This window comes from Haliotis asinina, chromosome 12 (assembly GCF_037392515.1).
Source record: "Haliotis asinina isolate JCU_RB_2024 chromosome 12, JCU_Hal_asi_v2, whole genome shotgun sequence".
NCBI classification, from domain to species: domain Eukaryota; kingdom Metazoa; phylum Mollusca; class Gastropoda; order Lepetellida; family Haliotidae; genus Haliotis; species Haliotis asinina.
The window spans coordinates 30,322,795-30,394,883 of NC_090291.1; the positions used below are offsets into that span (position 1 = coordinate 30,322,795).

General features: G+C 39.6%; 3 protein-coding genes across 3 annotated transcripts; 1 reads left to right on the top strand and 2 right to left on the bottom strand.

Moving 5' to 3' along the window:
* Positions 1-6,896: 6,896 nt before the first annotated feature.
* Positions 6,897-13,795, bottom strand: LOC137258781 (protein wech-like). Its single transcript, XM_067796468.1, has 4 exons — positions 13,638-13,795; positions 12,826-12,980; positions 11,315-11,606; positions 6,897-9,607 (listed from the first exon to the last, which is right to left on the bottom strand). The coding sequence occupies exons 3-4, from the start codon at positions 11,604-11,606 to the stop codon at positions 7,971-7,973; spliced, it is 1,929 nt and encodes a 642-aa protein (XP_067652569.1). The 5' UTR covers positions 12,826-12,980; positions 13,638-13,795; the 3' UTR covers positions 6,897-7,970.
* Positions 13,796-37,846: 24,051 nt separating this feature from the next.
* Positions 37,847-44,100, top strand: LOC137258562 (carboxypeptidase B-like). Its single transcript, XM_067796275.1, has 10 exons — positions 37,847-37,914; positions 38,285-38,369; positions 39,009-39,224; positions 39,592-39,693; positions 40,231-40,335; positions 41,446-41,556; positions 42,127-42,217; positions 42,829-43,034; positions 43,506-43,590; positions 43,916-44,100. The coding sequence occupies exons 1-10, from the start codon at positions 37,847-37,849 to the stop codon at positions 44,098-44,100; spliced, it is 1,254 nt and encodes a 417-aa protein (XP_067652376.1).
* A 1,308-nt stretch (positions 44,101-45,408) lies between these two features.
* Positions 45,409-57,646, bottom strand: LOC137258410 (carboxypeptidase B-like). Its single transcript, XM_067796083.1, has 10 exons — positions 57,576-57,646; positions 55,565-55,649; positions 54,537-54,758; positions 52,101-52,202; positions 51,554-51,655; positions 50,102-50,212; positions 48,978-49,062; positions 48,034-48,239; positions 47,021-47,105; positions 45,409-45,593 (listed from the first exon to the last, which is right to left on the bottom strand). Exons 1-10 carry the CDS (start codon positions 57,644-57,646, stop codon positions 45,409-45,411), a joined length of 1,254 nt encoding a protein of 417 aa, XP_067652184.1.
* Between the last annotated feature and the right edge of the window lie 14,443 nt (positions 57,647-72,089).

The window sequence follows — 72,089 nt, forward strand, 5'->3', positions numbered from 1 at the left end:
CTTGCAGCCATCTTGGACTAAAAAAGCCGAACATAGTTCACTGTGAATAAAGATATCTTCGTTCACTTACTCATGCACTGTAAAAAGTCATTTTCAGTTGGAAAGTTGGACATTCGCAATTCTTTCTGTGGGGATATTTCCAAATTGCATGCATCAGCAACCAAATTTTGTACAGTGCCGTTTCCTTTTCGTAAAATATGTTCCCGTGTTGTCAGGAAATAACGGAACTGATTTTGCATGTGCTTGTCTCTTCGAGTTGTAAATTCAAAGCAGTATAAAGTAAATACTTCTTCTTCATCTTTCTGTCTTCAGAGCAAGAAGGGGGATACGTTACACTGCCGACAGCACAATCATCATTTACCCCGAGTACAACCATGAATGTTTCCACTGTTTCTACGTCCGTGTCTTCCATAATGCCATCACTTCCTTTCTCAACGACACCAGCTACAACGGCAACAGCGTCTGCTACGTCGCCAGGTAAGTCTCAGGCTGAAGGGGGCTACCGCTGAAAACCTTGGGGGTATTGCTGTTAAACTTGGCTTATTTACTTTGTGTGTAAAAGTTCCTAAATGGTGTACTCGTGTATTTACAGTCAATTTCATGACTTATATTCTCATATTTTTTTATTCCGAAATTTGAAAAAGACTTTTGTGTAAAAATTAAATTATCCCAAATATTTGAATTTAGAGGAATCTGTGGACCACGTTATGACCATGTACATATATTTGTGCAACGGGTTGTTACGTTTTCATGTATTCAATCTCTTACATCTGAATTTAATCAATTTTTATTTGAATTTTTTTTTTTTAAAAAACAGAAACGAATGTTTCCCCAATGTTCGCTTTCATCGTATAGGTTGCATGCGGAAGTGTATTTCGTGCACATCTTACAACACCCGGTGTCCGGCGAATGGTGCAATAATCGAGGGTGACCCAGGAGAAGTGATACCCTGCCCATGCGATACTGCCTGCTTCTCTGACGTCAGACACAATGACGGTTAGCGTTTGTCTCTCTGTCTTTGGGACCCTTTTTATTTACGTGTTTTACCCATGTTTCCACGTGACAAAAAGAATAGTCAACATGTACAGCTTCCGACTTTGTGTACACCCATTTGTCATACACATTCACTATATTCAGTGTGCTGAAACAAAGATAGAAATCTGTATGAAAGTTCCGGAACAACACTGTTTTCCTTTTCATCTGCCGTTCTACGATAAAAGAAACGAAAATGAAGCAAATTCTAGACTTCTTCAAGTTCTGAATGTCCTTATTCACAGGGAGTACACTTAGTGCATTAAGAGTACAGTTGGGGCAGCATGTTTGGCATATGTTAAGAGACTTCGCCAATTCAAATAAAAAAATAGTATGGAGGTATATTTACCAAAGTATATAGTATACTTATGGCAAAAAGCAGTTTCAGTTAAGCTGATGCAAGAATTGAACTATTGTTCATGTAAACATATTTCAGGTAATAGGCCACTGACCTTGACCTTCAATGCAACATGTGCACCTGGAAGTTCAAGACTAGTATCATCTTTCATCAGTTTAGCTTGTCTTTCTGATTTTCATCTTGTAAGTAAAATTCAGGTATAAACATGCAATGATTCCTATGACGTGCATCATCTTTCTTCAGGCTATACTGTTCACAGAGGATGCACCAAGGACTTCCCCGATTGGGATGCAGCGTCCTCTGACGACCTGACGTGTAGAGAGATTGGTAAACATTTTCTGTGTTTCTGCTTGGGAGACCGGTGTAACACGGACGACATGACATCACACATCCCCTGAAATAATTAAACAGTTCGTGCACAAGGATCCATGGATGTGTCCAGCTCTTCTTATTGCATACTGTGCATGTGTGTTCCGTGAAAGTAAGATTTTCTCGATTTTAGTTTGTTGTTTATTCATTCTCTCCAAAGATTTCCATCTATATCACGGAGTCCGGACCAGACAATTCGCTGTTTAGTATCACGAGTATCGATCTATGAGAATGGGATGCAATAACATACGTCCTCCATGTCACTCGCCTGACCACTCCATCCCGTTAGTCACCTCTTAGTTTATGACCATTACCACTGTTGATAGAGATCTGATGTCTCCAATTTTACCGGCCATTTTATTATTTTATAACTGCTGTTAGTCATAAACTACGAAACGACGAATTCACGCGATATAATTTATGGATTGTGTTGAGTGTTTAAAAAACCCTGTCTTCTATTCACATTTATATTCACAACCTTCTCATTCACAAAAACATCCACATGAAAATATCAACTGATACCGACCATCCCATATAATTTCTTTTCTATAAACCGCTTTAACGGCAAATGAAATTGCTGGGTTCCTCTGCTGACAAATATAGTCGTTGGAGCAAAGAATGTCACTTGATATAAAGAACTTAAAACCTGTGTGTTTTGTAACCGTCATCATATAGATGTAGCTGTAATATATTTGCAAAGACGTAAGATCTATTCTGGCCATTCTTCCCATTCAGGCATTCTTTGATAGACGTTGTGTCTATATTTAGGCTACCCATTGGTCAAAATCGGTCATGTGCAGTATGTATATTTTTCCATGTCCCAAGCAACAACATACCTCCAAGAGTTATCTCCCTTGTTTACATTTATTGCTAACAAACGCGAGTTTTGGAAGGCGTGTGTGGGAAAAACCGACTAGAATATACTTAGCACAAACTCACCATCTCTTCCCCATCTTCTACTCACCCTGCCTCGATGCTATTTGACTTGACACATATTACCTCGACCGTGACAACAACCATATCGATCACTTCAAGAAACACAACTACGGAAGTTTTTACGTAAGATTATACCTGGTTATGTATTTGTACACTGATTTACAGAGAGATAATGTTTATTAAAGTCGCACTCTCTGAACGTATTCATTAAATACAAAGAATTTGGTAAAGGTTAAAAGTACAAACACCACCAGTTAGATTATAAGAAATTAATAAACAAAAGGAATTACAACCCGTGAAAATCCGGGTTAGAATTGATCTTCAGGAACCTATGCCTACCTAGCGGCAACTAACACGGGATTGGGTGGTCAGCCTTGCTAAGCTGGTGGACAGATGACATCGTCTGAACTGATGAGAACACACGCATGCACACACACGCACGCACACACACACACACACACACACACACATTTTTAGGGAATACCAAACATTCTTCCATACCACAGACATGTTCACATTATTATCAATGCCGTCTGAGTCTGAAATGTATAACAAAAATCTGAAAAAAACTGAGATTGGCAGGAACCGCGGACAATAGTTGGTGTTTAGAATATGCGACAAAAAATGTGTACATCCCTGTTGGGGTGTAACAAGGAATTCAGCAGACGAACAGCCCTGAATATTTTGAAAAAATTAGTTTAGAACAGTTGCCTGAAGTGAGTGACTATTACGTACACAAGTGACTCTAAACGTATGATAAGAAGTATATTATTATAGCATGTGACCTTACCGTTGTTCACAGTAACCGTCCACTTTCAATGAATAGATTTATCTAACATTCAGTGTGGGTACTAATATTTTATCAACTTTGTTTTTTTTTAAAGAAATGTATGTTTTAAGTAGTACATGTTAAAAGTATCTTGAGTTTTCACTCATAATCATTGTTTGCTGTTAATTTGAACTTTAAGGCTTTCGCGTTAACTAGTTCATAGTCCGGTCGTGGACGAATATGGACGAATCCTTGCGCTATGGCACCGATATGTAGATATCACTTTCTTTGTGTTGTTTGTAACTGACGAACCCTCTTCTATAAAAACATAGAAACGTTATGCAATGTACAGCATGTCCCCTAGATATCCAAATGTACGTCTTGGTGCTCATTTCATTCAATTAATAAAGTAGTCTGTTCTTATAGACACGTTCCCACCAATTTGTGGAGTTACGAATGGCAGTGCAGCCATGTATGCATTTATGTCGTCACAGGCTTCTCCTCAATAACGCAGAAGAGTATTGCGATATTTAAAAAACTGTTGTCACAGTGGAACGCCCTGTCCCAATCCTCTTTGGTCTTAGGTAACTAAAAACCTTTTTCCTCAATACCAAGACGGTATGCTTCTTGATGTTTCAGTATAAGATTGAGTTTGGTTTTGCGCTGCTTTAGCGATATTCCGGTAGTGTGGATTTCACACATTATCCTCATGAAGTACACTGACGGCTGGACTGCCACATCGTTCTGTACAAAAATAAATGCGAGCATGAATGCTCGGCAACATATGTCATTTTTGGGATTTCACTTTCTTAGTAAAATACAAATTTTGGGTTGAGTTCCATCTGGGATTCGAACCCGCGCCCTCAGAATCAGGCACCTAATCGCCAGCAAACAAAGTCAGCCGAAAAAATCCCCAAAATGACATATGTTGCATTTGACCACTTTCCAAAAAATGGCAATGTGTAATCATATATGCTCTGTCACTTATTAACTTATTAAGTTCTCAATGATTTCTAATGCTGTTCTCCGTTGATCTCGACTGATCAAACAACCAACAAAGCTGATTTGTAACGATCTGTTTTATTGGTGCTTTAGAAGTTGGGGGATGATCACATAGGTTGTTTATGGGTGATTTCTACATTATTTTATGATATAATACTCTTGCTTGACAACGGTGTAAGAATCGATACCCAAACGTTACCCAGCTGGATTAACATGGGCGAATACTGCTTTTTGAGAGTGTGTGAGTGTGTGAGTGTGTGAGTGTGTGAGTGTGTGTGTCCTAGGTTATGTGTGTTCTAGTTTATGTGTGTGCGTGCATACTCTCTTCAGAAAGGGATGTGTGGAACGTTTTCACGAGGGCTTCCGTGGTCATTCAAAGATTTTCATACCAGCTCCGGATCCGCCTATGATTAATACCATGCGTTCAGCTACTAACGGTTTTACACATGGTTCGCTATTTCAGTAAAACCTATATACATACTGCGATTTGCAAACTGTGGTAGACTTAAATATTCTTTGAATGGTGTGGGCTTACACGGGTGTTTATCAGTAACCAAAATGGACAATTATGTATAATTATGTAATTATGCATCTATGATCATGCAACATGGGTTTTCTAAAAAAAAACCTGTACTAATTTCCTCACTGTACCATTAAACGAAATGAATTTGAGAAACGTGAAATCAACGTCTTAAAATGTGATTATTCGAATTCAGAAATACGGCAGGGAACTGATACTGTGCTAAATTCGAACAGAAATCATTTCCGTGAATTTCAATTCCAGGTAAATTTGATACCCCAAAGGACAATGCTCAGTTGGGTTTTTTCGTTGGTGTCACAAATCTCACAGGTTCCAGTCGTGGGTAAGCTTGCACAAATTACATGAAACAGGTAGAGTAGTAAGTCAGGGTGAGTCAATCATATTTGATTGTGAAATCATTTGCATTTATAACCAGCAGTAGCAGACCTATATGAGTGTCCAGTCCTGGTTAAAACGCACACCGTCATGTGTGTTATAGTGTCTACTTCAGAGCATCCCTATCCAAATATTTCTGCAGACCAAAAACTATGTAGCCAGGCTATATGATACTTAGTTTTATTCAATCTGCAATCCCGATCTTTATTACTACCGCAGAACACATTGTTTTGTCAGCTACCTTGTTCCTCTTTGTCACTTCCATTAATTACTGTATATGACATTTCTGGTCTTTATTGGTCATCCCCTTGGCTGTGTCTGTCATCACATCAACTGTAGAAGGAAGTGCTATTAGTTTCTCTATCTTTCCATTGTTGAATCTTTGCCTGTCTATTGTTGTTAAAAACTATATATATGCATGCTCACATCTATACTGGACGTGAGATGTGAGTGTGAAGACCGGCACTCCGACTGTCCTTGTAGGGACGACCGCGAGCAGGATTATGCCGCTCGCAGGAAAGACCCCGGAGTTGAGCTGGAAGTCCGCTCACCCCATTCATGTATACTTGTTTGTTAAGTCTTGTGAAACCAACTAAAGAAGTTTGAACAACTAAACTATGCCTTCATTTCGTCAAAGTGTTGTATGTATGTAATCACACCGATGACTACAGGCCCCCGCGTTGACATGTGATTCAGTTACGTTCACATACAAAGCGTTGGTTTTGTTGTTTACCGCCAAACCTCCTACCAGGAGAGTATGTATATAGGTTTTACTGACATTCTTTCAAGGTATAGAATTACGTTTGGAGAGGTCAAGCGTAACCATCGCAATGTCATCGGTGTGCTTGTCAGGTTTCACCCATTACGTAACTTGTTGTGTTCTTCTGTGACATTATGTTATTGTGATTCTCTGTAGTCAACATGGGAAGATTTGTGGAGAACACCATCGTTCATTTTCAATGTGATGGCAGTTGTTAACGTTGTCTTGCAAACTGACGTGCCCTATAAGAAATTCTGGTGCTATGAATTACCCGCTGCCAAATAAAACAAGTGTTTTATATTAAAACTGAACAGATGTTAGGACTGACTGACAGAAATATGTTTACTGAGTCATCCGTACATGGCAAAAGGAGAATAAGAGGGGTAAGTGCAAACGGTACCCAGAAGAATGTTTGTCTGCGGGATATCTCAAACTTTGATAGGCAGGTGCAGGTAGAAAACGAAGATTTTGTCAGTCTGTCTGTTTGTCTGTCTGTGTGTCTGTCTGTCTGTCTGTCTGTCTATACACACACATACTCTCTAGTCAAGTGGACCAGCTTCAGTAAGGTTTGACAGGCCCGAGCAAAGGTCAGCTAGCATTTCGAACACTGTGTGGAAGTGTAATCAAATGTTCACTATCTATCTTATCCCCATAAACCTTTTTCTGTTTTACCCAGTTTGGTGATGTGAATGCAGGGCAATTCCCCAAGCCTCACCAGGAGAACCAAGAATCGATCTGGTAAAGACAAATCACATTTGCAAGTTTTAACTTTATTGTGGCGTGTTAGAATGAGCATAATGTAGAGTAAAACATTCACCTACATCGCTACAAAACTGGTTTCAGGAAAAGCCTTGTGAAGGCAAATATGGCTTACACAAGGCTGTTTATTATCTCCTTTGTTATTTAGCATGTGCCATAAATATTTTGTTACATGCATTACAAAATCTTTCAGATTAATGATCTGTCGGATTAATGATTAATAGATTATATGTTAGCTTAAGCTAAAATTATGATACTTGACAATGTTGGTGCAATTTTCGTTATGTGTATAGTGACAAATCCAAAGTTATTCTAAAGTTTAAAAAAACCCATAGGCAATTAAACATTATGTAAACAGACAGCTTCACAAGCTTTGATGATTTCAAACAGGAAACATGACAGAGTGACATATCCTGATACCTGCCTCGTTGCCCACTTCTTGCACATGTTTTTTGGACATAATTCTGTAAAAAGGTTACTTTCCAGTGAATACCATAAAGATTTTTTCAGAACTGATCTGAGTAAGTAAATATACCCGGTATGAAATGGAGCACTGCTGGCATCAGCTATACAACGGCAACCTGTAGACGACCATGTCTGGGCTAGAGAAACAATGTCTGTCGGCAATTTGAATCTCTCGCAATGAAATAGCAATATGAATATCTCCGTAAAACCGCAGTCTGAATCTCTCACAGTGAAAATGTGATGACAAGGTAAACCGTGTCTGTCGGCGTCTGAACCTCACTTAGTGAAATCACAGTCGGAATCACTCAGTGAAACCCAATGACAAGGTAAATCATGTCAAGCGACATCTGAACCGCTCGCAGTGAAATCCAGTGACAAGGTAAACCATTACTGTTGCTATCTGATTTTATCACAGTGAAATCCAGTGTCATTTTGTGCCTTCAATTTGTGATATTCTGTGGCTGCTTAGCACAACCTTAGCAAAGAAATACCCGTTCTTTTATTACATTTTTATACAGTTTTGTAGAATCCAGTGTTGACCTCTTCAGAATATAGCATTCTTCAACTGTAATACTACTGTTTTCTCCATTGTTATCCACAGATATTACGTCACAAAGGTGTAGAGATTAATACCCTCAGACAAAACATACATATGATCATGCCCATCAACACAAATCCCCCGGGGAAACTTTATGTCAGTCAGAATGTTCCCCAGAAACTGTCCCGACTCAGTCAGACGGATGACTCTGTGTTGAGAGATTTCTGTGACCAGGATGTCACCTCTGCAGGTACTTGTGATACCCTGAGGACACTTCAGAGCTGCTTCTCCTGTAGGCCTGAAAGTGAACACCTCGTCTCCCTCAGGAGTCAGACACATGAGACATTTAGATCCCCTGTCAGACACCAGGATGTTTCCTGTCCTTAACGTACAAAGATAGTTGGGAAACTGTAAGACAGTGTTACCATTCAGCTGAGGACTGATTGACCTCAGCATGTTTCCTGTCACATCTAGGATATCAACACAGGGAGGAGACTGAGAACTTGCTGCAAGTGTTGATGGTGTCAGAGATGTAATGCCTACATACATTTTGTTGGTTGTGATGGTTGACAGCAGCACAATGTCTGGGTTGACTCCGACTGTTACTATCTCTTTTATTTGTGGCACTGCAACAACCACCTGATTATGACTCAACTTCGTCAGACCCCAGGGTTGACTGTTCAGACTTAGTCGACAATAACAGGGTTGACTGTTCCTTGTATAAAAAGACTTAATGCAGTTGTTGTACTGATCTGTGATAACAACAGTATCTGTGTCGTTCACAACCAGCATTGCCATGTCAAAAGGATCAGTTGCATTCCCATCGCCTTCTACTCTCGGATTGATAGTGTCAATTAACACAGGGCTGGCCTCCAGGTCCATTACACCTTCATATAATATGTCAAATTCACCCAGTTGTAGAGTGTCTATTGCTCTGCTCAGCTCACTGCTGTCCTGTCGAAATGAGATCTTCGCAATTCTTCTCCTTTCCTTCAGGTCTGCATCTTCAACAGCCTTAGCATCTCCTGTCTCACATCTTTGATACATCTCATACACATCCATGTCACACTCGGACTGTAGAGCCTGGTCTATCAACTCAGCTTCCTGTTGGTACATCTGAACAGTCAACTCTCCTGATTTAACATCTGCATTCAGTTGCCCAATATGCTGGTCTGACAACTCTTTAAGTTCAACCAGGAGCTTCTTTTCCTTCAGGTTAATTTTGTCTATGGCTTTTCTGGATGCTGACTGAATGAGTGATCTCATTTGTTCATGTCGAGCTGTTTCTGAATGTACTTTGGATTGCTGTTTTTCAACATACTCTTTCACCTGTTCTTGTTTTGTAGATAACTTCGCCCTTGTCATTGTAATGGCATTTTTCATTGTCTGTAGCTCTGCTTCAATGGTGACAACCTGGTCACATTTTCTGTGGAGGATAGTGCAGCATGTATGGCAAACGGCTTTCTTGCAATCTTTACATAAGAATTTTATATGTTCATCGCTGTGCTCTCTACACATGATCTTTCTCTTTCTTCTGACCTTCACCTCTCCAGACAGATACGTGATATCATGATGACGCGTTGCTGGGATACGATTGTGCACTCTTGCACAGTTCTGGCAGAAGGCGTCATCACAGATAGAACACCAAACGTCAGCTGGAGTTGTCTCTCCATCATCTTTACAGTAACTGCAGGACATGGTATCTGAAAATCATATTTTTTCAATTATAAACTTTGCACAAACGTTCATTATGGATAGTGAAACATTCCCGTTGCAGAATGGACAGACAAGTAAATAAACTACAAATAAATTTACACAAGAAATGCAAACAATTGATATTATACTCTCCCCCAAAAGAGAAAGTGTTTAATCCCTCAGAAAACAGAGCTCCCTTCACTGTAGACGTCACCAGAAAGGAACAATGGCCTCAGTAACTAGTGTGCCCTTCCCTAGCGTCTATCACTGCCTGACATCGACGTCCCACAGAAGCAATCAATTGGGGAATGTTCCTCCATTCCTCTTGGAGAACCTGAAGGAGTTCCTGATGACTCTGTGGTTGAGGGCGACGTTGAGGTACCTCTCGGTCAAGAATATCCTAAAGATGTTCAGTGGGAGATAGGTCCGATGATCTGGCAGGCCATGGCAAGATGATAACATTTTGAGCATGCAGGAAGTCCATAGAAAGACGTGCAACATGTCTGGCATTGTCTTGCTGGAATACGCCGCCATGACGTTTTAGAAAATGCACAACGTGTGGCTGCAAGACTTTACCTGTGTATTGCAAAGCATTCAGATCCCCAGGAATGTGCACCAACTTTGTCCGGAAGTTGTGGTTTATCCCTTCCCAAACCTTGACACTACCACCTCCAAAGCGATCATTCTCCAGACACAGTTGCGTTGATAACGTTCATTACGTCGACAATAGACACGTGCTCTGCCATCAGAGCTCCTAAAATGAAATCGGGACTCATCTGTGAACAAGACCTTTCTCCACCATTGCAATGGTCTCACCCGATATCTTGTGCACAACAGAAGACATTCTCTGCAGTGGCGTTGTGTCCCCAGGACGTTACGTCTTGCAGGACGTTTGGAGCTGATTCCGTGTTCAGAAGACGATTACGGACAGTTTGACTGGGCACGTTCCTCAAACCATGGATGCTTGCTGTTGTTGTGGTGGCTGTTGTGGTAACTGTTGGTCTCCTTGACCTTGGTCTATCGCAGATACTTCCAGTGGCTTTGAATCGCATCTATAACCTGTTTATGGTTGCCCTAAACACGTTGAACTGCCTTGCAACCTCCGCTTGACTGGTCCCAGACTTGCAGGAGACTGCTTTCGTTGAGTCGAGAACCACTGTGTTTCAAACCCAATGTTCACATTGCACAACACAGACGTCACGTGCTTCATGACTTTTGCCGCGTTTGTGCGACATGTTTTGAGTCTTTAGCGTTGTCACCGTTGTCCTTGTGTGACGTCGGTTCATTTTGGGTTTCCTCCAATCTGATTTTACCGATATTTAATTAGGAAAATGGTTTATATACAGATTATTAAATAAAATTTTAGCATGTGTAACGTGTCTTTTTTGAGAATATATCATGATTTGAAGAACAGATTACCTTTATCTACATCTTTGCAATCAGAAAGAAGAAAATGGAAATATGGGCATCACTGGCTCAAACAGTACTAAGACAAAATGTGAGTCCTATTTTTACATGGCAAACCTCTTGTGCTCACAACACTGAAGAAAAAATATGTAGGTACTGAAATCCTAGGTTAAAATCATTGTCATGTGTCATTTTTTACAGTTACTGAAACATAGCCCTGGCTCATGAATAAAGTATTATTTTCATCTGTCGACATTTGATGTGACAAAACAATGGGCGTGGTCTATTAAATTATGCAAAATGTTTACCTTTACATCCAGGACCAAATGCGTCCAAGAGACCCTGGATGAGAAAACAAGGTTTGATATCATCTGCCCAATCCTCTACTGGTCTCTCAGGATCAGACACCTTTGTCATCTGTTTGCAGAATGGACACAGGAGAGACTTGGCGCTGATGACTTCTGGTTTGGTTTTGGTGTACTTGATAACACATTTCCGACAGAAGGTGTGATTGCAGTCAAGCGTACAAGGGTTGTCAAAAACCTCGGTACAAATGACACAGGACAGGAAATGCTCTGTCAGTTTCTGTGAGGTTGCCATCTGAAAATCCAAAATGAAATATGTTGACTAATACATTTGGCCTCACAGGGAGTTTAACCCGATAGGGACACTGAATCACGGTAGTTACCCCTTGCGTGAGTGAATATGGTTTCACTTTTAGCAATATTCCACCAATATATTGTGGCAGGGGACACCAGGTGGGGAATCGAACAAGTCTTTCGACGTGACGAGCGAACACTTTAACCACTGGGCTGTTCCACTGCCCAACTGCCCTTTGAGATGCAAAACAATTCTTCATGAGGCCTCAAAGTGGCCAGACCAGAAAGTACCATGACCATAATACCTTCCTCTGCAGTCACTAAGAGAAATTGTTTTTTGATCATCAGTTATTCATCACGGTATAGTGCAGTCCCCTCTGTCATATTTCTTAGTGAAGGAAGATGCCTATATTCAAGGCAAGAATGATGAGGGGAATATCTTAACCCATCAGTTGGTATCACATTGTCATTTTCTAGTGTTGCAAAACTAGATGACACGTTATAAAAGAAATATAAATAATACATTTGTATGTGAAAAACATTTGAAGGGGCAAAGTTGTCAGAGTTTTATGTTGAAAAATCGTGTTTGTCAATTATGTTTGTGTTGAGTGCTTTATAAATTGTTTTATTTGATGTTTATATTCACATGCTGTTAATAATATTGTCTGAACTAGATAGTAGGATACTAGTGTTTGACAGATTGCAGAAATAGGATGTCGGTAAGCTAACAATTGCATTTAAATGGGTTGCTGCACTTTACGTGCAGAGAAACCTGATTACAACAGTGCTTATACAAAGTCAGTGGATCGTTGCAGGTGTGCATTTAGATATAGTACATGTTGCCTTTCTACTTTTTCATCTTAGAGCTAAACAGTAATATGTCACGGTGACAGTGAAACAAATGTATCCAATACAGAATGTGCATGTCTCTACTACAAAATAGACAAAAACATATTACAATATCTTATCAAGGAAATTTAAGAACTGTTTTCATTTGAGAAATTAGATGTTAGTCTTGAGAATCATGAAACTTTTAGAATATTGTTGACCTGTCTTCGTATCTTCAATTTGTATGACGATATGCAATTGCAATAAGACAACTTTTACAGGTAGAAGCGTAACCTACTTTTAAAGGGTAGCATAGTATCTCACCTTTGGTTGATATAGTCAATTCATTCTTGTACTATGATCTACTTTTAAAGGGTAGAAGTATAACTTACTTTTGATTGTTACATTGAAATACAATGTAAAATTTGGTAGATGGTAGACATCCTGGGTCTTTCCTTGCAGTGTTCAGAAGTTCTTGCCAATCACCTTGTCATTCCAGGCCAATGCCGTGTCAAAGCTGTCTGGCATTTGACATGCTTTTCCATTCCTACAATAATGACTGCACATTGATGTTTTGTTGCAATAAATGTAACGTCCTTGTTTCATCGTCAGATGGGTATTGATTGTTTTCCTACACCCCTTTTATGTCTCAAATTTCACAACAACAGACTAGAGTTTTCAAGAAAAATGGCGGGCTACAAATCTTCTCTTACATAAAAGAACAAAATCACCGCCGTGCATGAAGACATTGTGAAGACACACAGTCTGCTAACAAGATGTGCTAGATAAATAAATTGTCGGTTTCTTCAAACATGTCGAATGCCTTTGGTGTCTTGTGAAACTGCACACATCTTCAACTTGCCGATAATTGAAAATTAGCGTAGCACTGACCTAGGCTACTCCATGGTTCAGCATCAATTACTGAAGGGCTGGCTGTAAGTTTACTAAACTGGTTATAAGATGTAGGTTAAAGTATATTTCACAAGTACAAATACATTTCCAATGTCACATTATTGTCCCACAGAATTGAATGTAACCAGCAATCGAGCGATTCACTAGACATGGGTAGGTGAAACCTGTTCTCCAGGTTACAAATTTCAAACGTGAGTCCATGCGAGAGTTCTGTCATGCATTGCAGCGTGTATAATATTCACTTCAATTAAAACTGCCAATTGTCTTATTATAGAGATCAGACAACACCTACCAGTATAATGCGGCTCCAGGACGGAAAATGGACGTATCCAACTGCATTTTCTATTATTCCCACCTGTTTTAACGTGAAACTCTAACATCCAATGAGAGATTCGCTCTACTATTTGGGGAGGGTCTGCAGCTTGAGATTTGTTGTTTTTTTCCGGACATGTGTCCTGACTTCGTCCTAGAAAGCTTTAAATGGAAATAAACTCATCAGGTTAGTGATAGCCAAGGTACTCTACAGAGGTCAACAGAGTATAAATCGTGCAGTTTTTCGAACGATCAAAGCGACAGAAGCATTTGTCAGGCCGAAAACGAGCCGAGGCGAGTCGGGCCGCCATTTTACAGTCACACCGTCCTATATCTTACATATTTAGATCATACTTCCAAGTACATTGTGTGTGTTGTTACGTAACAAGTCGGAATGTATTTACAAAATGTCCCCATGACAATTCACTAGCCATTCAGGCCTGAAAGTGTGGAGATTTACCTGCTCGTGGCCATTTCACACACTCGTTCAGGCTGTGGATGGATGACAGACCTCATAAAATATGGCTGACCTGGTAAGCTGCGCGTTTCACGTGTGACATGGAAGCTGAGGGAGGTTCTACGCCTAAATCTCTGTATGCTCGAAGTATCATCGATTTCTTCCAGGATATACTTGTTTCAAATACTTCTGCTGTGACATTTCATGTGAACGGGATGAAGAGTCGTCGTAAATTCTAAAGTCTCCTGCTCTTTCTTTGTAGATAGATTCTTACCAGAAGCAGTGATACGTCTTTCTCATCTTCAATGTCATGTACTGAAGATAATGGTGTGATGTGAATCTGTCTGTCTGGAGATGCACTGATGCATTGGGATCTTTATCAAATCTGATGAGAGAGGTGTCTATACAATGGATCCCTGACATTCTGAGTGAGTTTGGAGCCTTCACCAAAGTGATGACAGAGCGGATTGGTGCTAAGAACGAACCCAGTCCTTGAGGTTCTGAGGTTGTATATTTGCTGGAATCCCCTTACTTCTGGAAAATTGGTCAAACCTCTGCCACTTACCTCAAAACAGACTTCTGGTAGATCTGCATAGAGACCTGGAGACAGCTGGTCTTCTGGAATAGCTGGTCACGTTCTTCTTGATATGCTCCATGCATGCAGATCAAAGACACTTGATTTTGCTGCTTCTGAGGATAAGTGTGAAGGTTTGACCAATCTCAAAGTTTTAGAACCAGACTGTCTGCTAACAGGGTGGGTTGACTGTCGTAGTCATCAATGACAGATTGGACGGTCGAGAGGCCCAGTGGTTAGTGCCTTCGAGAACTGCCTAACCTCAGTGAATGATGTGAAGACGCTTGTTCTCTTCTGGAGACGACAACCCTGAGGTTACATCTATGTCGAGATGTACTCCTCAACCCTGTAGAGATGCATTAACATACAGATGAAGGTTGAAACTTGGCTCGCTGAGAAGGTCCCTGCACAGACCTTCATTGATATTTACCATTAAAACAGTGAAACCAATTTCGTATTACTGCTTCTTGCGAAAGACAAGCTGAAGCATTGCTTGCCATTGAGCCGCACATAAAGTTGGGGAATAATCACACAGATTTTGGTAGTCAAACATATCCAAGATATTTTTAGTGTTGCCTTTGTTTTGCCTCTGATCACGTTCATTTTGATAAGATAAATTCCAAGCATACACACATTTTATAAAAGGGTTCAGTACTGAAAAGGAGTCTTCATTGTTTCAAAATAGTGTGTACTATTCTACAGTTATGCATCTCTTGTCTTTTCATGAACCTGTGAATCACTATTTAAGAAAATTATTGTCGAATAATGAATGGCAGTACTAAAGCTTGAAAGGGAAAAGCCGCAAATAGTAACAATTCTTCATGAGGCCTCAAAGTGGCCAGACCTCGCGAAGGAAGTAAAAAGACCATAATACCTTCCTCTGCAGTCACTAAGAGAAATTGTTTTTTGATCATCAGTTATTCATCACGGTATAGTGCAATCCCCTCTGTCATATTCCTTAGTGAAGGAAGATGCCTATATTCAAGGCAAGAATGATGAGGGGAATATCTTAACCCATCAGTTGGTATCACATTGTTATTTTCTAGTGTTGCAAAACTAGATGACACGTTATAAAAGAAATATAAATAATACCTTTGTATGTGAAAAACATTTGAAGGGGCAAAGTTGTCAGAGTTTTATGTTGAAAAATCGTGTTTGTCAATTATGTTTGTGTTGAGTGCTTTATAAATTGTTTTATTTGATGTTTATATTCACATGCTGTTAATAACATTGTCTGAACTAGATAGTAGGATACTAGTGTTTGACAGATTGCAGAAATAGGATGTCGGTTCAACAGCTAGACATCATGTGTCCGGCAAAACAGGCGACAGATAACATCAGTCTGTTAGTTCATCACAACACAGAGTTAAACTAAAGCCGTCGGAACATGTCCTGGCTACATCTCCACAAACAATTTCAGCAACTGTGCTCCTCTCTCACTCCAGTGTCTATCATGTTGTTGACCACGTTTCAAGGCGATGAGCTTGATCAACCGAGTGGCACAACGGGTGCCTACAGTGGACAGCTCCCATCACGCTGTCACAAGCCGCCCAGTTTTAACCAAGACATGGGCCTACGCTAGTGGTCGTCACCATGGCAATCAGGCATAATGCAAGGCTTTTGTTTCAGAAAGAGGTCGACCCCAGCACAAAGGAGACTCAAGGGGTGGCCACACAATCAAGTGCTCGCATAGAGGTGAGCTCTGAAAGATTTTTTGACGATGTTTTAGTGCCGGTAGACCTTGTCCGTCACTGGCAAAGCCTGTCTTCTGATCAAATTCATATTCCAATCCGTAACGGGTTGTAACATCGACCTCGCTTCGTTGTCCATGCAGTAACACATCCCTAAGGCAATAACTTTCTCGAAACAGGAATATTCAATCATTAATGTTGAAACAGTGAACTCCTAGCCAAAGGTATAATTATACCTTCTCAGTATGAACAGGGTGAATATATATCGACTATCTCTATAAAACTCTACACTATATATGTGACACATCGCAACAAATGCGTTGACTATGTACTTTCCAAATGGAAAATCTCACACCCGTTTAGCCGTTAGAGCGAAAGGATTATATGAAACTAATCACAAACAGGAGGGATCACGTGCCCTCCAAAACGTCACAGTTTATAAATACATATATCTATTCCCAGTGTCTCTCAAGCCATGGCCTATGTGCATCTGTAAGCAAACAATTGCATTTAAATGGGTTGCTGCACTTTACGTGCAGAGAAACCTGATTACAGCAGTGCTCATACAAAGTCAGCGGATCGTTGCAGGTGTGCATTTAGATATAGTACATGTTGCCTTTCTACATTTTCATCTTAGAGCTAAACAGTAATATGTCACGGTGACAGTGAAACAAATGTATCCAATACAGAATGTGCAAGTCTCTACTACAAAATAGACAAAAAATAGTAAAATATCTTATCAAGGAAATTTTAAGAACTGTGTTCATTTGAGAAATTAGATGTTAGTCTTGCGAATCATGAAACTTTTAGAATATTGTTGACCTGTCTTCGCATCATCAATTTGTATGACGATATGCAATTGCAATAAGACAACTTTTACAGGTAGAAGCGTAACCTACTTTTAAAGGATAGCATAGTAGCTCACCTTTGGATGTCATAGTCAATTCATTCTTGTACTATGATCTACTTTTAAAGGGTAGAGGTATAACCTACTTTTGATTGTTATATTGAAATACAATGTAAAAGTTGGTAGATAGTAGATATCCTGGGTCTTTCCTTGGGGTGTTCAGAAGTTCTTGCCAATGACATTGTCATTCCAGGCCAATGCCGTGTCAAAGCTGTCTGGCATTTGACATGCTTTTCCATTCCTACAATAATGATTGCACATTGAAGTTTTGTTGCAATAAATGTAACGTCCTTGTTTCATTGTCAGATGGGTACTGATTGGTTTCCTACATCTCTTTTATGTCTCAAATTTCACAACAACAGACTAGAGTTTTCAAGAAAAATGGCGGACTACAAATCTTCTCTTACATAAAAGAACAAAATCACCGCCGTGCATGAAGACATTGTGAAGACACACAGTCTGCTAACAAGATGTGCTAGATAAATAAATTGTCGGTTTCTTCAAACATGTCGAATGCCTTTGGTGTCTTGTGAAACTGCACACATCTTCAACTTGCCGATAATTGAAAATTAGCGTAGCACTGACCTAGGCTACTCCATGGTTCAGCATCAATTACTGAAGGGCTGGCTGTAAGTTTACTAAACTGGTTATAAGATGTAGGTTAAAGTATATTTCACAAGTACAAATACATTTCCAATGTCACATTATTGTCCCACAGAATTGAATGTAACCAGCAATCGAGCGATTCACTAGACATGGGTAGGTGAAACCTGTTCTCCAGGTTACAAATTTCAAACGTGAGTCCATGCGAGAGTTCTGTCATGCATTGCAGCGTGTATAATATTCACTTCAATTAAAACTGCCAATTGTCTTATTATAGAGATCAGACAACACCTACCAGTATAATGCGGCTCCAGGACGGAAAATGGACGTATCCAACTGCATTTTCTATTATTCCCACCTGTTTTAACGTGAAACTCTAACATCCAATGAGAGATTCGCTCTACTATTTGGGGAGGGTCTGCAGCTTGAGATTTGTTTTTTTTTTCCGGACATGTGTCCTGACTTCGTCCTAGAAAGCTTTAAATGGAAATAAACTCATCAGGTTAGTGATAGCCAAGGTACTCTACAGAGGTCAACAGAGTATAAATCGTGCAGTTTTTCGAACGATCAAAGCGACAGAAGCATTTGTCAGACCGAAAACGAGCCGAGGCGAGTCGGGCCGCCATTTCACAGTCACACCGTCCTATATCTTACACATTTAGATCATACTTCCAAGTACATTGTGTGTGTTGTTACGTAACAAGTCGGAATGTATTTACAAAATGTCCCCATGACAATTCACTAGCCATTCAGGCCTGAAAGTGTGGAGATTTACCTGCTCGTGGCCATTTCACACACTCGTTCAGGCTGTGGATGGATGACAGACCTCATAAAATATGGCTGACCTGGTAAGCTGCGCGTTTCACGTGTGACATGGAAGCTGAGGGAGGTTCTACGCCTAAATCTCTGTATGCTCGAAGTATCATCGATTTCTTCCAGGATATACTTGTTTCAAATACTTCTGCTGTGACATTTCATGTGAACGGGATGAAGAGTCGTCGTAAATTCTAAAGTCTCCTGCTCTTTCTTTGTAGATAGATTCTTACCAGAAGCAGTGATACGTCTTTCTCATCTTCAATGTCATGTACTGAAGATAATGGTGTGATGTGAATCTGTCTGTCTGGAGATGCACTGATGCATTGGGATCTTTATCAAATCTGATGAGAGAGGTGTCTATACAATGGATCCCTGACATTCTGAGTGAGTTTGGAGCCTTCACCAAAGTGATGACAGAGCGGATTGGTGCTAAGAACGAACCCAGTCCTTGAGGTTCTGTTGTTGTATATTTGCTGGAATCCCCTTACTTCTGGAAAATTGGTCAAACCTCTGCCACGTACCTCAAAACAGACTTCTGGTAGATCTGCATAGAGACCTGGAGACAGCTGGTCTTCTGGAATAGCTGGTCACGTTCTTCTTGATATGCTCCATGCATGCAGATCAAAGACACTTGATTTTGCTGCTTCTGAGGATAAGTGTGAAGGTTTGACCAATCTCAAAGTTTTAGAACCAGACTGTCTGCTAACAGGGTGGGTTGACTGTCGTAGTCATCAATGACAGATTGGACGGTCGAGAGGCCCAGTGGTTAGTGCCTTCGAGAACTGCCTAACCTCAGTGAATGATGTGAAGACGCTTGTTCTCTTCTGGAGACGACAACCCTGAGGTTACATCTATGTCGAGATGTACTCCTCAACCCTGTAGAGATGCATTAACATACAGATGAAGGTTGAAACTTGGCTCGCTGAGAAGGTCCCTGCACAGACCTTCATTGATATTTACCATTAAAACAGTGAAACCAATTTCGTATTACTGCTTCTTGCGAAAGACAAGCTGAAGCATTGCTTGCCATTGAGCCGCACATAAAGTTGGGGAATAATCACACAGATTTTGGTAGTCAAACATATCCAAGATATTTTTAGTGTTGCCTTTGTTTTGCCTCTGATCACGTTCATTTTGATAAGATAAATTCCAAGCATACACACATTTTATAAAAGGGTTCAGTACTGAAAAGGAGTCTTCATTGTTTCAAAATACTGTGTACTATTCTACAGTTATGCATCTCTTGTCTTTTCATGAACCTGTGAATCACTATTTAAGAAAATTATTGTCGAATAATGAATGGCAGTACTAAAGCTTGAAAGGGAAAAGCCGCAAATAGTAACAATTCTTCATGAGGCCTCAAAGTGGCCAGACCTCGCGAAGGAAGTAAAAAGACCATAATACCTTCCTCTGCAGTCACTAAGAGAAATTGTTTTTTGATCATCAGTTATTCATCACGGTATAGTGCAATCCCCTCTGTCATATTCCTTAGTGAAGGAAGATGCCTATATTCAAGGCAAGAATGATGAGGGGAATATCTTAACCCATCAGTTGGTATCACATTGTTATTTTCTAGTGTTGCAAAACTAGATGACACGTTATAAAAGAAATATAAATAATACCTTTGTATGTGAAAAACATTTGAAGGGGCAAAGTTGTCAGAGTTTTATGTTGAAAAATCGTGTTTGTCAATTATGTTTGTGTTGAGTGCTTTATAAATTGTTTTATTTGATGTTTATATTCACATGCTGTTAATAACATTGTCTGAACTAGATACTAGTGTTTGACAGATTGCAGAAATAGGATGTCGGTTCAACAGCTAGACATCATGTGCCCGGCAAAACAGGCGACAGATAACATCAGTCTGTTAGTTCATCACAACACAGAGTTAAACTAAAGCCGTCGGAACATGTCCTGGCTACATCTCCACAAACAATTTCAGCAACTGTGCTCCTCTCTCACTCCAGTGTCTATCATGTTGTTGACCACGTTTCAAGGCGATGAGCTTGATCAACCGAGTGGCACAACGGGTGCCTACAGTGGACAGCTCCCATCACGCTGTCACAAGCCGCCCAGTTTTAACCAAGACATGGGCCTACGCTAGTGGTCGTCACCATGGCAATCAGGCATAATGCAAGGCTTTTGTTTCAGAAAGAGGTCGACCCCAGCACAAAGGAGACTCAAGGGGTGCCCACACAATCAAGTGCTCGCATAGAGGTGAGCTCTGAAAGATTTTTTGACGATGTTTTAGTGCCGGTAGACCTTGTCCGTCACTGGCAAAGCCTGTCTTCTGATCAAATTCATATTCCAATCCGTAACGGGTTGTAACATCGACCTCGCTTCGTTGTCCATGCAGTAACACATCCCTAAGGCAATAACTTTCTCGAAACAGGAATATTCAATCATTAATGTTGAAACAGTGAACTCCTAGCCAAAGGTATAATTATACCTTCTCAGTATGAACAGGGTGAATATATATCGACTATCTCTATAAAACTCTACACTATATATGTGACACATCGCAACAAATGCGTTGACTATGTACTTTCCAAATGGAAAATCTCACACCCGTTTAGCCGTTAGAGCGAAAGGATTATATGAAACTAATCACAAACAGGAGGGATCACGTGCCCTCCAAAACGTCACAGTTTATAAATACATATATCTATTCCCAGTGTCTCTCAAGCCATGGCCTATGTGCATCTGTAAGCAAACAATTGCATTTAAATGGGTTGCTGCACTTTACGTGCAGAGAAACCTGATTACAGCAGTGCTCATACAAAGTCAGCGGATCGTTGCAGGTGTGCATTTAGATATAGTACATGTTGCCTTTCTACATTTTCATCTTAGAGCTAAACAGTAATATGTCACGGTGACAGTGAAACAAATGTATCCAATACAGAATGTGCAAGTCTCTACTACAAAATAGACAAAAAATAGTAAAATATCTTATCAAGGAAATTTTAAGAACTGTGTTCATTTGAGAAATTAGATGTTAGTCTTGCGAATCATGAAACTTTTAGAATATTGTTGACCTGTCTTCGCATCATCAATTTGTATGACGATATGCAATTGCAATAAGACAACTTTTACAGGTAGAAGCGTAACCTACTTTTAAAGGATAGCATAGTAGCTCACCTTTGGATGTCATAGTCAATTCATTCTTGTACTATGATCTACTTTTAAAGGGTAGAGGTATAACCTACTTTTGATTGTTATATTGAAATACAATGTAAAAGTTGGTAGATAGTAGATATCCTGGGTCTTTCCTTGGGGTGTTCAGAAGTTCTTGCCAATGACATTGTCATTCCAGGCCAATGCCGTGTCAAAGCTGTCTGGCATTTGACATGCTTTTCCATTCCTACAATAATGATTGCACATTGAAGTTTTGTTGCAATAAATGTAACGTCCTTGTTTCATTGTCAGATGGGTACTGATTGATTTCCTACATCTCTTTTATTTCTCAAATTTCACAACAACAGACTAGAGTTTTCAAGAAAAATGGCGGACTACAAATCTTCTCTTACATAAAAGAACAAAATCACCGCCGTGCATGAAGACATTGTGAAGACACACAGTCTGCTAACAAGATGTGCTAGATAAATAAATTGTCGGTTTCTTCAAACATGTCGAATGCCTTTGGTGTCTTGTGAAACTGCACACATCTTCAACTTGCCGATAATTGAAAATTAGCGTAGCACTGACCTAGGCTACTCCATGGTTCAGCATCAATTACTGAAGGGCTGGCTGTAAGTTTACTAAACTGGTTATAAGATGTAGGTTAAAGTATATTTCACAAGTACAAATACATTTCCAATGTCACATTATTGTCCCACAGAATTGAATGTAACCAGCAATCGAGCGATTCACTAGACATGGGTAGGTGAAACCTGTTCTCCAGGTTACAAATTTCAAACGTGAGTCCATGCGAGAGTTCTGTCATGCATTGCAGCGTGTATAATATTCACTTCAATTAAAACTGCCAATTGTCTTATTATAGAGATCAGACAACACCTACCAGTATAATGCGGCTCCAGGACGGAAAATGGACGTATCCAACTGCATTTTCTATTATTCCCACCTGTTTTAACGTGAAACTCTAACATCCAATGAGAGATTCGCTCTACTATTTGGGGAGGGTCTGCAGCTTGAGATTTGTTTTTTTTTTCCGGACATGTGTCCTGACTTCGTCCTAGAAAGCTTTAAATGGAAATAAACTCATCAGGTTAGTGATAGCCAAGGTACTCTACAGAGGTCAACAGAGTATAAATCGTGCAGTTTTTCGAACGATCAAAGCGACAGAAGCATTTGTCAGACCGAAAACGAGCCGAGGCGAGTCGGGCCGCCATTTCACAGTCACACCGTCCTATATCTTACACATTTAGATCATACTTCCAAGTACATTGTGTGTGTTGTTACGTAACAAGTCGGAATGTATTTACAAAATGTCCCCATGACAATTCACTAGCCATTCAGGCCTGAAAGTGTGGAGATTTACCTGCTCGTGGCCATTTCACACACTCGTTCAGGCTGTGGATGGATGACAGACCTCATAAAATATGGCTGACCTGGTAAGCTGCGCGTTTCACGTGTGACATGGAAGCTGAGGGAGGTTCTACGCCTAAATCTCTGTATGCTCGAAGTATCATCGATTTCTTCCAGGATATACTTGTTTCAAATACTTCTGCTGTGACATTTCATGTGAACGGGATGAAGAGTCGTCGTAAATTCTAAAGTCTCCTGCTCTTTCTTTGTAGATAGATTCTTACCAGAAGCAGTGATACGTCTTTCTCATCTTCAATGTCATGTACTGAAGATAATGGTGTGATGTGAATCTGTCTGTCTGGAGATGCACTGATGCATTGGGATCTTTATCAAATCTGATGAGAGAGGTGTCTATACAATGGATCCCTGACATTCTGAGTGAGTTTGGAGCCTTCACCAAAGTGATGACAGAGCGGATTGGTGCTAAGAACGAACCCAGTCCTTGAGGTTCTGTTGTTGTATATTTGCTGGAATCCCCTTACTTCTGGAAAATTGGTCAAACCTCTGCCACGTACCTCAAAACAGACTTCTGGTAGATCTGCATAGAGAGCTGGAGACAGCTGGTCTTCTGGAATAGCTGGTCACGTTCTTCTTGATATGCTCCATGCATGCAGATCAAAGACACTTGATTTTGCTGCTTCTGAGGATAAGTGTGAAGGTTTGACCAATCTCAAAGTTTTAGAACCAGACTGTCTGCTAACAGGGTGGGTTGACTGTCGTAGTCATCAATGACAGATTGGACGGTCGAGAGGCCCAGTGGTTAGTGCCTTCGAGAACTGCCTAACCTCAGTGAATGATGTGAAGACGCTTGTTCTCTTCTGGAGACGACAACCCTGAGGTTACATCTATGTCGAGATGTACTCCTCAACCCTGTAGAGATGCATTAACATACAGATGAAGGTTGAAACTTGGCTCGCTGAGAAGGTCCCTGCACAGACCTTCATTGATATTTACCATTAAAACAGTGAAACCAATTTCGTATTACTGCTTCTTGCGAAAGACAAGCTGAAGCACTGCTTTCCATTGAGCCGCACATAAAGTTGAGGAATAATCACACAGATTTTGGTAGTCAAACATATCCAAGATATTTTTAGTGTTGCCTTTGTTTTGCCACTGATCGCGTTCATTTTGATAAGATAAATTCCAAGCATACACACATTTTATCAAAGGGTTCAGTACTGAAAAGGAGTCTTCATTGTTTCAAAATACTGTGTACTATTCTACAATTATGCATCTCTTGTCTTTTCATGAACCTGTGAATCACTATTTAAGAAAATTATGGTCGAATAATGAATGGCAGTACTAAAGATTGAAAGGGAAAAGCCGCAAATAGTAACAATTCTTCATGAGGCCTCAAAGTGGCCAGACCTCGCGAAGGAAGTAAAAAGACCATAATACCTTCCTCTGCAGTCACTAAGAGAAATTGTTTTTTGATCATCAGTTATTCATCACGGTATAGTGCAATCCCCTCTGTCACATTTCGTAGTGAAGGAAGATGCCTATATTCAAGGCAAGAATGATGAGAGGAATATCTTAACCCATCAGTTGGTATCACATTGTCATTTTCTAGTGTTGCAAAACTAGATGACATGTTATGAAAGAAATATAAATAATAACGTTGTGTGTGAAAAACATTTGAAGGGGCAAAGTTGTCAGAGTTTTATGTTGAAAAATCGTGTTTGTCAATTATGTTTGTGTTGAGTGATTAATAAATTGTTTTGGTTGATTTTATATTCACGTGCTGTTAACAATATTGTCTAGACTAGATCGTAGTGTACCAGTGATTGACAGATTGCAAAACCCTGTCTGAGCTACTGTGCCTAGGCAAAACATAACAAGCGAAATTCTCAAGGTGAAAAATAGGATGTCTGTTCAACAGCTAGACATTATGTCTCTGGCAAAACAGGCGACAGATAACATCAGTCTGTTTGTCCATCATAACACAGAGTTAAACTAAAGCCGTCGGAACATGTCCTGGCTACATCTCCACAAACAATTTCAGCAACTACGCCCCTCTCTCACTCCAGTGTCTATCATGTTGTTGACAACTTTGATCAACCGAGTGGCACAACGGGTACCTACAGTGGACAGCTCCCATCACGCTGTCACAAGCCGCCCAGTTTTAACCAAGACATGGGCCTACGCTAGTGGTCGTCACCATGGCAATCAGGCATAAGGCAAGGCTTTTGTTTCAGACAGAGGTCGACCCCGGCACAAAGGAGACTCAAGGGGTGGCCACACAATCAAGTGCTCGCATAGAGGTGAGCTCTGAAAGATTTTTTGACGATGTTTTATTGCCGGTAGACCTTGTCCGTCACTGGCAAAGCCTGTCTTCTGATCATATTCATATTCCAATCCGCAACGGGTTGTTACATCGACCTCGCTTCGTTGTCCATCCAGTAACACATCCCTAAGGCAATAACTTTCTCGAAACAGGAATATTCAATCATTAATGTTGAAACAGTGAACTCCTAGCCAAAGGTATAATTATACTTTCTCAGTATGAACAGGGTGAATATATATCGACTATCTCTATAAGACTCTACACTATATATGTGACACATCGCAACAAATGCGTTGACTATGTACTTTCCAAATGGAAAGTCTCACACTCGCTTAGCCGTTAGAGCGAAAGGATTATATGAAACTAATCACAAACAGGAGGGATCACGTGCCCTCCAAAACGTCACAGTTTATAAATACATATATATATATTCCCAGTGTCTCTCTAGCCTTGGCCTATGTGCATCTGTAAGCTAACAATTGCATTTAAATGGGTTGCTGCACTTTACGTGCAGAGAAACCTGATTACAGCAGTGCTCATACAAAGTCAGTGGATCGTTGCAGGTGTGCATTTAGATATAGTACATGTTGCCTTTCTACTTTTTCATCTTAGAGCTAAACAGTAATATGTCACGGTGACAGTGAAACAAATGTATCCAATACAGAGTGTGCAAGTCTCTACTACAAAATAGACAAAAAATAGTAAAATATCTTATCAAGGAAATTTTAAGAACTGTGTTCATTTGAGAAATTAGATGTTAGTCTTGCGAATCATGAAACTTTTAGAATATTGTTGACCTGTCTTCGCATCATCAATTTGTATGACGATATGCAATTGCAATAAGACAACTTTTGTTCAGAAGTTCTTGCCAATGACATTGTCATTCCAGGCCAATGCCGTGTCAAGCTGTCTTGCATTTGACATGCTTTTCCATTCCTACAATAATGATTGCACATTGAAGTTTTGTTGCAATAAATGTAACGTCCTTGTTTCATTGTCAGATGGGTATTGATTGTTTTCCTACATCTCTTTTATTTCTCAAATTTCACAACAGCAGACTAGAGTTTTCAAGAAAAATGGCGGACTACAAATCTTCTCTTACATAAAAGAACAAAATCACCACCGTGCATGAAGACATTGTGAAAACACACAGTCTGCTAACAAGATGTGCTAGATAAATGAATTGTCGGTTTCCTCAAACATGTGGAATGCGTTTGGTGTCTTGTGAAACTGCACACGTCTTCAACTTACCGCTAATTGAAAATTAGCGTAGCACTGACCTAGGCTACTCCATGGTTCAGCATCAATTACTAAAGGGCTGGCTGTAAGTTTACTAAACTGGTTATAAGATATAGGTTAAAGTATATTTCACGAGTACAAATACTGTCCCAATGTCACATTATTGTCCCACAGAATTGAATGTAACCAGCAATCGAGCGATTCACTAGACATGGGTAGGTGAAACCTGTTCTCCAGGTGACAAATTTCAAACGTGAGTCCATGCGAGAGTTTTGTCATGCACATCAGCGTGTATAATATCCACTTCAATGTAAATGAAGTACAGAGCTGCTGTTTTGAACTGCCAATTGTCTTATTATGGAGATCAGACAACACCTACCAGTATAATGCGGCTCCAGGACAGAAAATGGACGTATCTAACTGCATTTTCTATTATTCCCACCTGTTTTTACGTGAAACTCTAACATCCAATGAGAGATTCGCTCTACTATTTGGGGAGGGTCTGCACCTTGGGAGTGGTTTTCTTCCGGGCATATGTCCAGACTTCGTCCTTGAAAGTTTTAAATGGAAATAAACTCATCAGGTTAGTGATACCCAAGGTACTGTACAGAGGTCAACGGAGTATAATTCGTGCAGTTTTTTGAACGATCAAAGCGACAGAAGCATTTGTCAGACCGAAAACGAGCCGAGGCGAGTCGGGCCGCCATTTTGCAGTCACACCGTCCTATATCTTACACATTTAGATCATACTTCCAAATACATTGCGTGTTGTTACCTAACAAGTCGGAATGTATTTACAAAATGTCCCCATGACAATTCACTAGCCATTCAGGCCTGAAAGTGTGGAGATTTACTTGCCCGTGGCCATTTCGCACACTGGTTCAGGCTGTGGATGGATGACGGACCTCATACAATATGGCTGACCTGGTAAGCTGTGCGTTTCACATGTGACATGGAAGCTGAGGGAGGTTCTACGCCTAAATCTCTGTATGCTCGAAGTATCATCGATCTCTTCCAGGATATAGTTGTTTCAAATATTTCTGCTGTGACATTTCATATGAACGGGATGAAGAGTCGTCGTAAATTCTAAAGTCTGCTGCTCTTTCTTCGTAGATAGATTCTGACCAGAAGCAGTGATACGTCTTTCTCATCTTCAATGTCATGTACTGAAGATAATGGTGTGATGTGAAACTGTCTGTCTGGAGATGCACTGATGCATTTTGGATCTTTATCAAATCTGGTGAGAAAGGTGTCTATATAATGTATTTCTGACATTCTGATTGAGTTTGGAGCCTTCACCAAAGTGATGACAGAGCGGATTGGTGCTAAGAATGAACCCAGTCCTTGAGGTTCTGAGGTTGTATATTTGCTGGAATCCCCTTACTTCTGGAAAAGTGGTCAAATCTCTTCCACTTACCTCAAAACAGACTTCTGGACCTGGAGACAGCTGCTCTTCTGGAATAGCTGGTCACGTTCTTCTCGATATGCTCCATGCATGGAGATCACAGACACTTGATTTTGCTGCTTCTGAGGATAAGTGTGAAGGTTTGACCAATCTCAAAGTTTTAGAACCAGACTGTCTGCTAACAGGGTGGGTTGTCTGTCATAGTCATCAATGACAGATTGGACGGTCGAGAGGCCCAGTGGTTAGTGCCTTCGAGAACTGCCTAACCTCAGTGAATGATGTGAAGACGCTTGTTCTCTTCTGGAGACGACAATCCTGAGGTTACATCTGTGTCGAGATGTACTCCTCAACCCTGTAGAGATGCATTAACATACAGATGAAGGTTGAAGCTTGGCTCACTAAGAAGGTCCCTGCACAGACCTTCATTGATATTTACCATTAAAACAATGAAACCAATTTCGTATTACTGCTTCTTGCGAAAGACAAGCTGAAGCACTGCTTTCCATTGAGCCGCACATAAAGTTGAGGAATAATCACACAGATTTTGGTAGTCAAACATATCCAAGATATTTTTAGTGTTGCCTTTGTTTTGCCACTGATCGCGTTCATTTTGATAAGATAAATTCCAAGCATACACACATTTTATCAAAGGGTTCAGTACTGAAAAGGAGTCTTCATTGTTTCAAAATACTGTGTACTATTCTACAATTATGCATCTCTTGTCTTTTCATGAACCTGTGAATCACTATTTAAGAAAATTATGGTCGAATAATGAATGGCAGTACTAAAGATTGAAAGGGAAAATAGTATGTCAAAGTTTATGCACTGCGCATGAGCACAAAATGCAAAATTTGAGATGCCTCCAGATCTGAAATTATTTCACACATGTTCTTATATGATGATGGCCAGTTTCGGTGCTTTCATCACCAAATGTACAATTCTTATGAAAACTTCCACTACTTGGAATATCACGAAAACTGTTCTCAATCCTCAAGTCTAAGGAAACTTAGTCTTCGTATTATTCGTGATACTCCCACACCGAGTTTAACAAACCATAGTATCAGATCGCGTTCGGTGACCTTTAAGCGACCTATGACCGTCCCTCAAATGTGAGACGACTGAACGGATTTAGCAAATCAGTTAACAGCTACTGTTTGGGACTTCCAAAATTACGCGGTCACTGCCACTGAAATCTCAACAAACGAAAATCCTCATACAACACAGACATTTGACCTGCAGTATTCACGCTTTGGGCTTTTTGAAGACATGGTTAACATTAGCTAATATTTCCGCAAGCTGACATCCTTGACAAAACGCTATTTTCAGCGACTGTTTACTCACTGTTGTGACCTGGAAGCGATCGTACGGAAAATAGCAGTCGGAATCGTTCGAGGTTTGATTTAAAAAGGTATGCGCGAATGCCAGCTTTCGCGATTTGGCAAGCTGTGTTGTGATTGGTCAGTCTCAAAGGTTACCTGACGCGAACTCCTACTAGGGTTTGTTAGACTCAGTATAAGAGTGTAACGAATATAACTGACAGTAAGTGAGATATATTTTATGGGGACAATCAAAATAGTTTAGTAACATTATTTTAGGGACAGGCTGAAACTAAACTGGTTCCCGTTCGTTACTGCGACCGATTAAGCTTGGACGGCAGCTCACTCAGGCGCAGTGATGCCTTATCATGGAACTCTGGGTAGGAGAATAGGACGGATGGGAAAGAGCCAGGGAGGCGAGAAGCAGCATGCACTGAGTTACCTCCCATACCTCAAGGACATGACAAAGAGGCAGTATACCGGTACTTATTATCTACGAGGCCGAAAATATCGGGTGTTTCAATTTTTCATACTATGCACTTGGGCAAAATATCGCTTTTCAATGTTGATGTGACGTCATGAACAATGCTATGACGTAACGTTTCTTCTGTGACGTTTTACACGCGGCGACGGCGGGTGATCAATCTATGTTTGAAAGCATATTTGTGTTTATTTTCGTCCAGTCAATGACTTCGGTACTAAACAAAATGTTACACGATCGCCCATGTCATACTATGTTCACGGTACTTATGCCTAAATACCGGTATGTCCCTTGCTCTCTCTGGGGTGATATCACCTTTTAGGCACTCGTGTCGTACACATAGTATGACACGGGCACTCACATATATAGTATCCTCTATATAAGATTCTCAAGAGTATTTTGTTCATTTCAGTGGAGCATATACACAAGAGTATAAGTGTGCGTTAATGGAATGACAGAGTTGACATGATAGACTAGCAAAACAGGTAGGTATTGCCTAACACGCTCATACAGAAAAATACATTCCCGCTTCCATTTCAATGAAGCATTTACAAACGAGTGTTAGTGTACGTTGATGTCATGAGAGCGTTTGCATAACAGACACACATAATACTTACTGTAATTAGTGCTGTTCATTTCAGTGGAGCATTTAGAAAGGTATGGTTTGATGACACAACAGTTATAACTGACTAGCAAAACAAGACATAATAAGTAATGTCACATGCACTTAATACGAGAAAGTACAATCAGGCAACCTGTTATTTCGGTGGTACATGTGGTACAATATAGGCATAGCAAGCATACTGCAGCATAACGAATACAGTGGGTAATAAATAGCACACTTGCAAGAGAGAGTAGCACCGTTCGTATACCAAACGGTATAGTCTACAGTTATGAGACAAAACAGTGAGGCTGACGAATATAGCCTTGGGCCATTTCCACTGGAACTTTGCCATGTTATGTATTTTGATAGAAGGATTTTAGCTTGCTTAAGAATTTGTCAAGAGTCGGCTTTCTCTCATTTATACTGTCTAGGTATATGAACCGTTTTCCAGCAAGAATAATATTATTAACAAAAGGGTAGCCAGTGTTAATCCCCAGTGATATTACAAACTCAGTGAGCAAGATGTTAAAAATAACAGTATTATTAATGTACAGACAATATCACAAGAAGCATACATGCATAATGTTTTCTGATTCTTTTTTACAGAACGTACAACGGCCATTGTCTATTATCTTCATCTTTAGATTCTCAAGAGTTGCCCACTGGTTCAATACACTTTCATACAGGACATCAATCTGCCTTAGTTGAAAATCGTCCATTGCACTTCTCAGGCAGGTTCTCTCTAAATCTTGCCCCACTGTTAACTTGTCAATCCGGTCCGCATCGCCGACTGCCTCCACTGTACCAGCCTTACAGCCTTGATACATGTCGTTCACATCCCTGCCACACTCAGATTGACGAGCTTGTCCTGTCAACACAACCATACGATAAACAATTTATCCATTGATACTACAGTTTCTTAGTGAGTGAGTTTTGTGCTGGGTTTTACGCCATTTTTACAATATTCTAGCAATATCACGACGGGAGACACAAAGAATGGGCTTCATCCATGTGCGGAATCGAACCCTGGCATTCAGCGTGATGAGCGGATACTTTAACCTGTAGGCTACCACCCCCCCACACCCCCACCCCAAAGCAGACCCGTGGACAGGCTTTATTCATCACTTCGGTCCTGACACAGGACTGGAAATGCTCTATTAGTTCCCCTTTTGGCCATTTGGTGCATTTTTACATCTTGGTGCTTGCGTGTGTATGTTTCCGTGTGCGTGTGCGTGTGCGTGTGCCAGGGCCAGGGGCAATAGACATGACATTGGAAAAAATAGTACAAAGCTGAATGTTTCAGGAAAGCTTCAGAACATCAATGCCATGTGTAAAGTACAAAGTTCTGCAAATTCTACCTTGTGGCATTTTCAAGATGGCCGCCAATTTCAAGATGGCAGCCAAAATCATTAAAATGATTATACACACAGATATTTGTCAATAAATATGTCATGTGATATATCAAATAAATGCCTTTCTCACAAGGAATCTAAATTTATTGATACGTGCATTTTGGCATTTTCAAAATGGACACCAATTTCAAGATGGCCGCCAAAACCATTAAAATGAATAGACACACATATATTTCGTCAATAATTATGCCATGTGACATATGAAATGAAAGCTCATCTCACAAGAATCTAAATATATTATTTTTAACACCACACATACATAAGACAATGAAAAATGCCATGATAACAACACATTAGATGCTTGTGCTTTTGGTCAAATTTATTAAAATGTCTTCAATAGTTGACCTAATACATTTTCAGCTGTTATAGATGAACAGAATTTCTATCCTCTCAAGATAATGTCTATGCTTTCATCATTTTCTTGAAAAACATTACAATTCAATCATAGACATTGAAAGCATAGACATTGATTGAATCCTTGGACAAACCGTTATTCAAATAATGGTTTCTTAAGATGCAATTTCTTTCATTCAAGAATGTGTACATTCTGGGCTTTCCATGCTCACACGAGCTCATAATATCCTTCCCTAAAAAGTTCATCAACGTAAGATATAGAGTTTTTGGCTCACATCCATTGGCTCAACCTAGAAAGTCATTCATGAAAGATGTGAGATCCTGAAGTGAACGCTGACCTTCATCATTTTCACGAATATACATGCAGAGTTCCTAAAATGTGTTGCTGTATCGATTGGAAATGGCTTACCAGCATAGTACAGGACCTGACAATCATGATGGTGTTTCACCTCTGCCGCTGTATGATCAAAGGTATTTCAGATCTGGCGTTTGACAGCATCCTCCCACTCGTCAGCTCGAGCATCTGCTTTCTTGAGTATACTTTAATAGAATCCTTCGTCATATCCTCGTGTGACTTGACTCTATGATGATTGGGATTTTTAAAATCAATATATCCTTAATACAGCTGAGACAATGTGTTTTGCCGTTGACAACAGGAGTATTTGAGCGCAATTTAGAAGCTGGGCTTTCAATGTCAGGAGATAGGAGTTCTCCAAGTTTTCGTTTGAAAGAATTGATGCAGCTCTTTCAGATATAGTGTCTTCTGCATTCACCATGGACAACAAACAGTAACTTTGCCTTGCTTTCTTCACAATATGACTGATAGCCATCTCCTCTCAATATACTTGCTCGGGCAAGACCATGAAGACCCTTTTCACCAGCTTCAACACGATTGGTTTAATGTCTCTTTCACAGGTTGGCATTCAGCATTTTCCCATCATTATGCTGTATTTTATGTTATTCTGTCAGTTTCCAAATCTTACTTCAATAAAGTTCACCCAAATATCACATCTTATCTAGTTTATTTGTTCCATAAAGTCACTGAATTGTTTCAAAATCAAAATTTCCTGAAATGTTTTGGAAAAGTCATCATGAAAACCATAATTTCTCGTCCCACCGGTGACGTTGTTTTTTCTCAGAGAAATGCACTTCCTGCACTGCTTACCAGACAACATATCATATATGCTTATCACCTTCACATGGACTGAATTGTATTTTTTTCAAGAAAACGATAAAAACATCTATCTTGAGAGGATAGAAATTCTGTTCATCTATAACAGCTGAAAATGTATTAGGTCAACCATTGTAGACATTTTAATAAATTTGACCAAAAGCACAAGCATCTAATGTGTTGTTATCATGGCATTTTTCATTGTCTTATGTATGTGTGGTGTTAAAAATAATATATTTAGATTCTTGTGAGATGAGCTTTCATTTCATATGTCACATGGCATAATTATTGACGAAATATATGTGTGTCTATTCATTTTAATGGTTTTGGCGGCCATTTTGAAATTGGTGTCCATTTTGAAAATGCCAAAATGCACGTATCAATAAATTTAGATTCCTTGTGAGAAAGGCTTTTATTTGATATATCACATGACATATTTATTGACAAATATCTGTGTGTATAATCATTTTAATGATTTTGGCGGCCATCTTGAAATTGGCGGCCATCTTGAAAATGCCACAAGGTAGAATTTGCAGAACTTTGTACTTTACACATGGCAATGATGTTCTGAAGCTTTCCTGAAAAATTCAGGTTTCTACTATTTTCTTCCAATGTTACCTACTGTTTGCGTCTAATGCCGCTGGCCTGGTATATGGTGTGGACCAGTCGTCACAGAGGCTGCGTTTATCTGTGCAAAACTGTTTCCCCGTGACGTATCAGAAGCATTTGGTGTGTGTTCGAATCCTTGCTGGTCCAAATGTCTTGCTTTCGAGGTTTGCGTGTAGCAAACCCGTGATGACACAAATGTTTCACATAAGCATCGACCCGTGAAGGTCCCGGGGTAGAATAGGCCTTCAGCAACCCATGCTTGCCATAAAAGGCGACTCAGCTTGTCGTAAGAGGCGACTAACGGGATCGGGTGGTCAGGCTCGCTGACTTGGTTGACGCATGTCATCGGTTCCCAATTGCGCAGATCGATGCTCATGTTGTTGATCACTGGATTGTCTGGTCCAGACTCGATTATTTACAGACCGCCGCCATATAGCTGTAATATTGCTGAGTGCGGCGTAAAACTAAACTCACTCACTCACTCACTCATAAGCATCAGTTATGGCTTTCCTTCCTCGTGGCTTTCCTTCCTCACGCAATGACACAAATGGAATGGCTCACCGACACCGCCTCCTTCTGTTTGTATATGCTGATTTACCAAATAAAACATACAAATGATATAACAACTGAATTCTGTACTTACAGAAACACAACTTCAACCGCGTCAGTTAAAAACCTAAATGCGAAGGATGTTTCAGTCTCCATTGTCCCGTTTAGCGTAAATGGCAAAACATTGATAAACATTATATGGGATTTCTGAATGTCAATGATGGCACTAGGTGTTCGCAAAAAGGGTATGCATGTAGTGACCTAACATTAACACCCGCCAGTCTAAAACTTTGCACACAAGGTAGGTGTTTGACGTCACAAAAGAGTACATCATCAATCAATGCCACGTATAAGTTTTAGAAAATCAGCCCAACGGGTTCATACTTACAGAGATTCCATAAACGGGGTGTGAGGAATACGATGAAATAACAACATCTAAGCGAGCACGCTGACAATGCTCATATCAATAATGAAAGTAGGCGAGCATATTCCACTTCCTGTTCCAGCCACAAATGTCATCTTGTAACAATCTCTCATCGAACCTCGTGAAGTTCCATTGACACCACGAACTGACATATTTCGTTCATATATCCACGGATCTTCAGATGTGTGTGCACTTCTGACGTGTAAAGTGAATGAAAAGGACCGGCTCACTCTTCAACTCCGAAGTCTTGAATATGAAGGGGTTACAACATAAAGAAAGTACACTTCGATTGTCTGCTTCTTGAGATGAATTTCAATCGGTACTGTTGCATATATACATGTGCACATACACTGTGAATACATTGGGCGACTGTTTCTGTTATTTGATACGAGTTTAACACCTGCCTGTGCAATGGCGTTAGTGTTAATGGGTGTTCTTTCGAGACTAACCGCTAATCATGGTTATCTCCCTTTAAATGCACGTTAGATAAGCGCTGTCGACGACACCCCACTATATGAGTAGACAAATGACTAAATAGCTCGAAAATAAGATAAGTGCGGGAAACATGAATAAGACACATGGTACTGAAACATTTCTACCCAAAAGGATTTGAAATCTGAGGGTTTTTTTTATCGATCACGGGAAACGTTGTTCAAGAAACCATCATGTACTACTGTGCTGTTTTCACTCTTCACACGGGTGTAATGGCTGATGGAACAGCGTCTGACCAGCTCGGGTCATCTCACCTGACTGTGTGGAGATGCACATGGATGTTACCCTCTGTCAGGCGAGTTGTAACTGAGATGTGCTTGTCTGATGAAAACATCTTTACGTCTCGTTTGAATGATGCCAAATACACATATAAATCTATAATGCTGCTGGCATCTAAAGAAAATGCCAGTGGAAGGATGGAATAATTTCGTCATAAGATGTAATAAAAGTAAAATCTCATCTTGCGATTCTCACTAAATCACGAGAACGCGTTTATGAATCACTGTAGTTCATGCCTCTAAGTTTAAGCCCAGTGTTAACGTAAATATAATGAAATGATGTGAATTAGTCCACGCCGATGAAGTTTAAACATAGTAAATTGATGTGATTTAGTTCAAGCATATACGTTTAAGCATAGTGTAATGGCAAATGAGTCATGCTACGCCGCTGATCGTGTAAATATCCCGAGTACGGTTAATACATTTGTAAACAGTCCATAAAATGTCCGGCCAGCAGATTGAAGATAACACATTTAAACTGACACAAACATTGGTCTAAAATCAAGACATGCGCTCGTACATATTCCGGCCAGTCCTACATCGGACATATACGTGTCATACATGAATGAATAACGCACTGACCAATATGTGGACAGTTACAGGCTAACTTGTATATGCATCCCACCGCATAAGACGGATCATGAGGCAAAGTTATCTTATCACATGGCTTGATCATGTATCATATGACACATAAACAGAAATTTTCCCGAAACGCTACTGTTCGTTAAATACACATTCAATTATTTTCAATAACCAGACCCATTCCAAAACATGTACATACATTACGCCAATAGAACAGAGAATCTAGATTGTTTATCAGTACAGAGTCCATGTGTTAAATGTCGTAACTGATCAAGTAGGTTTGATTTTTGTTTCACATACAGCAGCAAAGAGTTTAGACCATATTACATCCAAGGTTAAGAACTAACACAATGAACTGACTGTAGGCAGTTCTTTTAATACTCGTCGTAACTCGTTGACAGTTCTCACTATTTTAGATATTTTATCTACCAGACATCCATTGTTCACGCATGCTAAGTACAGGGTAACTACAATGCATAATGAAAATATACAAAAGAGTAATTTATCCATAATGCTGACATGATAGGGCCAACTTCGTATTCCCAAAGGCCAAAGGTATTGTTGGAATCACATTTACACAACATCTTATCACCTTTGAGCAGTAAAAACCTATCCATGTTCCTGTCACCAGGAGCTTCACTGACATTGTTGAGAAAGCATTGCACATGACATAAACTCAACTATCAAGAAAGGAAATTAGATATTATCGATATGAGGAAAGTCGGTGGCTCGGGTTCGATTTCCCACATGGGAACAATGTGTGAAGTCCATTTCCTGGGCTCCCCCGCCGTGATATTGCTGGAATATGGCTAAAGGCGGCGTAAGACTAAACTCATTCACTCACTTTACAGGACTGCATTCATTACAGAATTTTCAAATCGGGATTGTACAATAAAATCAAGCTTTCAAGAGAGATTTCTGGTGGATGTGAATAGGTATTTGCCGTTGATATTTATAATAATGTTCCAGAAAAAATATAAAAACAAATAAACCTCGAAAAACTGGAAAGGAAATGTCCCTAATGTCCCGAAATCCATTAACTGGGGGAGGGGACATGCTGCAAGTTCTGACAAATAGTGTTCTTATTCACCAACTCAAACACCCCCAGCCTTCATCCATTGCAACTATGGTCCAGTAACATGAAACCTTTCTTAGCCGAGCCAGTATCCGCACATTACACGGCCGATTTCAGCTCAGTCATGCTCTTCATAGGCTGTCTCTGTGAAATCCTATATTCTGTGATTATACTTATAATCGTTTACCTGAGCTTTGAACGTCACATGCATTGGCACATTGTTTCAAATTCACCTGACTGTTCACACCAGGTGATAAGGCGTGTCGGTCCCTATCTTATTAATATTATCAACTACCAAAGGCGGGAGTGAGGCAGGGAGATATGCTCCGTCTTATACTTTTAGTGTGTTGTGTCGGCACTTTGTTTGCTGAAAAAGTTCGTTATGATGGGTAAGGATTTTCACATCACAATCATTTAGAAATAGAATAATTTTACAGTTACATGCAGTATGTATAAAGTACAAGTCTACACCGGATACATTTAAAATAATGATGAATGGTTCAGTTGTCACGAGAGGAGCATTTCACTGCTAATAATTCCATGCTAGACCTCAAAGGATCGACGTTTCCATATTTGCCAACCCCTACACGTGTGTTTCAATTGAACCGCTTGACCCAGACCTCGTTTTCAGTTCAACATTAAAGTTGACCCGCCATGGTTTACCTGCAAAAACTGAGCAGGATTATGTTTACCCAGTCGCACCAACTTACTCTCTCCCACTCGTTTGTGAGTGTCATGACGTGTTTTCTATCAATACAGGCATAAAGTTATCCGGGTGACACCCGACACTGAAGCTGAGTTCCATTATCTCGAACAATTTGAACAATACTTGGAGAACAAAAGGGTGAGTTGATGTTTATCACGACTGCTATTTGCGTTATGGCCAATGATGCTTTTTATGGCATTACGTGATTAAAATACTGTCTACAATGTAGATTATGATTAATTTATCATGGTTAAAGTTACAAGATCACTGATGCAACGTGAAGGACTTACATTTACTGCAATTACGCTGTGTCGAGAGTCGTAAAATAATTTTGTCTGAAAACATTGACTTAATTAGTAAATAGAACCGCGTCATCTCAGCACTTGTGGTAGAGGAAATAACAGTTTATTAGTTTCAAAAGAATCAATCATTCTAAATATAGGAACTGTATGAGAGATTATTGATTGTCAGTCAAATTACATCTCTGCTTTTGTCAGATTTAACGTGTTTTTGATTTATCTTCTATGGGTTCTGTGGGTTCGACATACATCTGAAACTTATAGGACCCAATGACACGCTACATTTAAACGCCATTCGTGAACAATGAATTACAAATAGTGACCAGTATCTCTTTTGCTAGTGGCAGTGTAGTAATGATTGGACAAATCAGTGTTTTTGTTGAAACATATGATTTTCCTACTGAGCTTCACACAGCTATACAGGATGTGGTGTATACAGTGTAAACCTAAAAGATAACACATTAACTTGACATATTAGGTTGACATATGGCACAAGAGTTCCGGGACCGGTTCCCACCTCGACTTCCGGGTCGGACCGGATATGGGCTACATATTGGACGCGCTGCGACTTCAGTCGCATGTGCTAATTCCTAATGTGCAGAGCTACATCGACTATGAAGAGAAGCTCAACACCATGTCCAAACACCCAGCAGGAGCTGGGTTTGACTACGGTGTATATCATGATCTCGACGAGGTACGTGTTCAAATTACAAAAATCAGGAACGCCACCTGTCTTGTAGTAACGTGGAATTGTACCAGGGATATTTTCACTTCCCTTGATTTCACTTCCTCGAAATTAGGGACACAGTGTACAAATACAGTGTTTGGCAACGAAACTGGAGTTTGAAACGGAACGTGTGTCTATGAATGTGTGATTTAAAACAAAATCCGAGGTCGTGACATGCTTCCATTAAGTTTACCATGGATTTTCATCTGTCAAATATGCATGTTGCATTACAGTTAATGGAGACATTTCCATGAATATGCCAAAGAATTAAAGCTATGATACATAACAGTACCGTGACGTAAGACATTTGAAATATTAATTTCTGTCTTTTCAGATCATGGACTGGATGAAGGGCATTGTGTCTCAGTATTCCGAAGTGGCTCAGATGTTCTCGATCACCCAGTCGTTCGAAGGCCGACAGTTGAATGGAATCAAGGTGATGCCTCAAAGTGATGCCTAACTGAATAAACCCATCTCTTACATATTTGTCACTACAGTGATTGTTGAGGCACAACAAAAACCTATTAGAGACTATTTATTCAAACAATTACCACGTCGCTCATTTTGTGATATATTGTTCGGAAGGTCCACATTCACGTTCTTGACATTCAACCTATGCTTTCGTAAGACACTATAAACGCGATCGGGTGGTCAGGCTCCCTGTCTTGTTTGACACTTGTCATTGTATCTCAATTGTGTAGATAGATACGCTTGATGTTGATCACTGGATTGTCTGGTCCAGACTCGATTATCTACAGATTGCTTGAATATTATTAGAGCAACTGTGGATTTCTGTCAATGATTTGGTTCCAGCTGGTTGCTATAATATGAGTATCATGTACAGTGGGTCATCAAGTTCACGTAATTAGGTCACGTGTTATATTAGGCCTTCATTCCCTTTAGCATCGCTTGATTGCTTCCTTAACTCGGCAGAAGAATAAAGACATCTGTAAATGACCGTACGAATGTGTAGATTTCAGTGGACTCTCGACCAGGAAAACAGGGAATATGGCTGGAGGGAGGCATCCACGCGAGGGAGTGGATCTCACCTGCCACAGTGATTTATATGGCAGGACAGGTGTGTATCTACCTGTAATGTTTATTTCACTTATATTTAGAACAAGACAGGACAAGTACAAATAATATGTAGATTTTACTCATATCTTGTAACGGACAGGACTTGTGCTTATATGCGTATAGTATGTGTTGTATAACTACTTACACAGTAAACTGCAGTTCGAATTCAGAGGGACCACTAACTTTAGTTCCTTGTAACCATTGTTCGTTATAGTTTGACTAAATATACAGCAAGTGTCTGGAACCCTATAAATCCCTGGCTGCCTATTGTCCGACGTATTCCAGCTACAAGAGATCCTAACTAGTTAGGACAGGAGTTAGGATATCTTACTGATTGGATAAGAACCATTTCAAACAATCCTATCCCTGTCCTAACTTGTGTTTCCCATCCTACCTAGGAAAGCGAGCTCTTCAATAGGTGAGGCAGGAAACCTTCATTAAGTTGGGGATTCCCCAAAATATTACCCTTGATTCATGAAAAACTCAGATACAAGGGCAACTACATTCTCTTCCCACAGAGGTTACTTGTCATATCTTCCTACGAACCTCTGTTCTGATACGACCATATTTCTCGGTTCTTATAAAATCGCCTAGCGGCAAAAAATGGCAGCATATTTATCGCCTATTTTCTGTCCAATCAGTTCTGTCTAGAAGAAACATTTGAGTATTGCGCTCAGCAAGAGGTCCTAGTTTTCACGATGCATCCGGAAATTACCGAGATCTTTCAAATGATCGCTTTTGAAATGAGGTCGGTGATTGCACTACTCAATCTGATCGCCTCCAATCACGAGTCTTGAATACTCGCACCGTGAAAGGGTCGTATAAGAACAGAGGTTACGTAGGAAGATGTGACAAGAAACCACTGTGGGAAGAAAATAGGGCAACTATAATCATGAAAAAAAAAGGCAAATATGACTTAGTCTCATTTAATGACCAATGACGGAGATGTGGAGAAACACGTTTCTATGTAAATTCTAATAAATGACAATTGTTTGTCAGAGTTTCAGCTACAACAATAACATTGTGTCATTCCTACTAGTATTTTAGCAATTGTAAAACATACATGTAGTATATAGTACTGTAGTTCACGGGTGTGCCATCCCTTTAACAGCTTCTAGAACAAAATGGGAAAAACCCGAATGTGACGGCAGCTCTCAAAGCCTTTGACATATACATCGTCCCTGTCGTCAACGTCGACGGTTACGAATACACCCGAACAACCGTAAGTTATTTTTATATTTCACTCAGGCGACAACTTCAACATGTATAAATAACCAGAAGCACGCACCTTGTCAGCGAATGTAACTGTTTAGCGCAAATAATTCCATAATTATATGTCTGATGAACGTCGCATTAATTGACGTTGATCAATGGCTAAAACTGATAAATGATTGGGATCAAAACGATAAGTTTGATTTCATTTCTAGTGTTGACGAATTACATTTTGTTAACAATATATTCACATTTTCACTGTCATTTTTATTTATTATTTTGAAATATAATCGATAGGAACGATATTCCCACCGGTTTCACCAACATCGATTTTATCATCTGGATTTTGTTCATAATTTTTAGTCTTCCTATCAGACACGGCTTGTGGAGTAGCCTAGTGGTTGAAGGGTTCGCTCGTCACGTCTAGGACGTGGGTTCGATTCCCTTCATGGGCACAACGTGTGAAGCCGATTTCTGGTATCCCAGCCGTGATATTGATGGAATATTGCTAAAAGTGTCATAAAACTAAACTCATTCACTCTCTTACCAGACACTAGCATTATTCTCGACTCTTCTGTAGGACCGCATGTGGAGGAAGACGAGAAGCAAGCGTGATGGTCAGAAATGTGTAGGGGTTGATCCAAACAGAAACTGGGACTTCCACTGGTGCGGTAGGTTTTGTGCTAGATACTGATGCTGGTTTGTGGTTGTTGTTTATGGTTTGGTTGTTGTTTAACGCCGCACTCAGCAATATCCCAGTTATATGGCGGCTGTCTGTTCATAATCAGTCTGGACCAGACAACCATGTGATGAGCATCGATCTACGTAATAAGAACACGCTAACATGTGTCAACCAGTCGGTGAGCCTGACCGCCGGATCCCGTTAGTCGCCTCTTCCGGCAGTCATGGACTGAAGACTAATTCTAACCTTTGCAGGTCTACCGGTTTGTGTATATAGCTACATGGAGTATTCATATATGTGCATGATGCAAAGTGTTTACACCACAGAATAAAATGTATTATGTACAGTGATTCGAAATTTACCTCGGTCCATTTATCAACGTAGTTTAAGCACGGAGACCAAGTCATCTAAGGCGTTGCTGGGCTGAGCCGCGACCCTTTGATGGTCCTGGCTCCTCTTAACATTTATAAATGTTGCATCATTGAACATTTCTGGTGCCCTCTCGTGCCATTGCCACGTTTCTGACATACCGTGATGACACTGACTCATTGTTCGGAGTTGCACCAGACTCATTTACTCATTCATCTGGGCATTTTTCAGAGCTGCCAGGTGCGAGCACTGACCCCTGCTCGGACTCTTACTGTGGTCCGTCACCGTTCTCCGAGAAGGTGGTCGTAGGCATCGCCAACTACATTCAGAACGAAACCATCAACATCGTCGGCTTTATTGACTTCCACAGCTTCTCTCAGCTGTGGATGACACCTTGGGGATACACCACTGACTTGCCTAAAGATGCTGAAGCTCAGGTGCGTGTGATTCGAACTTTTAGATAGATGTGAGCGGAGCATCAGCTGTCTTACCATACATACTAATAATATTGAAAACAATATCTGACAGTTTATGATAGTAACAATAACTTCATGAACGGGAAATTGATCGTTGTGGATAGTGCATACGTAATCAGTAATAAATATCATTTATACATTAATACGAGGGCGGGGAGGGGTAATACCGGGTACCCATCTCATGGATCAGTACCCGGACTCGTTATGAATTTGATACCATTTACAGTCAGTTGAAATATTGGTCTATGAGGTGAAGAATATATTGCCATTTCTTAAAATGTGATGTCAGGAATTCACATATTGGGTACACATCTAGGGTAGAGTAACGGGGTCGGGTACCCCGGAAGAAGGTTTTGGATCCATCCCAGCCCCGATTAATACCTACCGCAATGAATAAAACGAGGTGATAGTAAAGTTGAGTGTTTACTTCAGAACGTGACTTCGGCTGCAGCAGTGGATGCCATTGAAGCGGTTCATGGAACCAAGTACAAGTACGGTTCCATTGCCAACATAATATGTACGTATATTCGCATGTGTTGACTTACGAGTGCAAGTGGATGCGTATTTAAAATATTAATATTTTTATCAGGATTCTTTAATATGTTAAGGCGAATTTGATTTAAACATATATTGTTTGAATATGTTTAGTATGCTACGTATGAGAAAGATTCAGAAACACTGACAAGCCGTAGCTCGTAACAGTGGACTTTACAAAGCATCGAGGTGATAACACTATTAACTAAAATTATGTAGTCGAGCCTCACTTAAGCGGAGGCTTGCATTTTCTGACATTTTCTCCGCATAATCGAACTTGTTAACATGGTCTGGTATTGTTTTGCTAGATGTGGCTTCCGGAAGTAGTGCTGACTGGACATACGGTGTGGCTGATATCAAGTACTCTGTCGGCGTTGAACTGCGTGACACGGGAAAATACGGATTTCTGCTTCCGCCAGACCAAATAGTTCCTTCAGGAGAGGAAACACTAGCCGGCGTGCTGGCATATATGAGTAGTATTAACATGTCATAGTAAATGTTTGTTATGTTAAAGGAAATGCTGTATTTTGCTCATCTGTAACCAGTCTAAGTAAACTTCGTCTCAGTGTATTTCGTTACACTCCCCCACTGAGTCTAACAAAACCTAGTAGAAGGTCGCATCAGGGAACCTTTGAGCTAGCAATGACGGTCCAATCAAATGCGAGACGGTTAAATAGATTTAACCAATCAAACAACGGCTACTATTTAGGGATCGGAGGGACTTTCAAAATATTCAGGTCACAGACACAGATCTCTCCACAAACAAAACTCCGCATCTGGCACACTTATTTGACCTGCAGTATATACGCTTTGGGGTTTCTGTTGACATGGTTACCATTTGCTAATATTTCTGCAAGATAACATCGTTGAATATTGTCAAAAACACTATTTTCAGCGACTGTTTACTCACTGTTGTCATGGCAGTACCTACGCCGTGTGCATCACCCGGAAGCGATCGTTCGCTAAATAGCAATCGGAATACGAACCTTTTCGAGATAAAAAGTTCATAAGGGATGTGCGAATGTGCACTTTCGCGATTTGGTAGGCTGTGTTCTGATTGGTCAATCTCAAAGGTTACCTGACGCGACCTCCCATAAGGTTTTGTTAGACTCAGTGGTAGAGTTTACTAAGTTTACTTAGACTGCATCTGTAACACAGAACAGTTTACTCTGTAGTGCATTACTTTGGTGCGCCGTAATGGCTGCAAGAGTTGTATGTTCCTCAGGGGGTTGAGACTGATAATAGGATGTACCGTTGAGAATGACACCCAGTGATCGAGGAAAAAACAAAGTGTTTGTGAGGAGTGATGGAACTTTATAGATAGATCCTAAATGAAAGAAATATTGTGGTGAAGTGAACGGGGATGGATGTCGCTTTTAAGACACGTGCACGTGTGTGCGTGTGTGCGTGTGTGCGTGTGTGTGTGTAATTGCACTTGCAAGGGCGCATGCCCACTTATAGTTCCAGTTATAACCATAGACTCTCATAAGTAGTGTTAGTATTGGCATACAATAATTATAAGCTACAGGATACATCACTATTCTAAAACTTAGTCACAATATATTGTCCGAGTAGTGTGCACTTAAGCTGCGATACTCGAATCCCGATGAGGATGGCGATCACTACACGAAAAGATTAAATTCCAACACGTACTACCAAACACCTTAAGACCAATACAAAACCAGTTTTAAAGTCCGTCAGCGTTGTTCAATGTTCATTCGGAAACGAGATGATCAAGTTTACATACAAAAACTAACAATTTCGTTGTTTTTCACTAAGATTAATTTTTGTGTCCATTTCATCAGTTGTCAAGCACATATTTGGCATAGGCCAGGAACCCCTCCAACGTCTCCTCCCCACACGGGAGGATCTCGTCAGCTGGGAGGAGGAAACCAAACTGACCCTTGTCCCTCAGCTCGGGAGTTGCGGCGTACTTGATTCCCATACTACCATAGGCCCAGTCCACGGAGTTGCCGTTGGCGATGTCTGCAAAAGAGCGTCGGTGTTATTTGTATAAGTCTTATCATGGTTTATAACACATGGTGTTATAATTATATACTTTTCAAGTCCCTCAAACATGTTGAAACTTATCTCAGTTTAGATGTTGCTCCATAGTTCAGAAACTATTTCACAATATTTCAGAAGGGGCAATTTTACACTTAGTTCTGAGACCTGTCGACATAACAATGTCCCTTATGATTCAAGATATTTTGCAAAAAATTAATCTTAATTTAACTGATTATTTCAATATATTGTAAAGCCTCCCTATATATAAGGAATACTTATTACAAGTAATTTATGCCTATTTTAAATAAAGTTGGAAAATAGAAAATTCTGCTTCTGTAAAACGCAAGTAGTTTCGAAGAAAATACATATCTATGAATTTTGGGCCAGTGGCTTATTACTGAAACAAATGTCTGTCTGTTGTCTGTCTGTCATGATCGTTGTCTGTCGGTACACCACGTGCACGATAAAACAGTTTACGAATACAACCTTGCCTAACACTCTTAAGCTTAGTAGTTAATAAACAGTAACGAGGAAGATGCTTCAAATGGTAACAATGGTTAAGCAAACTTTATTTCAGAAAGTTTCTAACATGAAACATACACAAAACATTTTTTCAAGATTTAAACATAACACGATTGTTACAGTCAATAAATGAAACATTGCAAACCAAAACTCACTGTGTTCTTTAATCTGATTGGTTGAAAAACATGGTCAAATGTTAATTGATTCCCGGAAACAGCAAGACTATTCGCTGCTTACAGACATTTTTGTTGTGTCAACAGTGGTGACGCAATTCAAATCATAATCAGATGCTGCCATGGGAACCAGCTGAAACGGCCAGCTGATGACATTTCATTGCAGTACCCGTACTCGATGTAAACGAGTGCAGGCAGTAAACCCTTTGGTTTACTTTTTTGTTTACAGTGTCGATGTACATCATGTGTTGGCTAATTTCCGGGTGTTATTGAGTATTTGAAGCACGGGAATATTTCGCATGAAACATCCGGCTGACGCCGTCGGTTCCAAATGTATTCCCGTGTTTCAAATGCTCAATATAACACCAGGAAAAATTGGCCAACTGATTGGCCGTCTCCTAATTCCACACTGATCGAAAAGAATTAATATAATTCAAAACAATCCAAACCAATTCGACTATCATGATCAACAGCAGTCGACCTGTTATGTGATCTTTGGGAAAAGTCATTGAACGCTAGGAGAATAAAGAACTTACTTTCATGAACCGCTTACCAAAGTACCAAAGTGGAATCGAACCCGCGCCTTTCTTGTGACGAGCAACGGCTTTACCCTCTGGGCTACCCCACGACTCCTCAATCTTGGTAATTTAGATGATTGTTTGTACTGGGTTATGTCTGAGTAGGGCGTTAAACATATAAACAAATACTTACACAAGACATTGGCAATAGTTCCATGTTCATAGGATGTTCCATGCACTGCTTTGAGGGCGGCCGTGGCTGCAGCTGAACAGGCATCCTGGAAGTACACGGGTCAAAGAATATACATCTTCCACTTTGCTGTTCTGTATTCACGTACCGGACATAAACCAGCTATAAGTAGTCTGTGTCTGTGGTGCCCACACATGATATCCTATATCCGCTTGTCCTTGAAATGCAATTGTGCTTTACCCTTCTGGACAGATGGTTGTATAAGTTAGAGCCTCTAGAGATCGTCATAATAAACAGTACAGCTACCCTTTATGCACAATACAGGCTCCATTTCGGATTTACAAGATAGCATTTTTTAGAATCCTTTCCCTAAACATATACTAGCTCGACAAGGGATCGTAAAATTGTGAAGATCGGCACTAGTAGTACCGTTCCTAACACTGTATTTTCTCCATAACAGATCTCGAAAATGTAGAACCCTTGACCATAAAATACTGGCTCCACAAGGTCTCGTGAAAATCAGCCTTACTAGTAACCTTCCCTATACAATACTTTCTCCATAACATATCTAAAAATAATAAAAAAAAATTACTAGAACCCTTGACCCTACAATACTGGTTCCACAAGGAATCGTGAAAATCAGCCTTACTAGTAACCTTCCCTATACAATACTTTCTCCATAACATATCTAAAAACTAAAAAAATACTAGAACTCTTTACCATACAATACTGGCTCCACAAGAGATCGTGAAAGTCAGCCTTACTAGTAACCTTCCCTATACAATACTTTCTCCATAACATATCTAAAAACTAAAAAAATACTAGAACTCTTTACCATACAATACTGGCTCCACAAGAGATCGTGAAAGTCAGCCTTCCCAACACTATAGTGGTTCCATAATGATGTCTTTTCTTATGCCGAGTGTAAAATAGATCTTAACAGTTAGCATTATCATATTCGACTTCCAGCTCGAGTCAGCACACTGAAACATGTAACCAAGTGTATCCACGTGTACCTGGTCGGTGAAGTCGTTGGGGGTGTCGGTTGTGAATCCCCATGGCGTCATCCAAACTTCGGAGTAACTATGAAAGTCGATGAAACCCTTGAACGTTACACCGCTATCCTTCATGTAGTCGGTGACGCCTTTAATGACGGGCTCAGAGAACGCACTTGGTCCTCGGTACGTGTCAGAACATGGATCTCCGCTGGATCCACTCGATTCTGTAAGCAAAGGGTTGAGTTGGTGATTTTAGTTTTGCACCGCACTCAGCAATATTCCAGCTATATGGCAGCGGTTTGTACATAATCGAGTCTGGACTAGGCAATCCATTGATCAACATCATGAGCATCGATCTGCGCAACTGGGAACCCATGCCATGTGTCAAACAAGTCAGCGAGCCTGACCGATCCCATTAGTCGTCTCTTACGACAAGAATATTCCCCTTTTATGGCAAGCATGGGTTGCTGAAGACCTATTCTACCCCCGGGTAACTTAACTCACTTGTCGCAGTGCAACATTAAGAACGGGAATCTCTGATGTATTGATCACTTGATTGTCTGGTTTGCTTTCAGGTCGCCATTATGTGGCAGGAGAACTGACTTGTGATATCGGGCGTTTTTGTGTCTGGGGACTCCATTGCTCTTCAATATATACTCGTATTACATTTTCTTTGTTATATGGATACTTTGTCTACGTTCGGCGGCCTGTACCATGATACGCGTTTTTGTCAGTTTACCACCCCTGGAATATGTTCATGAATGGTTCCAACGGTGAGGGATGATACGCTCACTTTTTCGCGGACACTTGGCATCATTATTTGATAGTGATTCACAATGCATGCTCATGACTTAGTCGGAATTGTGCAGCCAGGTCTTCTTTCAGCAGGGATTTTTGTTGATGTTGAACGTTTTTTTGTAGTTTTTCCTACTGATGTGGAACATTGTTTCATATTTACTTACCTCCCCATTGAAATCCGTAGTTTCTATTAGGGTCGACTCCTTTACAAATACCATGCTCTGTTCTCGTCTTCCTCCAGAGACGTTCCTGTAACAATGTGTGAGGGTAAGATCCCGTAACGTTGCAATGTGTGAATGTACGATCTCATAACGTTACAATGTGTGAGTGTACGATCCTATACCGTTGCAATGTGTAAGTGTACGATCTCATAACGTTGCAATGTGTAAGTGTACGATCCCATAACGTTGCTATGTGTGAGTGTACGATCCCATAACGTTGCAATGTGTGAGTGTACGATCCCATAGCGTTGCAATGTGTGAGTGTACGATCTCGTAACGGTGCAGTGTGTGAGTGTACAATCCTATACCGTTGCAATGTGTTAGTATACGATCCTATACCGTTGCAATGTGTAAGTGTACGATCCTATAACGTTGCTATGTGTGAGTATACGATCCTATACCGTTGCAAGGTGTGAGTGTACGATCCCATGTCGTTGCAATGTGTGAGTGTACGATCTCGTAACGTTACAATGTGTGAGTGTAAGATCCTATACCGTTGCAATGTGTGAGTATACGATCCTATACCGTTGCAAGGTGTAAGTGTACGATCCCATAACGTTGCAATGTGTGAGTGTACGATCCCATGTCGTTGCAATGTGTAAGTGTACGATCTCGTAACGTTGCAATGTGTGAGTGTAAGATCCTATACCGTTACAATGTGTGAGTATACGATCCCATAACGTTGCAATGTGTGAGTGTACAATCTCATAACGTTGCAATGTGTGAGTGTAAGATCCTATACCGTTGCAATGTGTGAGTGTACGATCCCATGTCGTTGCAATGTGTAAGTGTACGATCCTATACCGTTGCAATGTGTGAGTGTAAGATCATATACCGTTACATTGTGTCAGTGTACGAATCATCGTTCAGTGCGAGTGTGTACGCTTCAATCGCATGTTTGTACAATCAAGTGTGCTCACCTCTGTAAATACGATACTAAGGTTGAACTTATCATTAAAGTGGCCTCGTCTGTTTCAATACAAGGCTAGGGTGATACATACCAATAAAGTGGTGTCAGCACTGCTAATACAATGCTAAGGTGCAACTTACTATTAAAGAGGGCTCACCTCTGTCCACGTGAAGACGTAGCCGTCAGCGTTGAGGACGGGAACAACGTAGATTTCAAATCCCTCCAGAATCTCCTTCACCTCTGACCGTGTGGGGTATTGCTTCAGCAACTGATGAATCATTGTGGTATATGTACTTTACTAACTATTGATGACTCGATCGTATCAATCCATTTAGATATAGTTACATACGTCCACTGAACAGCAAACGAAACGCAATTTTCAAAATAATGAAATCTCATAAAGTAAGTGTTCATGTTTATGTACAAGACAAAAACAAAGTTGCGTCTCTTTTGCTGTCCAGTGTGTATAAATTCTTTATCAACAGCATTGATAGATATATGTGAGACAGCTGCAAGATCATGACATACAATGAATAATATGTTACACACGTACTAAAGTGTGTGATATATCCAATGCTGGTGGTGAATACTCGTTTACCGTTATATACTGAACTGAAAAAGAAAGATTACATTCGTATTTAATGGTTACTGAAATGAAACAAACAAGCAATAATTATTCTGTTGTGATATATTTTGTGCATGCGTTACACACATTACTTCAGAAGTTTCATTACAAGTTACATGCACATGACATCTAGAAGAATTGGTTTTCAGTAACCCATGCTTGTCGTAGGAGGCGACTAACGGGATCGGGTGGTCAGACTCGCTGACTTGGTTAACACATGTCATCGTATCCCAGTTGCGTACTTCAATGCCCAATATGTTGATCACTCGGTCAGAATCGACCATGTGTCTAGGCCTGGCAATGAAGTGAGTGACATCTTGAGCATCAATTTACATTGGAAAACAATCACATGTGTCAACGACCACTCGTTCCTCTAAGCTGTCTCTAACTACGAGCATTCTGAGGACCAATTTTAACACTGATCTTCGCGGGTTTCCAATCACACCAACTCGTGTTGTTCCAGGACAAGCCGAATAGCGACTCGTGCCCATCATTCGTCACACTTGCCCCTTTCCGTAACATCCAAGAAGACTCGTTCCCCTCTCCATGCTTGTTATGTGCCAAAATACGACAAACCAGAACGCACGTAATAGCTGCGATCCCTTGATAAAAATAATCCCGACTACTTAAATCGTTTATGGCATTATGTTATTGTTCAGAATATATATATATATATATATATCATATTGAAAGCACTAAGAACGTAGCTACATTGTGCTGTCTAATGTGAAGGTTTTGACAAGAATCACTGGTCGGACTGAGTGTATTTCTGACGAACTTGCGGGCTTTTTGTAGAGATTGTACGAGCGCTTCCAACAGTTTTATGAACTGTAATTATTTATCGCTACGAATTTCAAAACTGTATATCTGTATGTAACTAATCATCTTTAACTTAAGGCATATGTTTCACAGCTCAGATGTTGTGAAACATTGTTAGAATGTCTCGGATGTGGTGACTGGAGCCCGTGTGACCCATATACCTACCTGCGCTGTGATGTATATTACAGTGGCGGGGGTGATCCACTCCCGGGCATGTATACCTCCTTGGTACCACAGGCCTGGTTTCGTTGTATTGCCCACTGATATCTGAGAAAAACATATCAAAAGTTAACATAAAGTTACTGAACCCACCATAGAAAGTACACACCCCTCCCAAACCACCTACCTGTCTTCCCCCACCCCTCCCGGCACAAAAAAAGAACAATAAAAGTAAAAGAAACAGAAGTGAAAAATAAATAAAACAGCACCAAGCAAAACAAACCAAGACAAAACAACAGGAAAAACACCCCGTTAATATTTGAAAAGTGTTTGATTGTGACTTACAAGTCACAAATATTCCTTCTTTTGTACGTCAGTTTATGAATTTTTCCAAAGAGAATCACTGAATTTCATAAAAATGATCCCGTTACAAAAATATAATATTATATAACTTAACTATTATTAAGACACAGGAATTTCAACCTTTAAATTATTTCCGATTATTGATAAATGGTATCCAATATGGTCTCCAGTCTACAGATGATGATGTTACCTTAAGACCGCGGACGTTTCTGCCTTCGTATGTCTGTGAGGCGGTAATGACGCTGACAATGTTGGGATATTCAGCTGCTATGTCGGTAATCCACTGGTTGATCTGAAGGCAGACAAATAGAAAACTGTAGTCCAATAATACACTCTTAAATACACATATCGCATTTTATTTCCTGTGATTGGCTAACCATGCATAAATCGACCATAAAGTCCACGCCCACGTGCACTACAGTTTGCGTACTCAGCCCGTTCCTGTTCTCTTTTTTCATAAACGAGCTAGCGGTACAGATTGAGCGAAATTGCTCACATGGTATCCAGTTGCATCCCGATATGTTCTATCTTTTCCTCTTATTATTTGCAGATGACATTGTTCTCATTTCTAGCACTATAAACGGCCTACAGAAGCAGATAAACGAATTAGAAACCTATTGCCAAAATTATTGTCTAAGTGTAAACATGAATAAAACAAAAATAATTGCATTCAAGAAAGGAGGTAAACTATCGAAAAAGGAAATATGGTATTATAAGGGTAATGTCGTAGAAAGAACTACATCATACAAATACCTTGGAGTATATTTTACAAACATTCTGTCATGGTCGACACACACAAAATACGCATCTGTGCAAGCACGTAAGGCTCTAATCGGTATATTAAGAAACCTGAGAGTATTAGGAGATATAAATCTAGCATCCTTTTTTAGAATATTTGACACCAAAATCAGTCCGATTTTACTTTATGGTGCCGAAATTTGGGGCTTGAAATACTTTGATTGTATAGAAAAAGTTCACCTATTTGCTTGTAAAACATTTCTCGGAGTAAAGATGAGCACACCAGACGTTATGGTATATGGAGAATGTGGCAGGTTTCCCCTCCACATATTCCAGCAAACTAGAGTGATCAAATATTGGATAAAGTTATTAAACATGTCATCACACCGTTTACCCAAAAAATGTTATGAAATGATGTTATTGTTGCATGAAAACGGTAAGCAGAACTGGGTATCAGAAGTAAAAAACCTACTCTTCTCAACTGTATTCCATAACCTATGGTATGATCAAAAAGTGTTCGCCCCATCACTGTTTTTAAATACATTCACACAAAGATTAAAAGACATATATCAACAAAAGTGGTTGGGAATTGTTTCATTATCAACAAAGTGTAAGTATTACTCAACACTAAAAACCCACATTTATACTGAAGGTTATCTATCATGTGTAAATGTTAAGAAATTCAGAACAGCATTATCACGTTTTCGTTGCTCATCCCATGATTTATTGATTGAAAAGGGGAGATTTATGAATATAAAAAGAGAAGATAGACTATGTAAATGTTGCACTAACAATGCAATAGAAGACGAATATCATTTCCTTCTTGTCTGTCCAGCATTTGATACACTACGTAGAAAATATATGAAAGAATACTATTTTGTACATCCATCGATTGCCAAATTCTCTTCACTGTTGACGTGTTCAAATGAAAAGGTAATCCAAAATATTGCAATTTTTATTCACAAAGCTATGCTATCCAGACAATTCTTCTATAAATGATATGTATATGGAGTGCGCCCTACAAATGATATAAAGATATGTGTGATATCGAGAAGTGAGTGATTTAGCATGATACTATATTACATTTGCTAAAATGTCATGTATATGATTTGATATGCCATTATATATGATGTACAAGCTGATCTTTGACATATGATATATAGGATATGACGTGAGACGATGATATGATGTATTATGATATGGTATGATACTATTTCCGATGTGAGAACATATATGATACGACATGACATGACATGGTACCATCTGATATCATATGATCTAATATGACGTGATACAGCATTATATGGTATGATATGACTCCATGATATTATACTACTTTATATCATGAGTAGTATGATGTGTGTTTTATACTATAGGCCTGAGGCCTTTCAGTATTGAAATAAATAAACTATGCAACTTTTACAGTTTGCCAACTGTTTGGCGTCTATGAACGTTAACAAAGTCACAGTATATAGTTCTTTGCGAGCTGATAATTGCATAAACAGTTCGTAATTGTATACTGTATATTAGCATTGACACATTTATTCATGAGAACTGATTTTAAAATATAGTTATACACGTGGATACTGGTGTGCACACGCGGATTTACATAATATGTTAAAAGCGACGTTTTTTTACATTTATTCCTCTCAAAGCGCAAGTTATATAACTCACTTCTTAACTAAACAAAAGTGATTACTACTGTCTAAATCATCAGTGTAATCAAACCACACTAATCTGTCAAATTGAAATAGTCACGCGAGGATCGATCAAGTCCAAAGTGTATTTAAAGACTTATGTAAACGTCTGTGCACAGACATTGGTGTCGAAATATCTGAGTAAGTGCTCGCAATACGACGTTATCTTCCGACGTAAAGACGACAGTTACCTCGTCAAAGTCGTGGTATATACCATAATCAAAATCAATGTCGCTGATGGATTTGTTGTTAGACTGTCGTTGTTTCTGAGCGGCGATCTCGACGTCTTTCACCATCACCTCGTAACGCAGGCCATGTACGTGCAACCATGATGTCATGACGATAAAGTCATCTGGCGTGACCCGGAAGTCAAATGGGCTACCCACCCCATTGCTGCGGCGCCATACGTCAGCCTGTTGACATCGTAATATTTTTAATACAATGTGTGAATATATTCATTTTAATCTTATGAATATGACTGGTTCCTCCTTATGCATACGTGTTTCTATAAGGTTATGGATAGATCTATATATTCAGTGAACCACATACTATGCATTTCCATAATGATGTCGAAGGCATAAAACAAGGAAACATTGATTTTGATTTTACTGTGAACGAAATTAGAAGATGATAATGGTTTCAGCAGTACCATTGTTGGGAATCACCGTTGGACCCCTCCTAGACATGTGAAATGTTGGTCTGTTGTTTGATTTGCTATTTAACACCCACTCAGTAATATTCTCGCTAATCGTGAAACACGCAACCTAGTGATCAACATCATGAGCATCGACCTTTGATTACATGTGTCAACCAAATCAGCGGGCCTGACCACCCGATACCGTTAGTCGCCCTTACGACAATCGTTGGTTACGTAAGACCAATTCTATCCCGGATATTCATAGGCCCAGACATTCTGCAGAGTAGATCTGTTGTATTAGCATGCGGCAAGAATAATTCGAGGAGGACTGGTCTGCAGCGAAATTTCCTTCATGCTAGCACAATATACCCGAGGGTGTGAGAATTGGTTTTAATCAAATGTTCAAATACACAAGATAGTCTGAAGCATTATGCAGCGACACCTTGTTCACTAATGTATATACCTTTACTTTAGGATTAACAATAAATATTAAGTATATATAAACATACATGCATGACTCGTTAACGCTTTAATTACTTCTATATTTAATTGGATTTTTAAAATTAGATTGGGCGTGCATACATTATCTTTTTCTGCAAAAGCCTCCAACTTCTGCACTGTTTCATATTCTGTCGGTGTTTTGGGGACAACTCTCAACACCCGGTGTCTGAAAAGAAAAATGGTCACTTAGATTAATTATAAATTACACTTTTACTTTGGAATTATTTCAAATATGAAAAAACCGTAAATATTGTGGTTGTCTGGATGAAGTTACCCTTTCCGTCTCCGAGTACCTCCATCAATGGGACGCACACATAAAACTCATCCAAATATAGTCGGCAGCAACCGACTGGAACGAACTGAGTGGATTACTAGTTCATGGATATAAGATATTTATATAAAGCGCACATATCCAGGCAATTAGTACTTGTTAAAGGCGCTGACATATATTCTCTCGGTCATTGGAAGTCAATATAGAATTATCAGTTTGAGCCCCTTGGGGAGTATACTCTTGCTGCCTCTAGGCGCACCGTGTTATCTGTAGCTGTCTCATCCATGCAATTATAGATGACTAGGATACACACTATACACTTTGTTGCAAAATGGTAGCGTGTATATGACAACGCGCAGCAGAAGCACAAAGGATGGAATCTAATCGCACACGTCTCGTAATCAATGTAGTGGAAGATAAAATATAAAAAGCCAGCGCCAGAGATTAACCAGTCTCAATTATCCATTGGTTCAAAAGTAGTGAAAAGGCATTCAAGTTTCGACTGACGCCAAAAAGAACAGTTCGGCGTGTTCCGCTATTAATATATCTGTTCAGTCAACAGCGAATAAGAGCAACCACATAAAGTAACACCAATAATTTTGAAAGATGTTATTGCATACTTTAAAAGTAGGTATGAAAAACACCACCACCAAATCCTTTACTTCGTGGCACCGTCTTGCAGCGTGTTTCAGTTGAACCCTCGGACACCAGGACTAATGATTAACAGTGTGATTTGTAAACACGTATGCACAGTGGACTTTCTATGAAAATAGAAAGTGGCTTGTCGTTTATTTTAGAACTGATTCGCTCAAACATCCCTACTACTAACCCCATCTCCACCCCATCCACCACCTTCTGTCCCCAGTCAAACCTTATCCTGGATTGAACTGGTCCACAAAAGGTGGCTATGTGTGGTAAATAAATAAATGGTAAATGTAGAAATATGAATCAGCAATGTTTTGCGCGAGACAGAAAATACAAAGAGTGGAAAAAGCATTTATTCACTAATCAGCAGGTCAGGTACAATGTCACTAGATCAGGACCAAAGACGATAAGTTGCCTGATCTTAAATGGACCTGAATCTTGAAAGAACTACGATAAACTCTTTTACTTCAAGACCTCGTTTACAGAAGGAATCATTTCAATAATGGTTTCGTGATATGTAATATTTTGTATACTGCTAGAGATGAATTACTACTAAAACGCTATACATGACTGATTAAGAACTACTTCTATAAAGACACATAGAGACACAGACACAGACACAGACACAGTGATAGACACACACACACACACAGACATACACACAGAGAGAGAGAAACACAGACATATATGTATAAAACACACACACACACACATACATATAAGCATACATAGACCAAGACGACGAAGGTTAGTTATAAACCGCATGATGAAAAAGGTAATACATTGGATATGTTTTTGTATTGTAGTCGTCGTTTCGTGTCAAATATATATTTTATAGTGGACTGTCCAGCAGCGGTGATATTTTCATGACGGAGTTAAAGTACAAAAAGCGAAACCATTTGAAGTATCGAGATACGAAAAAGCACCCAATGTAACAATGTTGAATACTTTCGAAATTAACTGAAATTTTCAACACCCGCAAATTTTCGGTCTACTGGGAAGCTCGGGTAGTGGACAAGCCTAGCGGGTATAAGGTTTGCAAATCACTTCGAATACCCGGGTTCCATTCCCCACATAGGTATTTCGTGTAAACTCCAGTTCTGGTGTCCCCAGCTGGATATTGCTGGAATATTGCTTAAAGCGGCATAAAACCAAACTCACAACAGAGAGACTCACCCATCGTATCTGACTACTGCCTGGACACATGTCCAGCAAGCAAAAAGCAGCAACACTCCTGCCCTGAACATGGTTTGTGTCTGAATGTGGACGTTGTTGGTCTGGCAATAAGAACCAGCTGTTTTTTCTCAAACCTTAAGAGATATAGTACGATCTCTTATCACAAATGACACTGCTTTTCGTGTACAACACATGGTCAAAAACACACCATGTTGCAACTTTACCAGAAAGAATCTATGCATTCATGTTAATTATTAAATTTGGTAAAACATTTTGATAAAATTAATCCGGTTTAGGGCGCTTTTTAAATGTAATTTTATTAGGTTTCAACCTTTAAGCACATTGGAATATACACGATTCGTGACTTTTATGAGCAAAAACTTAGGATGAAAATTGTTGAAGGGTGTGAGGGTCCTTCTGGTTATCAAAATACTCTTAATTCAACAACAATTACATCTCATCTGAAGCAAAGGAAGTGGGACACCCAAGCAAGCATCAATACATTGCATGAAATCGGTTTAACCAGCTTCGGTTGTCAGTCCAGATTTCAGGAGGTCATCATGGGACGATTTCGCACGTCTACTTTGTTAAAGGCAAATATTCTCTATTGCGCATCGCTTGTGATGAAAGAATCACGGTCAAGCATGCTGGACTGCATTGATTTTTCCATCACGAGAGTGAGTGAGTGAGTGAGTGAGTGAGTGAGTTAATATTTAACGTCACATCGGCAATATTTCAGCCATATCGTGACGAGAACATTCAACAATGAAAACGACCCTATGTACATTATAAAACCTGTCAACGAAGGACAGTAAAAGAACTAGAATATCACAATTATCATTAAGACTAGCGAGGAAAGATAAAACTAATATTACTATGTGGACAATACAATATGAAAACAGGCTATAGATCCCCAGCAACTGAAGGTACATCACCATACTAAAGACCATGGGGACTTACAGTACCTTTGCTACCTGCATAGACCCTAGTTGGATTTACATCATCCATCACGAGAGAAAACTATTTCAGTGTCAAAACTATGAAGGATCTTTTATACTTTAAATTATCATTTAATACATGATTTTCTGAAAGAAATAGAATTATAAGATACATTTTAGAAAATACGTTTGGTAAATAGATAAATGTCCTCTTGCGCGAAATTAACGTCTTTTCTTCTACATTTAGAGGCCACAGAATAATCAACCTTTCTTTACTCTTCAATGCCAGGCGTGTGAACTACGGGTGTCAAAAAGCACACTGTGCACAAAGCGCACGTGACATCAGATGCTTTGCTTCGTGTGTATGTGAGATTATAACAATAATTTTGTAAATAACATGTATTTCATGAGCATTAATGTTATGCACTGTCCATTATTGTAAAACATTTATAAATTTATTGCTTCTCGTTTTATATTGGCCGATGTTGGGCGGAATCCTGCAGCTGTTTGTGCAAGTTACTTCAGTCGCTGTGTCGGGTATTGGTGTAGGCTTCTTGGTATGCAACCAGGTCGTAATCCTAAAGTGTTACGAAATGGTAAAGTTGTATGATAGTAATGGTAAAGCACATTGGGTAACGGGGGTTCGTGTGTTATTGTTCTCGATGGGCTTTTCTTACGTTTGAATATCCCAGGATTTTGGCAATAATGATATATTTATGCATACCGTTCCGACACGTTGTAAGGATATACAATTCCAGGATTGGCACGTAGGCTATCGGGAAGAAGTGATTTCTCCTTTTACTCTCGTTTTAAATCCTTGTTAGACACAGAACGATATGTCATAGAATGGCTAGGTCATAAAGAGTTATTACGAATATTTTGTGAATTTAGATTCCAGTCACACAAATTAAAGATACGTAATTTAAGGTATGATAATGATATTGATACTGGCCAACTTTTATGTTCTAATTGTACTATGGGTGTTGCAGAAGATGAGTATCTCTTTGTATTAGTTTGCCTATGTTACAATCTATGAGAACTTAACTGTCCATATTATTTCACATATCATACATGGGTAATATTTTATCAACTGTTGATGTCCAACATTGACGAGTATATAAATTCCTGTCCATATACGTAAAAGAAAATCTATCGATGCGTAAAATACTGAAATGTACCTGTGCTTTTGGGCATGAGGCCTTGTGACAGGATAAACTTGTCACCTGTCACTTGTCTTTGTAAATCATAACAATTCTTCCTAACAAGTATTACCTGGACATTTATTTTAATTAGACATCAGTTATATTTCAGTGAGTGTCTCAACCATATCGTTACGAAAAAACATTTATACAATAACTATAAATACAAAAGATATTTTAAAGGGTGAGAACTGTCATCGATGGATAGTAAAACCACTAGAGTATCACAGACAGGTATATATAAAACTAGCATGTCAAATTAAAGAATGTTAATTAAAGAAAACAATACAATAACATCACGGGGTATAAATCGCCAATAGCTGAAGGCTGACCACCGTGCTACCTGCATGGATCTTAGCTGGATTTACACCATCCCTTCAGCCACCTGCGATTGTAGGGAAAAATAGCCTTCCACTAAAAGCACACATGTTCTACGACTAAAAAGGGCTACTAATACATTAACATGGAATATTTGGAGCCTAGGTATCCTCTCAGGAGAGTTATTAACTCGGCCAAATTAAAATCTTCACACCTGTTTGAGTAAGTGTGAGTGAGTTAATATTTAACGTCACATCGGCAATATTTCAGCCATATCGGGACGAGAACATTTTGATATTGAAATGAAATATGTATACAGTATAAACACCTGTCGTCAAACGACAGTAAAACAACTAGAATATCACAGTTACAATTAAAACTAGTGTGGAGAGTTAAAACAAATACCACTATTTGGAAAATACAATATAAAATACGGGCTGTAGATCGCCAACAACTGAAGGTAGATCACCATACTAGGGACCATGGGGACTCACATTACTTTCGCTACCTGCATGGACCCTAGCTGGATTTACATCATCCCCTCAGTCATTGGTGATTGTCGGTAAATGTAGCCGAAATATAAAATGACAAAAATACTACGTTTAAAAAATTGGTCAGTTTAAATTTCACTTTGAAAGTTTTGGGACTTTCGTACCCTCTCAGGGGGACAATAATTTTACGCTACTTTAACCGTTTGAGGATACAGCCACTAACAATCGCAGTTGACAATTCTTACCACCATGGTTAAAATATCAGCTTTCTATTTACAAAACATACTATTCAAAATTTATCTAATAATTCTATTTCCTTTAAAAATTCAATGATTAAATGATAATTGACATTAAAAAGCTCCTTCATTGTTTTGATATTAAAATATTTATCCCTTGTGATGGCAAAATCAATACAGTCAAGGAAGACATGCTTGACCATGATTCCTTCATCGCAAGGGATACAAAACGGAGGATCCTCACCTTGAAGTATATATTCGTGAGTGTGTCTAGTATGGCCAATGCGACATTGTCGCATAACAACCTCCTCAAATCTGGACTGACAACCCATGTAGGTGTAACCAATATAGGGTTTTATTGCATGTAATTTATTAATACCCACTGCTGCATTAGATCACGGATATAAGATTTAATTGTAGCTTTATAGTCTGAGTATGGAATCAGAAGTGGTCCACAGATTTGTTGAGTGCTGTCTTAGCAACAAGATCGGCCATTGTGTTACCAGAAATGCCTACAAGGTTGGGTAACCAACAAAATACGATGTCGCATAGGCCAGTAGCAAGATCATTATATAACTCCATAATTTCAATTAAAAGTGGATGTTTACAAGAAATATTTTTAATTGCCTGGAGGCAAGAAAGAGAGTCAGAAAAGATTATATACTGTTTATATGTCTTTGAATATATTTAAGAGCTGTTAGTATTGCATTTGCTTCTGCTGTAAATATAGAGCTATCATTAGGTATTCTAGAAGAGATTGTTCTGGATCCAATGACAGTGGCACAAGCTACTGCGCCACCATCCTTGGACCCATCTGTAAATAAGGATTTGTATGTATTATATTTATGTTTTAATTGAATGAATTCTTGTTTATATTGTAGTTCATTAGTATCTGATTTTTGAAACCTTGTCAGTGTTAGGTCAACTTGTGGCCTAACCAATTGCCAAGGGGGAGAAGAAAAAAGCCGGGAAGGAGAAATATTCTTCAGCTCAATGCCAGCAGCAGAGATGAATTGCTGGATTCTTATCCCAAGAGGTGGAACAAGTGAAGGTTTTTTATTATACAAATACACATAAAGAATATAAAAAACGCAGTTATGAGCAGGATTGGATTCATTAGAATATAACTTTGTGATATATTGTAAAGATAATTTGATACGGCGAAGTTTTAAAGATGGTTCATCGGCCTCAACGTAGAGACTGTCAATGGGAGATGTTCTGAAAGATCCAAGACATAGCCTCAGACCTTGCACACCTGTTTGACGTTTGCCAGTTATAACATACAAGCAAAGGATGCATTGACCAAGGTATTATTTGATTCTGAGTACCACGATATCAGGTCCATATGGATGCTATGGATCAGATCACATCAGTCATCCAAACGTCTGAGAGGGAAATGTTATTATAAACCTGCGGCTTGCGGGCAATTGCGACACACGGCACGTGACCTTGGAACACTGGCGGATGTTGCAGTGAAAAATCGATTGCGATGGTGACGTAACACAATATACCGATCGTCTGCTTGTGACGTCACACGTGGTCTAAAAGATGTGGAGTCTGTTTACTGCAACCGTGTCGTAGATTATGGATTGTCCGACGCCCTCACAACGTCAGCTACTGACGTACCCTGTGCAACCTGCCGACGGCACGTTCAGACTGAACAGTTGACAGTCGTGGCATTGAAATTCACAGCATCAGTTCTTATTTGAACCCCTTAAGACGTTATTGGGACTACGGATTATCAGAGAACAAGGGTTCTGGCTTGTCACTCTACGTTACTGATAGCTGTGTCTTTAGTGGCATGCAACAATGACAATACCTCCGTTACACAGACATGTACGAGTAAAGAGGCGCTCCTACGCCTCAAAATATTGTCTTAATCAAAGGGAAAAAATAAAGTCACCGCGACAGAATTTATATAGAACCTGTGTTATTTTTACCTTAAATCTGACAATAAATAGGCAACCTGTCAGAGTCGTTCTTTGTTATCCTCCTTCAGATACGTACAATAAATGAGTGAATTTAGTTTTACGCAGCACTCAGTAGTATCCATTGAACAGCATGAGCATCGATCTGCGCAATGTGAACCAATGACGTCAACAAAGTCAACGAGCAGAACTACCGAACCCCTTTCATTGCTTCTCACGACAAGCACAGTCGTCTTCAGTGGCAAGCATTGGTTGCTGAAGACCTATTCTACCCTGGATCTTCACCAGTCAGATACATATCACTCCGTAATCCGTAATATAAGCCTGGACTCACCTTCATCATATCTGAAATACTAAGCCAGTTTAGGAACATAAAGTATTCATTCCTTTCACACTACAATAAACCCCCTAGGAATGTGAAATTACACTGTTAGTGTTGAGAGAGAGTTGAGTTTCAGTTCCCCGGGTGGAGTCAGATGTCGGGGCACAGTGGTTTAAGCGTTTACTCATCACGCCGAAGACTCGGATTCGATTCCCCTCATGGTACAGCATATGAGGCCCATATCTGGCCCCAATTTCTCGAAACAAACTTCACTCAAATCTCAAGCTGATGTTTGAAAATTTGAAACAGCTAAATTTTTAACTTAACTGCATTTCTTTTTAATAAAGAAGAAAGTTCAAACCACTACAGAAATCTGTCCACAAAACTCAGATTGTCTACTAAGTTTGAGTTTGATACCGATTTCCGTTCATTCTGGAAAATGCATCTTCCTGTGTTTTCTCTAAAACTTCTCAAAACTCAGACGTAAGTTTGTTTCGAGACACCGGGGCCTGGTATCCCAATCGTATTGCTTCTGGAATATTGCTGTACCAAACAATGCATAGGGATCATTATGAAGAATGAAATGGATGTATAATTCACAACTATGGTACATGTACGATATACAAATTGTAATTACAGGTATATACTATATAACCCACCATTATGATCTATAATGTATATGTGCAATGATAAATGTCTATGTCCTTACTGCATAACCCTTCACTATGATACATGTACAATGATATATAATTGTACAAATATATGTATGTACTGCATTATGCATCCTTATGACACAAGTTCAATCATATATGCGTGGATAATTTTTACGACGATCACGTTATGAAAAGACGTAGTGTGCTGAACATTCCGGGCCATGCTAACTGGCTTAGGCGGTTTGTCATCCAAAAACGCAGGTCAGCTAACCCATAACTAACTGTAGCTCTGTACAATCAAATCCATAAACTACTGAAATGTGATGGGGATAATAATACGATAACCCTAAGTGCTCGACACGTAAACCCTAACAGCCATAAAATGACACCATGGATTTACAGGAACACTTGTTTACAAGAGAGGAATTCGGGCTCTCTTTGGAAAGAAATGCTACAGGATTCACCAAGATTACAGTGAGTGAGTGAGTTAAAATTTTATCGACACCGATTAATGTTTTTCATGAGGTTACTTCTCTTTGCCATTTGCATACACTGTGCCTCTCTTGAATTTTGTTTCTCAAACAAGGCTGTGCAACTGGTCATGCCCTTGTGATTGTACCTACTTTCTACGATGCTGGAACATAAATAGTAATGTTTTTCATAAGGATTTTCGTACAAAGCTGGAAATTCCTTGATTTATCGGATCAGTTAGTCGTTCACTTGTTCACACTGCTACAGTCGAAGATGTAGAACGACTAGCATAGGATGTAAAATATTTCTGGTTGTAACTACTTGTAACACTTCGAATTCATGTGCTATTTCAAATACAATTTCAGATATCATCATGCATGTCTAAACCAAATGGATACTCATCTGCTCGTAATCGATCGTAGAAACATTAAACACATAAAAGCTGTTGTGAAAAGTAATACTTATTTCTTTGTAAAAGTTGATTGATTGCATTACATTCCTAACAATGTCTCAATGAGGAAAATACTTTGTTTTAAGTTGTTCTTAGGATCCAGGTTATAATGTACTGTTTACTCCCCTCGCATTCCAAAGTTAATTACTCTTTTGCTCATTATTCTTCCCAAACTCACTCTGCTCTCCTCGATGTATATCAAAGAAATTAAAGCAGTTCACCAATAAATCAATCAAGGGCGCATGTAAGTCAAAGTAAACTTACCAGGATTTTTAAACGTAGAATTTTTGCTATTTTTAGCTAAAATTTCTTACAATCGCCAGCGACTGAGGGGATGGTGTAAATCCAGCTAGGGTCCATGCAGGCAGCAAAGGTACTGTAAGTCCCCATGGTCCCTAGATTGATGATCTACGTTCAGTTGTTGGCGATCTATAGGTTATTTTTATTTTGTGTTGTCCCTTATAACTAAAATGTTTTAGATTTAATTACTAGTTTAACGAATCTGTGATATTCTAGTTGTTTTAATGTCCTTCGTCGACAGATTTTGAAAATATGTATATATTCCATTTAATTGTTAAATGTTCTCGTCACGATATGGCTGAGATATTGCCGATGTGACGTTACATATTAAGTCACTCACTCACTTAAGGACGCATGTTACTCAGGTTATGAATTTACCACGGTAAGAAGCAAAAGATCAATATTTTGAATTTTCTACTATAGATTTATAAAGGTTTGGCTAATACGTAAAAGATTTGCCAAATGTTTCATACACCCAAACCAAAAACGGTTCTCACTATGATGTTAAATTCGGATCAGATGGGCTTCGTACGATGACTCTCGAAATCCAACGATGTCTTAATCTTCAGCCTCAACTTGCGATGGTCACATTTGGAAAGAGGTGCCTCAAGAGCTTGTCAGATTTCTATATATTTAAAGTTCCTTGTCTGTGCTTTGACACTTGATGAATTTGATAGGCATGGGCATTCATAATTGTGAGAAAAAGACAACAACCTCAAACGCATACCCACCCAATACTCTTATCGGAATTTGAACTTCTCTTAGGAAATAACGCTTTTAAAATTCCACATATATTACTTAAAAATAAAGTGTTCACTCAAAAATGGATTAGACATTTTAAGTGGATTTATGCGCTTTATTTTCCAGGGTATGATAATTAATTGCCGATAGTAGGAGACATTTCCTTCCATAAACTATTTGTTTTGACATTATGGTCTCGCGATTCTATCCCCCGGAACTCTCTCGTCATTTTTCATATCCTACGGGAATTCCTTTTTAACTATTTACATTTTGATTCTTCCATTTTGAAACTCCCATCCATCACAGCATGCATATTTCTGTGAATACAAGCAGATAGGAGGCAGCTTCGCATTCATCATATTAAAGCTACTTTAAAGTGTCAGTCTTTGTCATCTGGAATGTGTAGAACTCCCTGCATAAATGGCATACACAGTTAGTGTTATCTAAGTGGCCATCTCGTATATCTCGTCATTAGTTTCTTGATATCATGATATATGTGTAGGATATATACACCTTCCGTGTAATACCATTTTTATTAAACGAGCTCATGATTTGGTATCAAACGAGCGAAAGCGAGTTTGATACTGAATCTTTAACGAGTTTAATAAAAATAATATATCACGGAAGCGAGTTTAGTATTCTGCTTATTAATCGCCAACATATATTGACAGAAACTGCTGTGAAATTCCCTTCAGTGTGAGGACTCTCAGCTTTCCGTGAGTCAAGCAAGGTCTAGTAAAATTGCGACATCGGCATTAGCATTGTGACGTCACAACTTTAAACCATTTTGACGTCATACGTCAAGCGGTATTACACTAGTGCAATATTGCCGTAAAAATATTACACTGCAGTATCTTCAACGGGCGAGTAAAAAAATATGGCCCGCGGGTATTATTGAAATGTAAGACCGAACCGACCGAAGATATGCTTCAGATATGATTTCAATATCTGGAATTCACTGATGAAAATCACCTGGGATGAGATTGGCAGCTGACGCCTCGCATTGCACGCGCAGTTCACTGAGATTATAACAATACTGATCAATGTGTTAAATACCAATATGTATTTTTTATACCTAGGGTTATCACATGGATACCATTATGGACGGACACAAAGAACTCACCGTGAAAACTAGAAAATTGTTGAATCCGTCCACGATTTTATCACCACGGCACAACGCTTAAATTTTCACAGCAAAATAATTAACTTAACCTAACAATAACCTTCGAGAATGAATCCACCATGACACTGACGGGCCCAGAACAAATATCAACTGGCAATATTTGATATATTGATATTTCATATGATATGTTTTTACCCAGGCATTAATAACACCAAATACTAGTAAATTAGACCAATTTCATTTCTTTTCCACTTCAGCTTTTCTTACCCACCTTGTGCCAGTTAAAACTTAAAATGGTCTTTGTTCGACTTAAAGGTACACCCCCCCCCCCCCCGGCTGACCCCCCAGAACTAACCCACCCTGCACGTGCGCTGCCAGCACTACTCGTTTTGCGAGAAACTCACGGTTTATCCCGAGAAACAATCTTCGTAGCCTAGAGGAAACCCGCCAAGCTAATAAGGGAGGTGATTTGGTTTCGAAACCGATTGTCGTCACTATATACAAGTTGGAATTGTCAAAAAATGTCATATTATACCATTATATTGAGAGATGGCAAGACAAAGCCGTATTAATCTAGATAACATGGAATAATTCAAAGTTCTGGGGCAGAGGTACCTTGCTAATATAATGCCTGGGATAGAGGGAAATCATAAACATCATGCCCGGATCTGCGGGAGATTGTAGGTAACTGCCCGAGGAAGAGAGGTTGTATCTGATTTAAGGGATATTATGAAAACAAAGTGTGCCCCAGAACAATAGAGTGACGTCACTGTCGGTTTATAGGTTTTTCTAGTCGTACATTGCCATTGAAACTCACATGTTTGTTTTGAGGTGTTTTTAAAACATTTTGTTAAATAATAAGTTGGATAATCTATTCTGGTTTATTGAACACTTATTACATTGTGGCGCCCGCATATTCACCTTGATTCAGTTCAATGCCGTGTTTGCAATCGTCACCAAACAAAATATGTAAAATGAACAACGAACAGTGTTGCCAAATCGTGCACCAAAACAACCATTCGTCGGGCTATTCTGCGATCTGTATGATAATTTTTCAGCGTCAAGAGCAGGGAATGAGGTGTCACATGGTCCTCTTATCTCACATTAAATTACATTTGTGACGTCATTTCACTGTCTAATCGCTCCATTACTTTACAGGAATGGAGCGGTGGGTACCAGTTTCAAATTAACTTTGATAACAGAAATATTTCCAGTACTTTGAATGTAAGTGAAGTGGGATAATATTTCCCGTAACGCTCCATTCCTTAAAAAATAATGTGCCTCGACTCAAATATTTTAAGGAATGGAGAGTTACTCAGACATTCCCCTCTACTTACCAGCAGTTGTGTGAATTTAATATTTTACAGTCTTGGTATGCAGGCTTGCTAAAATGACTGATCACTATTTCTTCTGTGTGACAATATCAAACACGTTCTGAAAGATATGGCTGAAAAATTGCCGACACTGAATGAATATTATTGCCATCGAATTTTGAAGTGTTTTTACAACTGCTTTGCAGTATTGTCTGCATATTCATCCCCGTCGCGCGTTTATCCCGAAGCGGGGGATATAGCATTAGGCCCCGTCCGTCCATACGTACGCATTTGAACATTTTAAGTGAGCGAGTGAGTTAAACTGTTACAGCGCATCGGTAATATTACAGCCATATAGCGATGAAAACAAGGTAATCAGTTTAAAATATCTGTCGGGAAAGGACAGCAAAACTAACTAGTCCATCACAGATGCATAAAGTTTGAAGATAGTAATGAAAGCTATAATACTTAACTATAGAGGACGTAACAATACAAAAACTGGCCATTGGTTGCAAACGACCATACTAAGAACCACTGGGGACTTACATAACTTTAGCTACTTGCATCGACGATAGCTGGATTTACACCACCCCTTCAGCTGCTGGCGATTGTAAGACATGCTAGCCAGAATTAAAATAACAAGAATACTACAATTAAAAATTACAATTAAATGTTTTTCGACTTAGGTACCTTTTCAGGAGGACAATAACTTTAAAAAACTTCAACCCCCTTTGAGGGTACAGCCACAAACTATCTCAGTTACTAATCTAAACTACCAGTAATAAAATAGCTATATACGTAACAAGTCTAATTCTTTTGAAACTGCAATAAATAAATGAGAACTGATATTGTTAAAAAGATCCTTCATTGTTCGTGGCACCCGTGGCGAGCCACCTCCTCGTGGTGGGTGCTGGGTAATGCTAAGAGTTCGCCAACACCCCCGTGTGGATCCAGGGGCATGTTTGGTCCACCAACCTGTTTGCCGTAGGTTGCGGCCCTGTGTCGGTGGAGGACGGGAGTGTGGGGGTTGAGGGCACTGGGAACCTGGTTTTACTGTACACAATATTGACATAATTGGTTTTGAGTATATATTGTATGATATATGAAGTTTCAAATTTGATAAAATGTGCCTAGATGCTGGTGCCAGATGGGCCAATCTAGTAGACTGATTACTTGTTTAATCCTTCTGCTGGAGTATATCATCCCAGTATCCTTGGTGCTGCAATTCGGACATCCACTTGTATATAGCATTGTCTTTATGATACTCCGTGGTGGGTGAAGAGCTGGGGTGATGAACCTATAATACTTCAGCATGGCTCTGGAAACCCCAATGAAAAAGAAGCGTCAACTTGGCAATGATCATGATGCTAATGAAGGCTGTCTACCTCTTAATCAAGTTGAATACTGGCCAAGATTTCAGGTTTTAGAATCTCCGCACAAGCAGCCTATCAAATTGAATCCATTTGCGATTTCAGAAGGAGTATATGGTATAGCAGGAGATGGTGAGAATATCAATCATATGAGATCTGGATCACTTCTAACTGAATGTGTCAACAGACAGCAAGCCACCAATTTATTGTCGGTTCATACCTTGGCTGGACTCCCTGTTTCAGTGTCAGTCCACAGGTCACTGAATTCAAGCAAAGGCATTGTAAAGATGCACCTCCTAGATGATATGGCTGAGCAAAACATTGTTTGTGAATCAAAAGACCAAGGTGTAACTCATGTGAAACGTTTTACTCGGCGTATTTGTTTTCTTTCGTCTCTCCGTCTCCACCAAGAACTAACAAAGCAGGATATTGCAGCCTTGCAGTTGAACAATATATCCCAAACCACTGAGGTGTTTTAAATGCCAAAAGTTTGGCCATGGGGGTAAATTCTTGCAAAAATACTATCACTTGTGCACACTGTGGTGAGAAAACACATGTTACCGAAGACTGCGATAGCAACTTTAAGAAATGTGTCAGCTGTTCTGGTCAACATTCATCCTCGTCAAAAGATATGCTTCAGTAAATAAATGAACAGCTGTGGTAACATCTTCCATTGGCTGTCAAACAGATCTGACATGGATGAATTCCATCAATCCTGAACCCTTCTGCATGTCGGATTCCTGCACACAAACTACTACTGAGCCTTCTTCGACTAAACAGATTCCTGTATCATCATCTACTGTTTCTGTAACTCCAATTCAACGAACAGGACACAAAGTTCACAGCCTAAGAAAGGAAAAAAACTACGATGTAAAACTGACTCTTCTCGAAACAATGAAACGGGTAGAGTATCAAAAGGCTCTGATGATCCCATCAACCTTTATCACAAGTTTGGATTACTTGAAGAGATGGATGTTTCAGAGAGCGTCCCTCAGAGAACAAGTTTGTCGCCTGAACGTAGTGGATAAGCACGGTCTCTAGTTCCAAAAAGATGAATAGTTCTCAGCCTTTGATTCAGTGGACTTGCAGAGGACTAAAGAACAACTTCAACGAAATACAGCTACTCATACAGGATCTTAAACCGTCAGCAATATGTCTTTAAGAGACATACCATAAAAATACAGATAACTTCAATCAGAGACAGTAGAGTATCACTCTTTCTCTCCTGTAGGGGATAAAGCTACAGGCGGCGTTTCTATTTTGTTTCATCACAGCATCATACATAGCCCTGTCTCTCTAAATACACAATTGCAAACTGTTGCTGCTCGCCTTACCCTGCACATTTCACTGACCTTGTGCAGCTTGTATATACCTCCTTCTTCAAATATTCTTCAAATTGTATATGACCAACTTCCGAAACCATGCCTCATCATGGGCGATCTTAACGGACACAACCCACTTTAGGGAAGTGTCAACAAAAAAACTAAAGGTAAAATCATCGAGGATTTATATCCGATAATAATGTATGTACTCTTAATGACGATTCAGTCACTTATTTACATCCTGCTACGGGTACATATTCGTCCCTGGATAGATCATTTGCTGATTCTAATTTATGTAATGAGTTTGAATGGGAGGTCCATAATGACCTATGTGGGAGTGATCACTTTCCCACCATTCTCGAAAGCATTACCCCTGGGGATAATCCACCTTTATCCAGACGAAACTTCACCAAGGTCGACTGGTCATTATATACGTAAAACACTTTGCACTGATTACATAAAAGCTGACATTTTTGTGAATATGGAAGATCCTATACAGCTGTTTTCAGATATAATCAATGACATTGCTGACCAAACTATGCCCAAGTCCTCTGCAACTCCAGCATGGTATTTTAACGGATGTACGTAATTTAGGTTTAAGCGGTCGTTTACCTCATTTTACATCACAGTTTTTAAAAGGCAGGCAATTTCAAGTCCGAGTGGGTTGTACCCCGTCTGATCATTACAGTCAGGATCAGGGTGTTTCGTAAGGCAGTATTTTGTCCGTCACCTTATTTAGTATTAAGATCGACAGTTTATCCAAGGCTTTAAACAAGGTCTAAGACTTTGTCTTGGCTCCTTTCGAACTTCACCCATTGAAAACCTGTACGTCGAGGCTGATGAACCATCTCTTGAGCAGCGACGTATAAAATTAGCTTTACAGTATATAACAAAACTATATTCCAGTGAGTCAAACTCTGCATATAACTGTGTTTTCAATCCTCTGTATGAGGATTTACACAATAAGAAATCTTCTCTTGTTATGTCTCTTGGTTTAAGAATACAACAGCTTGTTTTGGCTGCCGGCATTGAGCTGAATAATATAGCTCCTTCCCGTCTTCTTCCTTCTCCTCCTTGGCAATTGGTTGTTAGGTCACAAGTGGACCTAACACTGATCACATTAAAAAATCAGAAAATAATGAACTATAATATAAACAAGAATACAATCAAATAAAAATCTAAATATAGCCATTACAAACCCTTATTTACAGATGGTTCCAAGGACGGTGGTGCAGTGGCTTGTGCCACTGTCATTGGATCCAGAGCAATATCCTCTAGAATTCCAGATAACAGCTCTATTTTTACTGCAGAAGCAAACTCCATATTAACAGCACTTAA

What these genes read in the sequence shown, in the direction of transcription:
- LOC137258562 (XM_067796275.1), top strand. Translation starts at nt 37,847, where the DNA reads ATGCTCCGTCTTATACTTTTAGTGTGTTGTGTCGGCACTTTGTTTGCT. An exon ending in GAAAAAGTTCGTTATGATGG is followed by an intron (nt 37,915 to 38,284) that starts GTAAGGATTTTC and finishes CTATCAATACAG; the next exon opens with GCATAAAGTTATCCGGGTGA. An exon ending in GACAGTTGAATGGAATCAAG is followed by an intron (nt 39,694 to 40,230) that starts GTGATGCCTCAA and finishes ACGAATGTGTAG; the next exon opens with ATTTCAGTGGACTCTCGACC.
- LOC137258410 (XM_067796083.1), bottom strand. Translation starts at nt 57,646, where the DNA reads ATGTTCAGGGCAGGAGTGTTGCTGCTTTTTGCTTGCTGGACATGTGTC. An exon ending in CTTTTGCAGAAAAAGATAAT is followed by an intron (nt 54,759 to 55,564) that starts GTATGCACGCCC and finishes CGATGTCAACAG; the next exon opens with GCTGACGTATGGCGCCGCAG. An exon ending in ACGTCTTCACGTGGACAGAG is followed by an intron (nt 49,063 to 50,101) that starts GTGAGCCCTCTT and finishes ACATTGTTACAG; the next exon opens with GAACGTCTCTGGAGGAAGAC.
- LOC137258781 (XM_067796468.1), bottom strand. Translation starts at nt 11,606, where the DNA reads ATGGCAACCTCACAGAAACTGACAGAGCATTTCCTGTCCTGTGTCATT. An exon ending in ATTTGGTCCTGGATGTAAAG is followed by an intron (nt 9,608 to 11,314) that starts GTAAACATTTTG and finishes TATGATTTTCAG; the next exon opens with ATACCATGTCCTGCAGTTAC.